The sequence below is a fragment of the Euphorbia lathyris genome, chromosome 2, assembly GCF_963576675.1.
Source record: "Euphorbia lathyris chromosome 2, ddEupLath1.1, whole genome shotgun sequence".
NCBI lineage: Eukaryota > Viridiplantae > Streptophyta > Magnoliopsida > Malpighiales > Euphorbiaceae > Euphorbia > Euphorbia lathyris.
In genome coordinates, this window is record NC_088911.1 from 131,923,003 (window position 1) to 131,995,091 (window position 72,089).

Consider the following 72,089-nt stretch of genomic DNA (forward strand, 5'->3'; position numbering starts at 1 on the left):
GTGGCAGTAGTCGATGGTTGTGTGGAGATGACAACAGGTTGTTGAGGAGCAGCCGCCACGGCGGTATTGTGATCAGCGATTGCGGTTAGCAAACTAATCATTCGATCCCCCGCCGCTTGGCTCATATTTGAAGCCAAGACTTGTCCTGCCATTTGGACGAAATCGCTATTGGACATCTCCATCTCAGTTTGCACTTGGACTTCCAATAATGGACTCAATTGTCCCGAAGGGTTCGTCGAGCTAGGCACCATAGGTTGTGTACTCGCAGGCTGCGAATTCGCAATCCGTGGACCCCTTGAGTTCATACTAGTTGATCTGGTTGTAACGTCGGTCGTTCGTGATGGTTCTGACATGTTCTTTGTGTACCTTTAACCAAATGTTGGTAAAAAAGGTCAACGTTCACCGCACCAATGATAACTTGCTGGATCCGATTAGATGATCTCCACCGTAGTTACCTGCAAAACAGAACCGGAGACAGGATCTCCGGGAAAACTCTCCGACGATCAAGTCAGTTTTTGTAGGAGGGTTGGTAAATTGATAATAGTATTGCCGGAAAAATATGAACGTACCTCCCCCTCTGGCCTTATGGCTTTTTATAAGTGTTCTGAAGTAACCGCCGAGGGCGGTTACTCCTTCTAGGCCACGTCCCTTACGTGGCAACAAACGTGTTTGAGTGGGAGTTTTAATGCTCCGTTTAGGATATCGGGGTGGTTATTCGCTTTACCCGCTTCCTTTATTCGGAGCCCGTTTGATCTTGGACCATGGGTCTAAGTGTAGATTGGGCCCGTGTTTATGATTCGGCCCGTTTTGGCTTCGCGGATCATCACACTGGTACTTCACTCTCCTTGATTCAGAAGATTAATGCAACTTTACATGACAACCACACCTTGTGAATTGAAGTGGTTATCCTATTTGTTGCCTGTTTTTCAACTTCAAATTCAGCTTCTTATTCCTTTACATTGTGACAATTGAGCTGCAATTCATATTGCAGCTAATCCTATTTTTCATGAGAAGATGAAGCATGTGGTCATCGACTTCCATATTATTAAAGAACACTTAGAGACATGTTTTATTTGAACTCCTTATATTGCATCGACATAACGGTTGGGTTATTTGCTCACAAAACCGATGTCTTGTGCTCATATGAATTATATTTTAAGCAAGATGAAATTGTATCCTTGTAAGCCATCTTCACCTTGAGGAGAGAATGTTAATTAGTATAAGAGCATGTCTAATAATAGTTGTAATTTCATTCTAGTTGTAATCTACTAAATTAATTGTGACTTTTTTTTGGTTTGTAACTAATATAGATTACAAACTTTATTTGTCAATGTCATCCTTAAAGTATATAAAGTAATAATATAGGGCATTTGAAGGCCACAAAAGGCTCTAAATATACGTGCCAAATGAGGTGCGCTTAGCGCCATCAAAAGTATTGGATCTCCCTTTTAGTTACTTTTCCAACATAAAACAACAATAAAATTGCTTTTTCAATTCATATTTTTTAATTAATAAATTTTATTGACCCACAAAATTTTGAAAAACACAAAGAATTACAGTGGTTTGTTATTTTTTAAGTGTTACTTGTACCTAGGTGACACCAAAAAAGAACAAGAGTTGTTACTTACCATTAGACATGTAACGACTTGGTCTGAAGTGACTGGTACCGAGAAGATTTGAGCAAGGAGTGATCCTAAAGGATGACGATGAGTATATGAATGAACTGAATCCACATTGAAAATGGAAAAAATGTGACTGAGACTTATCAGTAAGGTGGGAAAGAAATACACGTAGATACGTTTTAAAACTGTGAGGCGAGCATCTCCAATTAGTGAACTCTCTAAAAATAATATAAATAATTGACACTTAGTGATTTAAGAGTGACTAAGATATATCATCTCCAACAATACTTCTTATATTCACTCTTTATTTATTATTTTATTATTAAGATTATTATTTATTGTTATATTTACCAATAGTGTGAGGAGAGCAACTCATCAATAATAAATTATTAATAAAAAATGAATTTAGGAGGCACTAAGATGTGAATAGAGGCTCTCTATTAATAGAGATGATGGAGAAGCTCTTAGTGATTTGAGGAGCCATTAAGAGGTTGTTGGAGCTAATTTTTAATCCCCCTCCTCAAATTTTAACTTAAGAGCCAAACTAAGAGGCTATTGGAGATGCTCTAAGTTGTTGAATTGGGGTCAAAACGGACAATATCTACACGACATTGTACCAACATGTTACAAGACATGCTCTAATTAATAAAATAATGATGTTACCTACATCTAGAAGGCTTAAACCACTATTTAGCCGTCGGCTTATCTAAAATTTTGTTATTTTTTCCATGATCTATTATTTGGTTACATTTAGCTATTGACTTATTCTAAATGGTAAAATTTTACCCAATTTGAATGAAGACGTAACAAAACTGTTGTTCTATATTAACACGTGATAATATTTTGAAATTAAGACTTAATAAAGTTTAATTTACTGATTTGTTTTTTTTTTTAAATTTAATTAATTATTTTCATATAAAAAAATATGTGGCAAATAAATTTTAAGTGCAATGTATTAAAATATCACCATATATTAAGAGGATAATGGTTTGATCCATTCTTTATCTAAATTGGATGAAATTTTAACAATTGAAATAATTAGAGTACATATGTTTAAACAATAGATCAGAGTTAAATGATAAAATTGTGAATAGGTTTAAATCTATGTACAGCTGCTAGTAGGAAAGTAACAACAATAATAACTTAAACTTTTCAAAAAAAAAAAAAAAAGGTAGCCTCAATTAATGCGTTAGGTGTGGCTTTTAATTCTGTCTGATATGATATTTGGAGTAATGTATCACTTTTCTCCAACAGGCTTCATCCATTAATGTTTAAAAAATAATGTAGTGTTATTTTTATTTTTATTTTATGGAATAATGTAGTGTTATTTGAATGTGAATATGATGTGGCTAACAGGTCCGGAATTAATTAAAACATAAATATTTTTTTTTGAAGAAATTAAAACATAAATATTAAATCCAAGTTATCATGATCAACATTAGTGACTGTTATCATGTAGTTTATATATACAAGTATTATATGATGATGATTATGAATGAAACCTTCACCTAATTTGACAACTATTAAATTAGTCTTTTCCTCTTAAAACATGCAATTAACTACTCATTGGGGTTGTATATAAGCATTAATTATTCACATATAACAATAAAAAAGAGAATTTTAATTTTAAAATAAGTATTTATTTGTATTGGAAATATAACAATCTATTATGAATATATGCATTTAAATATCAATAAATTTTATGTATTGAAAAACTAAATGAACACTAATAATAGGAATTTTTGGGTTTTATTTACAGCCCTAAGGGCTGTAAATATCGAAACCCATTAATTAATATGATTCTTTTTAAATTTAAATTATTTAGGAGTGGCTAGGAGGTGATTCAAATCTCCACGTGGAAGCTCGTAATAACATCATTTTATAACAGTTAGTTCAAAGTTTCTCAATCTTTCAAAAAAACAGACGCTAAAAGCCTATTTAGATTTGTTACGCTTTATTATTTACTGTTTAAAAATGTTGTTTTTCTAAAAAATACATAAATTCTCTGCTTTTGTAAAAAAACAACTTTTAAGTTTATAAACGGAATATGTCTAACCAAACACTTCGTAAAAATGCAAACAGGAGCAATAAAAAAGCAACCAAACATCTCCTAAATTCACATCACTGGTCAAAGCAATCATAATCGCTAACAAATCACTTATATTCTTTCATTAAACTTTATTCCATTGAAGTGGACTTAATATATTAAATATTTATGAATCACTCAGTTTATTAGGCGTTTTAACTATTTTTATAATATATTTTTAATTTCTAAAATAATATAATAGAGTTTAATTAATTGGTGGATATCTTGTGATTGATGGATCCTTTATGATTGATTGATTATAAAGTTTAACCATTAAAATTAATAATTTAATAAAATAAAATTTATTAAAAAAAGTCCGCATCAAATATTAGAAATGATCTTAAATATTTATACTGATGTTCAATAAAGTCAGTTTTAAGATGATAAAATCATTCATTCTAAAAAAATCGTTAAAGTAACACATCTTTTTATAAACCTAGTTACTATGGCCGAATTCAATAAGAATCCAACTTTGAAGGGCATCCACAAAAAAAAAAAAAAAAAAAACCTTGGGAATGCCCCTTCAAATACAATTATAATGACTGACATAATATTGTTTAAGTAATATATTAATTGAAAATTATGATTTCAATTATATACACACGCAAAAAAAAATTATATGACAATGTTAAGTGAATTATAGTACAACAAAAAAATCAAAATAATAATAAAAAAAGATTTTTTGTTTTGATGGCCACTCAGCGGCTTTCAGACGGCCTAGACACAGCTTCAAGACGATCAAAAAACAACAAGGGTCAAAAAACGCTCATGGAGTCTAGGCAGGAAAAATTGGAAGGGATTCTCAATTTTGAGCACCTAGACAGTTCAGACGGTCTTGTTCTTAAACTCTAACTAAGACACATGGGTTATTGTAACGACTTTATTGTCTCAAAAATGACTTTAACAACTAACAATGTAAATACCCTCTACTTTAGTGACTGTAATTACTTTTAACCAAAACTCAGCTAAGAAAGAAAAAATAAATACAACATATACAGATTTATATCTTTTTATTATACCTCTTCATCAGAGTCCAGCACAACTCTATCCCTCTTCATTCTCTTGCCACCAGGCTTTTCACTGTCAGAATCCTCTGCAACTAAACTATCACTTTCAGGTGATAAAACATTATCTTCGTCATTTTCAACATTGTTTTCAGATTCTTCCTGTGATCTCTCCTCCACACTAACAACATCAGCAGCAGCAGCTTCGCTGTTGTTGTGTCCTCCAGGATTTGGAATTGGAGCATCTTGTTTAATGTTATTAGGATCTAATATTTTGAAATCCCTGGAGGTGCTACGTTTTGCATACTTAAGTAAATTGACTTTGCTTACCTTGCTTAACCGGATGAGGAACTTCTCATAATCTTCTATTTGGAAGATAAGATCCGGAATGTATTTGTTCTCTCTTTTTATCTTGTTGATCATGCCTCTGGTATTAGGATTTTCTTGTTGTTTCTGCAAGTTCAGTTCAATGGCATCCATGAACAACTTTTTTTTTTTTTTACAGAAAAAGTAGGCATATAAATGATGCCAAATGCCAATGCAAGGGATAACAGATTAAAAATAGGTAAATTACATTCATGACACTTGAACGATAGCGTTATTAACATTATGACCTTTAAATTTTCATTTCTTAACATAAAAATCCTAAAAATCATTTGAACTTTAGGTTACTGTTTTATTAAAGTCCAAGTCAATAAAATTCCGTTAAAAAATTAACCAAATGATGAGAGTAAAAAGGCATTTAACCAAAATTTATGGTGACATAAAAGAAAAGAGAGTCAATCATGCAGTCAAACCTGTCCAGATTATCATTTTGTTAATTTTTTTGGCAAAAAGTATCTTGAATTCGATTATCATTCCGATCTCGGTGGATCGAGTCCTTGATATTTTATTTCAACAGATCCCTAATCATTTATATTTTGTCACGTTAGCTTTGCTTGCCAAATTAGTTAACTGTGAACATCTAATTCAGTTAAAAAATTGTTACTCGTTTTATTTGTGTCTAAAAGCGTATCTTTAACGGTTCAAAATAAGTTTTTTTTACAGTTTCTCTACAGCCGCATAAAACCTGTTTTCGAACTGTTAAAAATACAAATTTCGAATGTAAATGAAATGAATAAGGCTCTGGTAACCGAGTTTTATGTTCAAATCCGACTTTTCTGATCGTCATAGGCTTAATGTGACCAAAAATAAGAGATAAGGGATTAATGTGTTGAAATAAAAGATACTCAATCCACTAAAATCAGAATGATTAAGGGCCTCAAAATGTTTTTTTTCCTAATTTATTTTATGGATTTTTGTTGATTTGGAGCGTTAATGTAAACTTCAAGAATTTTTATATCAAGAAATAACGTTTAGGGACTCTAATGTTAGTAATTGTATTACCTTAAGACTCCATGAATATATTTTATCCGAAAAAGAACAAGTCATAATGGAGGAGATGAGGACAATACCGTTTGCATCTCTGCAATAAATTTATAAAGAGGAGCTGTAAGCTCTTTGCAGGTTGATTCAACAAGCCCCTGAAAAGTTGGACTAGGCAAAAGTTGTTTCCATCCCTTGGGAGCAATCCTCAGCCTTGAAAGTGAGCCAAATGCTTGTACAACTTTGCATTCAATCTCAGGAAGTGCTCTGCTTGTGTATCTGCATACATTTATATCATGTATAATCAAATGAAATATACCGATCACATGACACGATAATCCATTTTAACACTCCAAATACATGAAAGTGTAAGAGATGCATCGGATTAATCTATTCAGGAATTTGTTTAATTACCGTTAAGGTTCATCAGAACGAAAGATGATAATACTTTGACCACTGCCTCAGCCCTCAAGTAAAGATTATCCTCAGCTGCAAATCCAGAAGCATGTTCTCCATTCTGAGTAAAACAAATACTTTTCTGCTCCGCCAGAAAGGATGTCTTTAGTTTTTTTACTGACCAATCCATATCCACAATGACTTCTTCGATTAGTTTCAGTATGCAAGAACTGATAGCAGTACTTGTTGACTTGTTTATTATGGGGTATAGTTCAGACACCTCTGATGGCTTCTTCCGCTTCAGATCTTTTTCAGCATATCCAATGACATCTAACAGCTCCTTAGCCATGTATTGAGCCACAACTAAATCATCTGGTGCAGAGCTTAGAGAAATAGCAAGTTCGGCAACGCTTCTTGCAGCTTTCGGATCTTTTATGCCATTGCTTTTGCAGGTATGAATGCACCAGGATCCATTAAAGCTCCTCCATCTGGACGGCAGTTTATCACCAATTATGGCCATCATATCACAAACAATCTGAGAATCCCAAATAACACTTCAAATGGTATATTTTTGAATTAATAAAAGGAAAAGCATAAAAATAAATTTTGTGGTTTCGTACATTTAAAGAGACGTTTTGTGGTTTGAAAGTTTGCAAATGCAAGTATGGGGTTTGCTTCATGTGCAAAGACAAATATTTCACTAACATTGATTGTCCAAATTTACGTACATAGCAAACATTTACAACATAATTTCAGCGGTTGTTTTGTCCCCCCTCCTAACATATAAAAAAACAGAATTTTTTGATAAAATGACAAAAAGTCTTCTTGATTACTAATGATTTTTAGTGAAAATGTTTGTCTTTACAAATGGATGAAATCTCAGATCCCTATTTGCAAACTTTTAAACTACAGGGATGTCTTTGCAAATGTGCAAAACAACGAGGTTCATTTTTGTACTTATTCCTTGATAAAATTTAGCTCAAAAGAATTACTTTCTAAAATTGCATATTGAGGCATGGGATGATGCTTTTACCTCAATTTCATGAAAAAATGACTTTGCAAGAAGATCTTTGAACAGTGGCTTCAAAAATTTGACAAGAAATGACACTTTGATTCTTATCTGTTGATCATCAACCTTGGAAACGTCTTCGCATTCTTCATCCAATTCATACTCAAAGGTGCAGACTGATAATAAATCTTCAAGCAAGCCAGATGAAAGTGAATTATTCTTTGAACTAATTGTAACTAATTCCTTCAAGCATAATAAGGCTAGACGAAGATGCTCCCTTCTGTCTTCAAAATCTTTTTTTCCCTTTGTTTCTTTCTTCTGACTTGTTGTGCATTTAACACCTGAGCTAAGCAGGCAAATCAGATTCAGCAAAGGACACCCCATTTGTTTGATATCCCCATAGACTAAAGTCTTCACAGGATCTTCCTTTCTTCCCATAGGGTAGGATCTTATGTGATGAATGCATTTATTCAAGACAAAGGAAATAGTCTTGAAGCAATTCAATGTCTCCCTTGAGGACAACTGGCTATTATTCTGGGAAGCTTTGAAACCTTTAGAGCATTGATTATTGTATTGATTTGTTTCTGATCGTATTAGCTGACAGAGGCTTGAAGTTGACAAGAAAGGAATCCGTTCTTGAGGCAATTTGTTAGTAAACGTATCGAGAGCAGTAGCCAGTGGATTCCCGCGTTTGACACCAGAGCTCTTCTTTATACTTGTGTACTTTTCAAGTGAATGATGAAAGTTAACCAGCTCAAGAATTTCCTTTTCGAGATTGATCCTCTTTAAGTCTGTCGCTTTCTCAAGCTCAGAGGCAATAATATTCAAGACCACCTCAATAACTCCTGATAAAACCAATGCAAAACATTTTCTTTTCTCCTGTTCTACAGGCGAAGAACCAGAATCCTGAGTTGAACTAAGAATGTCTGATCTGACATGAAAAGATCTTTCATTCAAACATATTTAATGTTTAAGGCTTCTGAAACTCAGACAAGTTCCAATTGTATAATGTGTGATAGTGCAGGGTAGAACACAAACCTTCCAATCTTGGCTTCTTTAGGAACTCCCGAATCTTTGATAGGGACTTGGAGAATGACTCACTGGACAAATTTCTTCCTGCCTACAGGAATTAACATTAATGATGTGAGTCGACCTTCATGTCTCATCTTCCATGTCAATGAAGTGATTTTAATTTTACAAGAACAATAATCTACCTCATTCTCTTGAGTAAGGGAGAAACCAAAGCATGCCCAAGAAGAATCTGGATGATCAGCTTTATCATGCGGTTGAAGGAGTAAAATCCAAGAAACACAAGATAGAAGACAGTCTAGAGGCTCTTCAATAACAACCTTGTCACCCTCTGATTTAATACAGCTACTAATTCCAAGTTGAACGTCAGCATCCTATTAATAAACAATTTAATGCCAAGCTGAGAATTTAATTACTTGAACTCACACATTAAAACACTGGATTGCATTTAAAGTCAAAGTACAGTTTTCCTTTGCCGGCAGATTTTGAGTTTTAGAGATAGTACAAGGTCAAATATATGCAATTCCAGTCTAATAATATATGTATAAAAGCAAATCCAATATGAACTGACCAAGAACTACCTCCTTGAAAAACCTCACAAAGTGAGGCAGGAGAAAATCAAAGGCAGCTCTCCCACTTGCTGGATCCACCAAGACAAGCTTCAAAAGACCATAATACATGGCTTCCTTGACTTTTGCCTGAATAGGAATTCAAATACTGTATTTGTTCAGTCTTCAAAATAGCCAATAGGAGAAAAAGAAGGCGTGTGCATTGGCAAATAAAGATGTAACCTGCTGATAAAAACATCTCTGCAGTAGACAGCTCAACTCTTGAAAGAGACCTCCGCCATAGATGCCCAATATTTCAGCTTGCTGGCTGCTGCTTGCTTGGCTAGATGAATCTTGCAAAGCCAAAGAGCTATTGGATTGCTTTTCTGCCAGTATAACACTAATAATAGCATTTGTTGCTGCAAGGCGAACTGTCTCTTCTTGTCGAAACATGGCCTTACGAACAACCAAGATGGTGTAATCCTGTGTTTTGAGAAAACAAGGAAAATATTATTATTGAGTTGAATAAAACTAGCCAGTAGCAACTAACTAAAGATTATTTAGAACTGATTTTCTATTTACACCAATAAATCAAAAGTTGAGTCTCTCTGCTACATGATTGTTGGATGCAAACAAATATATGTACACAAAATTGTCAACAAATTTAGTGAAACTCTTAATTTTCAAAAAAAAAAATCATATTCTATCCTAGTTCAGTTACTGACACTCTACCAGGAGAAAGAATAGAAGACACAGTGAATATTTCCGTTTTTTAATGCTAACTTCCTCAATATTATTGTTTGTTTTCTTAGCTATTTTGAATAATTTAGTACAGGAGAGCATTTACCCGAAGATCACGGTTAAATTTGATGAGAGGTACTAGAGCAGCAACAAGGTAAGAAGACACATTCCCATGCATGAAAGTGAAATAATCCAATAGTTCCTTCAGACGAGAAACATGTTCTAGCATGGGGTAAGGATAACTTTTAACCAGAAAACAAAGCAGTCTGCACAAGGAGAAAGTTTAATGCCAGAGTTTTATCAAACTTAAATAAAATTAAACAATTAACAGAAATTCAGTTACCTTATAATTGGGATACTTTGTTCTGGCTTCAAAGAAAGGATGCGAAACTTGCACTGTTCAATTATCTGGGACATGTTGGCAAATTCATTATTTCTGTACATGGCATTACATTCAAGAATGCTAGCATACATTGCAAATTTATATGGATCTTTCATATTCTTCAGAAACTCAAAGGCGGACAATTTAATGAAAAAGCAGAATTTATATTTCAATTGGAGCCTGGAATATGTAAATTGCAAGTATAAAAAAGAAACAACTGATCTCTATCTGAATTACTAAAAATGTGCCAAGTACTTGTGTTCTGATTTGGGACCTTCAATCATAGACAATACTGAAGCACTCATGATGGGCACATCTCATCTAAAATCTTCTCCTATTTGAGCAACGATTTTATCTATCACAAAGGTTGTATTTCAATAGTAAAGGGACTTAATTAAATCAAAGAGAAAAAAGGTGAAAATTGATATGAATATAGCACGCTGTAATTACAAAAAATCACGCCTTCATATGTTAGTGAATAGTGCATCCACTTCGAAAGAAAAAACAAAGTAATACTAGTGCAAGATACCTTACTGTGGTTTAAGTAAACATGAGTTGATGCTTTTAAATTTTGGTATTAGATGGAGTCTTAGGAGCCTTGGCGCAACGGTAAACGTTGTTGTCGTGTGACCAAGAGGTCACGGGTTCGAGTCTTAGGAGCGGCCTCTTGCCAAATAAATTGGCAGGGGAAGGCTTGCTCCCAGTACACCTTTGTGGTGGGACCCCTCCCCGGACCCTCGCTCAGCGGGGATGTGTAGTGCGACCGGGCCGCTTTTTTTTTTTTTTATGGAGTCTTAACCAGAAAAAATACCATAGAAAATTCTGAAACCTACATAATGAAACATGATTCTAGATTTCTCATTCGAAACTGATGGAAATGTATTGCTTGTGCAGGCCATTCAAGGTGCACCGGTTCATTTGTAACCCAGCTAACCCCAGTAAATAAGAAGCATGTGCATACAGAGTAAGGTGGTGAACTCAAGCACGCATGTCCTGTGTCCTTTTCTCTTTCGCTACCAAAATGAATCTTTTGATTCATTTGGTTCTCAAGCTCAATTATTTCAATTACTGAGATGAGCCTACCCTCTCTTCTCTTTCATAATTCCTATTCTAAAAATATTGAAAACTAACCCTAATCTGAGACCGAAATATTTGGAGGACTCTTCTGACCAAACAACATATAGCATATCAAGTAAACATACTAATGAAGTTATAACAACCTCATTTCTTGACATATCATGGACTTCAAACAGTGTTTTCAGTATCTGAACACTAAGCGCTTCAACTCCCAACAGGCCATTAAAATTGCAAAGTTCTTCGTGATTTGCCCCTTCCGATGACTCTAACAATGCAAAGCTAAACTTCACAATGGAAGGAACTATGTGCTCCCTTCCGTAGTTGCTTTCATTAATCTGAAGACAAAGTAGACTTTAATAAGCAATAAAGTCGACTTCTCTAACTGTACATCAACCTGCAAACATACATGTGCAAACAGATGGGATAAAAGACAAAAGAAACTAACAGCTCTTAGTATAGCCTTCTCTGCAATTTGGACATTTAGCAGATACTCTTCCTTTAGATCATCTGGTAACCACAAACAGTTTCTGAAAGATGAAGAGAAGTTGCAAACGAAGATATTACTAGAAGGTAGAAAGAGCAGATGTTTGCAGTAAATTATAATCGCAAAGCAACAATAAGTAACAATTAACAGACACTACGAAACTGGAATTAAGGGAACTATATTGTGCAAGGTTGCTTTCTATCATATTAAGTTCATTAAACCATCACTGCAGAATGTAGGTGCAAGCAACCACTCAACTTTCCAATGTCTACGACCTAAAATGAAACATCTAAAATGATTCTCCATTCATACAAACAATTGAAATAACTCGAAATTCACCATTCGATAATAATTTGAATTGACCACATTAACAACACATGAGAATCATTCAATTCCAATGAGAAGCGTTGACAAATTATTCTACAATATACATTATTAATGTTGTATTTGGTTCCCATACCACACCTGAGCAAACATAGGCAAAAACTCATTGCACCTTACCTTGAAAACCTGTAATCGCGATAAGCTGTAAGCAATGCTGCTCTCAAAGTGCCTATGGAGTTGTCACTGAACCTCCTAACCCTTGCAACAGACAATAATATAGCTACAGTGAAATGATTAAGAGCTCTTGGATCCAATTTCACTATACCAATAACCTCCTTTGCTAAAGAAGGGTCCTGCTTCACGGCAAAATTAATATGAAGCAAAACTGTCCCTTCAACTTGCCTAAGAGTGGAGCTTGCCTTCAATCCCAACTCAAAGCCGAAAAATCTCACAATCCCTTGTATCACCTCCATCTTACTAAATCCTCTGGAAGCTAAAACTAATAACTGATATGAAACCGAAGGCAAATCCTGTAAGTCCACTCCCTTCATTCCCTTGAAAACCTTCTCCAAAAATTCCTTCGCTCTTACCTTATCAAAAAATCCCAAAAAATCTCTTGCAAGAAAAACCATCCTCACCAATAATCCTTTTGACCACGCACTCTCAATAACCCTATCCAAAATCAAGTTCACACATTCCTTCCCTTTCTCACCACACAAACATCTAAAACAACCGGGAAGAATATCGAGTATCTGTGTATCTTCAGAATCAACTAATTTTGCCAAATCAGCGACAATTGAATCAACAATAGACTCCAAATCCTTGACATGAACATAATTTAATAAAGTAACGAATAGATTGATAGTTCTGAGAGAATTACAATCGTGAGGGATCTGCAATGAAAGGAAGAGTTGAGTGTAGGCGGATAGTAGAGAGGAAAGAAGAGAAGATAAGTTAGGATTATTGGGAGAGAGAGAAATGAGAGAGAGAAGAGAGAGTGTGTACTCGGAGACGGCGGCGGAAGCAGTCGGAGAACGAGAACGGGTGTGGAGATAGGAAAGGAGAGTAGTGTGAGATGACGGAGAAAGAAAGTAAGGATGAAGGTGGCTTTGCTGGGCTAGGCTTATGATCTCTGTATCGGTTAACGACGATGATCGGTCTGGGTGTCTGCCGCTACTGCAATCGGCGGTATCGGCGGCCGTAGTCATGGATTGTTTGAATTTGAAAACCTCTGTAATGTGTTTCAGAGTAATTTTTACAAACAGGAGAGAGTGATTGCCGGTTAGAGGGATGCATTTAATTTGAGCGGGAAAGAACTTTTAGCCCCATTTAGGGGTGAGCATAGGTTCGGTTCGGTTACTAACCGAACCGAACTTTGTGTTAGTTTTATAACTGAACCGAACCGAAAAAGATTGGTAGCCGAATTTTATTTAACCGAAATTTTTGGTTCGATTTTGGTTATCGACCGAATAACCGAAAATTCATAATATTTAATTTTTTTTAATTTTTGTATATTTTTGTTTAATTTATTTTCAAATAATGCTCTTGTATAAAAGTTACAATTGAAGAAATTAAAGCCTAATGAACCAAAATTTATATATATAATGATAAAAGTATATTTTTTTAGGGGTTGCATTTTATATTTTATAAGTTATTTATATTTATAAAAATAAAATTATATTTTTTATATTTATATAATAAGTTCGGTTCGGTTATCAGTTATACCGATATATTTTTTCAGTAGCCGAATCGATAACCAATTACCAAAACTAAGCTAAAATTAAAACTGAACCGAACCAAAATGTTAAAATAACCGAACCCAACTAAAATTTCGGTTCGATTATCGGTTTGGCAATCGGTTACCGGTTATTTTGCTCAACCCAACCTATTTATATCTTCCAATCCCGAACCAGAACCACTTCTATAGTTCTAGATACCTAAATAAAGTTCATGGTCCGTGAACGTGGGCCGGTTTTGGACATAAGAAATTGAAATTAGACTTGGTTCGGTTTATATTAGTATAAAATATAGTTTTTTTTTTAATTTTTTTTTTTGCAACTACGTAAATTTAGTGATTTATGGATAAGATTTACCATTTCCGTCCTTGTTAAATTCGAAAAAGTAGACATGAAAAAAATTATAAAGATAGATGCAGTTCAACGGATTAAGAGATATGGTAAAATATATGAATTCCAACTAAAAAACATTAACAAATAAAGAAAAAAAAAGGAGGAAGAAGGAAGATAGCAGTAATCTGAAATTTGACGTCAGCGAAAAAGGAAAATCAAAGCAGCCGAAGAAAGATGAAGGACTGAGAGACTAGATCTAAATTTGTGAGGAATATGTTGATCGAATGATCCAAAAAATGGTGAGGAAAAGAGGGAATGATAGCTGGAAAGCGACGTCGAAGCTACTTATTTTTATCTTAGAATCAATATTAGAATTTTAAAAAGTGAATGCAACATTTTATCCATAATTTTCGATAACGCTATTTAATCTAATTTAATTAGTCTTTATTTATAGGTTTTTAAGTCTTTTCCTTATATAGTGTTTTACCTTTTTTACTAATTTTTATTATCATGATCTAATTATTAAATAAGTTCTCTCTTTTGTGCACATAAACTGCACATACAATGCATTTTCCATTTTTTCATATAATGTAATCATTTTGTTTTATATCCTCGACACCTTACACTCAACGAAACGTCGTATTATATGGGGGTTATCAATGTCCTTTCATTCTTTTTTTATGTTCTGCCCAAAACGTTATTTTCATCTCCACACAGTTACTATGGTCGTTTCCTCTTCCCCTTTCTCCTTCCAGCTTCCTCAAATCCACTCTCGCCATGACCCTTCCATATTATTCTTCCCTACGATCCCCCACACACGATTTCTAATCAAAGCTTTGGCGTTCAGGAGCAAAAGAATATTCACATTGGGCAATCATACACGCTATAAATTTCGAGTTCTTCTAAACTCATTGAGAGAAAAGGCAAGCTTGAACCTTCTTCTAACTTGGCAGCCTTTTCCTTCGCCTTTTCAAGTTGTAAGCTTTCATACACTTCTCAGTCTACAATCTACTGTTTTGCTCTCTTTTTATTACTATTTTGCCATTTGGCTTTAATTTCTATCTTGCCATTATATTTCTTAAAAACCCAACTTGCCCCTATTGCTAGTTGAGGTTGTTAATACTATGGGAGGGATGTTTGGTCTTTAGTCACCTATGGTTGATAAGGTATTTAAACCAAATATTTATAAGAATACTTAACTTTTTAGGATTTCTATACATTTTTTTCTTGGAAGCAGGGTTTTTATCTTAATGAGACAAGTTCCTTCTAGTTGAACTAGAGAATGGAAAATAGACGATTAAAATCAACGTTATCGTCATATATCCGATCAAAGACATACACAAAAGCATATGAATATATAGATTAAGGCCTTGTTTGATAAACCACTTAATGACTTAAATTAAAATATTAAACACTTATTTAATTTAAATGCGTTTGATAACAATTATTTCTCCACCACTTAAATTAATAAATCAAGTTAAAAAGCACTTATTTTGGTAAGTCAAAATATTTAACTTAACATTTTAAGTTAAACATTATCAACTAATATTTTTATAATAATTATATCACTCAACATTTTCAGCATTTATAATATTCAGCACTTCAAATTCAGTACTTATTTTTTCAGCACTTAACTGGATATTGACATGTGAAGATCTACACAATAGTATGGACCTTTCACTCACATCTATTAGTCATTCCCAAAAAAAACACAAAGTACACCATTATTCTTAATTTACTCTACTTTCTAAGTCATTCTTTCTTAGGTGAATCAAACTCCGTCTATCAAGCATACATTCTAGATTGAGAGACAAAATCGTATAGTTTGTTGTACTTTTCCCAAATTCTTAACTTAGACATACAGTTGGTTGAATTTCACCTCAATAAAAGCAATTTACAGGCGACAATTTAAAAGATTTACTAGAGACTAGTAGAATACCGTAATGGAGAAAAAAAAGGAACATTTATTATTGAGTCTCTTGATAAGGGTATTTTACACCTATCTTTTAGCGTGATTTACGGGTTGATTTTGGATAAAATAAATAAGTTTAATTACAAAAACAAAGTGTTTTGATAAAATAAAGAAATAAAAATAAAACTCGTACTTTCAGTTGATTTTCCGTGCTTTTGATTAGTTTAGGAAATAAAAACGTCAAGCTAACTCGGCTCGCAAGATTTGTATTTCAGGTACGAGCTAGGAGCAAAAATCTACTCAAATACGCGGGGCGTATCATCCTTTACGCGGGGGCGTGAAACATGTTGTCAGCAATAATTGCCTTATCCGCAGGCGCCATGTGGAATTGACTCAGCATACGCGGGGCGTATGCCACCCTATGCGGGGCGTATGACACATGTCGAAAATGATTGGCCTAATCCTGAAAGTCAGACTGCACTGTCTCCCTGAGTCAACTCTTCGTACGCGGGGCGTATAACCATACACGCGAGGCGTACCAGGCAATTCCTCAATGATAATAACTCAGAGACTCTTTTACGCGAGGCGTACTTCAGCTACGCACGGCGTAAAAGTTCCAATTCAAGCAATAAAACTCCAGAGACTCAAACACGCGGGGCGTACCTTAGCTACGCAGGGCGTGCTTGAGACAATAAGACACGGAATTGATCCAGATGCAGGAGATTTCTGACGGAATTTTTTTTTTACCTCTGCAGACTAAATTTAACTTTCTCCCTCCCCTGCATATTTAAACTCTCAACCGAAGTAAAACTTTTAACTCTCATTTATATTCTTTAACTTTCATTTTTATCACTCCCCTTTCATTTTCACTATCTCTCCTAACTCTCACCTACATTAATTTCTAAACTTCCGAACAAAGGCAAAGTCATTCCCAAAAACATAAAGTACACCATCATTCTTACTTTACTCTGTTTTCTAAGTCATTCTTTCTGAGGTGAATCAAACCCAGTCTACCAAACATACATTTTAGATTGAGAGACAAATACGTATAATTTGTTGTACTTTTCCTAAATTCTCAACTTAAGCATACGGGTGGTTGAATTTCACCTCATTAAAAGCAATTTACAGTCTAGTAGAATACGGTGAGAGTCTAAAACATTTACCAGAGACTAGTAGAATACCGTAATTTTCTGGAGAAAAAAAAAAAACATTTATTATTGAGTCTCTCTTTCTCGTTCCCTTTCTTCACAGAGAGAAAGAGACTGTTCTCAATCCCTCGAAACCAGACACCCAAAACAGCTTAATCTCCAAGCTAAAACGATGAGTACTGAAGAAGCGAAGAGGAGCATCAACGGCGGTCTGGTTCCCAAGCCAATCTCCGATGATCGGAAAGTCTCTCCTGCTACTGCTCCTATCGCCAAGAAAATCATCATCAAGAATGCTGACATGAAAGAAGACATGCAGAAAGAGGCCATTGATATTGCAATCGGCGTTAGCTCATCCTCACTCTTAGCTTACTTCCTTTTTTGTTTCTAATTTCACATATCTGTGCTCAATTTTTTTTTTTTTTTTTTCGTTAAATGGTTTATTTATTCTTGTTTGTAATTTAGGCCTTCGAGAAGCACAATGTAGAGAAGGATGTTGCAGAGCACATAAAGAAGGAGTTTGATAGGAGGCATGGGCCGACTTGGCATTGCATCGTTGGTCGCAATTTTGGTAACCTATTTTAGCGCTCTTTCCGTATCTGTTTTTGTTTGATTACTATTCTTTACTCTTTGCTTGGATTTGATGTTGTTTGTTACTGTACTTTTGAGTTTGCATCGATTCATGCAATGATTGTTGTTTTGGTTTGTGACTGTGTTCGTTGATTGCTGGAATTAATACATGGAAAACGAAGATCTAGGTTTAGTTAGATGGTATCCGTTTGCAACTTGTTTCCTTTCTGCTGAAAAATTAATTTCATCTTTCACTTTGCATGATCTTGTAGTTAGTTTTTCTTTGTCTTTTTGCTCTTCTTGAGCTTTTATGAGTTCGTGGAAAGTATTCCACCTCTTAACTGGTAAAATACAAATCTGGATGTAATTGACGTGGATGGGCAATAATTGGCTAATAGTTGTTAAACAAACTGAAAATTCAGAAGTTATATTATTCTTTGGAGTCTGGAGCTTATTGAGATTGCTAATAGATGGGAAATACTCAAACCCGAGGAAACTGCCAACGTTATTGGATCCCCCAAATTGGAGAAAAAGAGAAGTGTTCTATGATGTGTTAGTTAGGAAGGAAGTATGGATGTATCCAGACAAAAATGTGTCTAGATACATCCATACTTCCTCTCCGTTTCTTCCTCTATTGCACACTATGTAATTATACATGGTCTTTAACATATGAAAGTGCTTTTGTGCTGCTCAAAGTAGTCTTCTTGATGGAGGAATACTTACATGATCAACTTGATTGCTCGGCTAGTTAACTTGTTTAAAAAAACGAAAGAAGAGATAAAATAAGGTTAACCCCTTATCAGGAATGCAATGAGCTTCTGGTCTGTAACATCCACTAGGGGCTTCTATTACAATCTTTGCTGTTGGTTGGATTCAAGTATTGTTAGCTTAGAATTAGGATATTTAAATTGCCAATTTTGAGTTTAGCTTAAGCACTACATGCAGACAATATGAATCATAGACATCAACTTTGTTATCTATTTTCTAATTATTGTTAGACATAAACAGGAGTCCAGTTTTTCCTTTTTCTAGCATTTGAGATGGAACATACAATTTTATGTAGAATGGTAAATTTCCTGTAATCCTTTTCAAGGATGGGCTTGTAATTCCAAATTTGATGAAGGAAACTCTACTTGCTTTCTATTTATTTTGATCCAATAAATAGGAAGGACTTTCTTGGTAATTTTTGTGCAGCTCTACTTGTTCCCAGTGGCAATATCTAGCCATTTTCTCCAAAGGGCCAAATATTAGGAGATAAAATATTTGAAAAACCAATTCATACAAGGAAAGCATATTCTTTGTATGAAGTGGATGAGCTGAAGAGGGGGCATATACTTGATGTGTGGGTCTTGGTAGGCACACACTTATGCTGTCAACTGTCACAGGGCCAAATATTAGGCCGTTAGCCTTGTATGGCACCAAGACTTCCTCCTAGTCTGAGCCAACTAACTAATGCTGAGGGGAATTCTCCCTTATAAGGGGTTTAGCCAAGGCTCCTAATAGAGTAGTCAAACCCAACCTTAGAGTCATTATCTGAATTCCTATACCACCCTGCTATGGCTTAGTAGTAGTCTTCCAGATATGCTTTTCCCGAAATATGTCTCAGTAGCATTCTTCCATCTAGAAAGGACAAGCATCGATGCATTTCATCCATCACGCCCCTTGGACTTTTGTGTGTTTGGGCCAATTGGTTTGATGGTCCCAACTGTCTGCTTACACTCTCCACGCTTGCACAGTCAATGACCTCATCCATGTACTGTCACCCTTACATCTACCTGCTCTGCCATTTTTTGTTATTACCGGTATGGAAGGAGTGGTAGCAAGAATAATGGCTGGATAATGGAATGTGTGAGGGGAGTTTATGATGTTATCCTCTAGCTTAGTTAGAGCCATGTTCAGAGCACTTCATCTTGTTGAGAGAGTCATCAACTCACTCATTGCGTATTTCTCGCTATCCTCAATTATGCACTCCTTTAGAATAAGCAATTGGGAAGTCAGGTGCCTTCAATTCTGCTGAGGTTGAGGAACAGCTGATACATACTGTCTGTTTTGAGTGGCACACTATCGGAATTGTGCACATCTGCTGTATTCTTTGACTCCCCATGTTTGAAGAAGTTGATTTTATCGAAATGATGTACGATACAAACAGTTTTGTGACTCATTGGTGCTGTGATATTGGTTATATGTGAATAAATATGAGTTTTGAGCCTGTTTTTATAAATTGAATGATAAATGAGGGCAAACGTCATATCTGGGTCAAAATTTTAGAAGGTCAGAGTTAACATGCTAACCCATAAATGACATAAATATTTAGAATTATTGCTACATCTTCGTATATTATTAAAATGTTATCATTAACAGAGGTAGTAATATTTCATGTGATTTGCAAATACGACACTAACCTGAAAGCAATTCTTCTGGTATGAACAGGTTCATACGTGACTCATGAGACAAACCACTTCGTTTATTTCTATTTGGACCAGAAAGCAATTCTTCTATTCAAATCTGGTTGACCATATGATGAAGTTGATAAAGATAATGGTAACTTTGTTGATCATATGATGTTATAGTTAGTGGCTGTATGTATGTAATTCAAATCCATAGGCATGAGAAAAACTCTAGCCAGAGACTCTTGTGCCCTGCCCTGCTTGTATATTTTAATTTCACTCCTAAAATGTTCTGAAACTTTGGATATGAATGAATGCATTGTTTCCTGTCATCTGGATTATTGTTACATATCTTTTTGCTATTCCCTCCCAAGGTTTTTGGTGAGATTGGTTCAGTTCGGGATTTAAAAAATGTTCAAAATTGTATCTAATAAAAATCAATGGTGTAATTTGGTTCTATTCAAAAGAAAAAATTGATGATTTAATTAAATTCTGGATCTTTTTATTTAGGTGTTTAATTGATATTGTTCACGAATCTTCAAATTTTTATACTCAGCTCTAAGCTATAAAGAGAAATTTCTACAATTGTACCTAGTGAAAGTTGATGTTACAATTTGGTCCGGTCCTTCAAGAATTTTTCAGAACTTAAAAGAATTTTTCCAGTAAAAAGCAAAGTTTGTTAAATAGAAAATGCTTTCTTTACTGCTTTTAGAAAAGGAAAAAAAGCTACATTTTGGAGAAAACAATTTTTAGAGGTTGTTATTCAAATTTTTTCTAGAAATAATAATCCTAACTTTCAATTTAATCTAAAAAAAAATAACGTTAACTTTTGATTTAATTTCAAAAATAATCATAATTTTTAACTTTTATCATGCATTTACTAGCAAAAAGTAGTAACCTTTTCATTTGCTGATTTGGAGGACTCCCTTGGCATAATTAAAGGGTAAAAGCAAAATCAGGCCTTTGATTTTTATTTATTTATTTAAGTTTCTAAGCTACAAACATTTAACTCATTTAAAAAGGTTGCCTTTTATTTATTTATTTAAAAGTAACAAGGTTTATTTTGTTTTTTCTGTCATTGGATGAACTTACTTTGTTAAAGTTCATCACTATTCAATGGTGGAAAAAACTATCCAATGGTGGAAAAAACAAAGTAAAACATATTTTGTTAAAAACAAAGTAAGCATAGCCTAATCTTATTTCATTTACATCTAAAATTATATCACAGTAATTCAAATTGAAAACCTAAGGGTTTAATCACAAAATTGAATAAAAAAAAGAGTTTTAAGATGTTTATTCTAGTTAAAATAACTAAAATTTCTATATATCATTGAAAACCAGGTTATAATTATAAATAACTATGAAACTGCTTCATTTTATCGACAAACCAATCTTTTTAAATTTTCGATATATAATATTTAAAATTGATCTTTCTTAAAAATATTAGAGTTAAATTTATAATTTCGTAAGTTAGGATTAAATTTAAACCTCCTTTAAAATGTTAAGGCTCTCTTGACCAAAAAAAAAAAAAAAACTATCTTTGGCCTTTTGTATAGTCTACTAGAAATTTCCCTGCAAAATTCTATTGTTGCAGTTCCCTCCCTTCCTCCCTGCTAAGTCTGTTCCTCTTGCGTCACCCCCATATTCCTTTCATCGTCATATCCTTGAACTACTTATTTCTATATATCATTTTATTCCAAATTATGGGTTCCATAACTTTTACAAATACATGGGAATTAAAACACATACTTTTATCATTTTATAAAAAAAAAAAAAAAAAAAAAAAATTATGGTCTAAACTATACGCAGCCCCTGAATTTGTCAATTTTGGTCATTTTATCGCTTGAACTTACAGGACGACCTATTTACCCCCTCAACTATTTAAAAGTGGTATTAGCAATTCCCTATTTTCATTCTAACGGAAACAAAATGAAATTCCAACATTAGTACAAGTGTTCATGGAAGTACTGGAACCAGCCTGCATATATGTAACATCATTTGCAACTTGTTTTAGTAGTGCATAATCATATATGCAACTTTTACAAGAGAATTTGTGTACTGTCTATACTAACCCCATTTGCAGCTTGTTTTAGCAGTGCACAACCCTTTTTTATTATGATCTTGATGCTTGCAATGAGAAATGTCGTAATTGTTTACGTTATAATGAAAACAAGGGGTTGTTAATACCACTTTTAAATAGTTGAAGGGGCAAATAGAATAGGTCGTCTCGTAAGTTCAGGGGGCAAAATGACTAAAATTGACAAGTTCAGGGGGCTGCGTATGGTTTAGGCCAAAATTTATTTATAAAGTTGGCAGCTAAAAACAATTTTACTTCTAACGCTGACAAGTTGGATCAATTTCAGACATCATTATAAATATAGACATTTTGTTTTTTATTCTATATATCTGTTGTCTATCAAATTTCGATTTTGTATGATTTAATAATAGAATTGGAGATTGCTATTTTTAAATCGACGAAATATTTGAATTTCTTTTGTCAAACTCATACAAAACACAATATATTTTTTTTAAAAATTCGACGAACTATTTGAATTTCTTTTGTCAAACTCATACAAAACACAATATATTTTTTAACAAAATTCATGTATATTCATTTGGTTTTGTTACTAACAAGTGATAAAATGATGCACATATAAAGTCTAAATGATATGATTCATAACTGAGAACGTTAGAGGTAAATTTGCTTTTTACTACAATTTTACCTTCTTCCTTCCCTTTCGTTATAACCCTAATTAACATACCTTCCTGAATGTAAAAGATTATGAGAAAGACTACTCATAATTCCTTAATCTAAGGCTATATCTAAGGCTATATTTAATTAAGGTAAAAGATAATGTAATATAAGATAACAGGATAATATAATATATATACTCTAACACTGAAAGCATATGGTAAATATAAACTGCGAGAAGGAATTTGTATATATATATATATATATATAGAATGTAAATTTCTTAATCGTGTGAGTTTTGCAATTTAAAGGATATGTTTGTGTTAGGGTTAGGGGGAATTAATTAAAGAGAGATTATTTAGCTAATCTTATTTGGAAAGAAGTTTAATAGAATGCGATTTTCTTCTAAGTTTAAATGGATGTTAAATAAAGATTAGAAAACTTTTAAATAATCCGATTGTTAGTTCCACCAAATTGGTGGAATTTGAAGATTAACTAAATAACTTTAATTTAAGCAAACAAGGTTAACTCTACCTCGCCTCCCCTCCCCTCCCGGACCCTAACTAAAATGCATTTATCTCAGATAAACTTCAATATTTTCATTATTTTAGTTTGTTATAACACAATACAAGTAATTAGCCCTAACAAAGGACGTATATCAGAACATTTTTTAAATTTTTTTTAGAGGACAGGCTCCGGTTAGAAATTAATATTAAACAATATTTAGACCTTAACTATTCGTTTATGAGATGGTTGGAGCAACTTTTAGCTTTTTTGATGGAAACAGATGCACTTCGGAGTTTTTCACGAAAATTATCATTTTTATTTCTAAAAAATATGTTTTTTCTTTAACATTATTTATATCTTTATAATATCATTGTTGAAAGAATAAAGTTTTGATTCGTTCAATAAAATTTTATTTTCAATTTTAAATTTATTATTTAGATTATTTGTATTAATTTGCGTAATATGTTTTTCATTTTAATTATTTTATTGACTAATTTAAAACATACCTATATTTTCAAACAAGTTCTTTGACAAGTTCGAACTCTCAACCATTTATTCTAAACATTCCGTAATTTACAAATATACTAATTGAATTACGCGGCATCGTTTTTAAAACTTGTGTTGTTATATGCATTCTGATAATTCAAAAAAGAATATTAGAGTTCCATTTTTTATTATTTATTCTTTTAAGATTTTTTTTTTGTTAGAAAAATATATAATTGGGAGGAAAAATACCAAATACAAAGCATTTTCTGTATAAGCATTAGGGCAGCTGAATGCGGCAGTATTTGGAGGACAGGATAAGATAGTATGATAGTATGATAGTACTCTACTGTCGGTGATTTTAATAAGATTAATTAATTATGATAATTTGGTGTTAATTTGATAAATTAATTAATACTCTAATCAACATTCTTATTGGGCAAATAAAGTGTCCCTTTCTATATAAAAGACAAAAGCTAGTTAGTGCCAAACCCAATTTATTCCAATTTAGTACGTTTGCATTGTATTGCCCATATCCTTTTCTTTCTCTCTACACTTTCTCTCTCTAGGGTTCCCCCAAAACTAACCTTCATGGGCACATTGGAAAGTATAGATTCTACGTTCCAAATTCTCTATCTTTTCCATTTGTTTAAAAAATAATAATAAATAAAGCAAAAAATATATATTAGTGGTTTGTCGGATTTACAAACACAAATTCGTGATTTGCTCGATGTGCTTGCGGTTTGCTTGATTTGTAAATACAAACACGTGATTTAAAAATTTGTAAAACTCGGGTATGTGGTTTGTGTAGTTCACAAATTCAGACATTTTGTCAAAAAATTTATCGTGACTTTTTAACCTAAAAGGGAGCAATTTGAAACAAATATAAAGACTGGTTTTGTAAATTATCACATGTATGAGGCATGAATCAGATACAGAGACGACCTCAGTATTTTAAAGGGTCCAACTCTTATATTCCATTTTTTTTTATAAATATAAAGTTGATGAATACAAAATTTAATTAGTTCTTGATTGATGTCGGTTGATTAAGAGCTTTGATATAGGAAGTATTCTTGTTGTCTTGGGGAGTTAACAATATAGGAAATAAGGTTTAAGATTTTGTATGTATACTTATTGTATGATTTTTTCTCTTGATACAAGTAAAGTGATTTGCCTCCGAATTTATGGCATCAAAGGTTAGCTAGGATTTAAACACCAAAAATAATTTCATCCACGGCCACTGAAACTTCTTCTCCTTCCTCCAATTCGTCTGCGTGCGTGAACTCGTCTACTTTTTCCTCCATGTCGTCTGCTTCCAACCACTCCAAATGTTGGAGAAAACAAAAAATAAGAGACTTAAAGTTGAAAATAAAGAAGAAAATATAACAAGAAAGGGCTGGTGATTTTCTGCTTCTTATTCATAAAGAGAATGTATCTTTTATAAGCTTACAAAGTAACTAAATACCATAAAAATCTGAACTAATTTTAGATTTATTAGCCAATACTGCAATAACAAAATAACAACTAAATATATGTAGCTAAATCAGAAAAATCAGCTACAAATCAACTTTGAATTAGTATTCAACATTCTCCTTAATTCAAAATTAGTAACTCCAAGTAAAGCTCTGAAATAGAAAAACTTTCTTAAGATAAAGACTTTGTGAGAATACCAACCAAATTCTCATGAGTGGAAAGATAGCTCTTTCTTCGCAACCAATTCACGAATGAAATGCAAACGAGTATCAATATGTTTAGTTCTGCTGATGGATCTTTGTCATGACAATTGTAGCTTTGCTGTCACAAAATATTGTTGTTGCTCCCTTTTGTTCATGTTGAAGTCCAGTTAGCATTCTCCTAAACCAAATGGCTTGACAGGCTATTGAAGCTGGTACTACACATTCGGCTTCTAAGGATGATAATGATGTTGTAGCTTACTTATTTGAGCTCCAAGTAATTACTCCTGATCCCAATGTGAAAACATTTGCTGAAATACTTCTCCTATCTTCTAAAGAACTTGCAAAGTCACTGTTTGTGAACCCATTAACTTTTTTTTAAAGATTTTGAGTACCAAATTCTACAAATGGTACCAGCAATATAAAGAAGGACCCTCTTTGCAGCTCCAAAATGAATTGAAGAAGGATGTTGCATAAACCTGGAAATTATGCCAATAGAAAATCAATACTGCGTTTAGTGTGGGTTACATAAATTAATCCTCCTACCAAACTTCTGAACTTTTGAGCATCGATCTTCTCTTCTCCATCATCTTGCTGTAAATTTTCATTGAGATTCATAGGTGTAGCTGCTGGATTACACTTAAGCATGCCAAATTTCTTGAGCAAATCCATAGCATATTTTCTTTGAGTGACAAAGATTCCATCTTCTGCTTGTTGGACTTCAAGGCCTAGAAAATAATGTAGTAATCCCATGTCTAATATCTTAAATTTTTTCTTCATATGTTCTTTAAATTCAGTCAACAAAGAACCTATCAATTTTACTGTACCATGCTTGGGGAGCTTGCTTCAAGTAGTTCAATGCCTTTTTTAACCTGTACATTTTTGCTTCTTGACCTTCCACCACAAAACCTTCAGGTTGGGCAACATAGACTTCCTCTTGTACTCTCCATTCAGAAATGCAGATTTGACGTCAAATTGTTAAACTGGGCATTATAATTGCACTGCCAAAGCTAAAAATGTTGTCACATTCTTTAAATCGAGCTACTGGAGAAATCGTCTATTCGAAATCGATTCCATATCATTATGCATATCCCTTTGCCACAAGTCGAGCTTTGTGTTTTTGTATGTTTCCATCTGCACCAAACTTTGTCTCGAAGATCCACTTCAAACCAATTGCATTTTTGCCTCCAGGTAAGTCCACCATCTCCCATGTTTCATTTCTTTCAATAGCTTTCATCTCTTCCATCATGGCATTCCTCCATTCTTCTTTTTCAGATGCTTTTATATATTGTCCAGGATCTGAAATAGTAAGAGAAAATTAACAAGAGCAATAAATGTCATTAGTGTATTTGGGATTTGGTTTTCTGGCGCTTGTCGATCTCCTAAGAGTAGTTGGCTCATTTGAAACTCCATCATCCATATCTGAAGAATTTCTGCTTTGTGGTGAAGAAGTTGGCAGGCTTGCTGGATCCATGGATGAAATTGGTGTTGGATTTTGTCTTTCATCTTCAGAGATTTCAAGTGGTATAGAAATCTTTTGCTGCACTTGTTCTTCAATGAAATTCCAGCCAACGTTTTCATCAAATACTACATCTCTTCTAATAAAAAACTTTCCATTAAGTGGGTTGTACAATCTATATGCTTTGGATTGACTATAATAGCCAATAAAAATACATCTTTCAGATTTTTCATCAAGCTTTTGACGAGAGTGGGAATTTACCAAAGCATACACAACACACCCAAAAATACGTAGATGACTTACATATGGTCTTCTAGCGCACCATGCTTCTGTGGAGTTTTATTCTTGACAAACCTTATTGGTGAGAGATTTAATAAATAGACCGTTGTTGCAACAACTTCAGCCTAGAATTGATTTGAAAGCCCTCTCGCTTGTAGCATACTTCTGGCCATCTCTACAACAATTCGATTCTTCCATTCAACAACACCATTTTGCTATGGGGTGTGAGTAGTCAATTGCCTGTGAATGCCACTTTGTTTACAAAACTTAGTAAACACATTAGATACAATTCTCTATCTCTGTCAGTGAGAAGAATTTTAATATGAGCTCCACTTTATTTTTCCACCATGGCCTTGAAGTGCTGAAATTTCTCAAAAGTTTCCGATTTATATTCCAGAAAATAAACCTAACTCATACGAGTGTAATCATTAGTAAACAACATGAAGTAGCGACTTCCACCAAAGGACGTAGTTTTCATAGGACCACATAGATCATCATGAATTAATTCAAGACATGTTGAAGCTCTCCACACCTTTCCAACAGAGAATGATTTTCTGGTTTGTTTTCCATAAATACAACTTTCACACAAATCAATGGAATCAATTTTTGGAAGTCCAAACGCCTTACCTTTAACACTCGGTAACTTCAAGCCTTTGATATTGAGATGCCCGTACCTCAAATGCCATAACTTTGAATCATCTTTTCCATTCACAGCTAGCACAAAATTTTCCACATCTAATGGAAACATTTTATTTTGATTCATCTGGATATTGATCAATTCTTGACTTGTTTGTTTTTCTTTGATCACACATGCCTCTTCATCAAATAACATTGAGTATCCACTAGTAAATAACTGCCCAACACTTAATAAATTGTAACCCAAATCAGGTATGAATTGAACATTATACAATAACTTGGTCTTACCGTGGCTACTTTTGAATCTCACCACACCTTTTCCTTCAACTTGAAGTTCCTTTCCCATACCAAGTTGTAATGACATCTTTTGTGTCTCATCAAGCTAATGAAATATGGATTTTGCTCCCGTCATATGGTTCAAACAACTGTTGTCCACAAACCACATATTGCTAGAATTATGGTTAATGATTGATTGAGCCATGATAAGTTTATCCTCTTCTTCATTCTCTGTTGTAAAGTTGGCTTTCTGATCTTTATACCAACAATTAGCCTTTATGTGTCCATATCCTTTGCAATGATAGCATTGAACACCATTTTTGAAGGTTCTGGGCTCATCGGACTGCCTTGGTCCTTTATATCTGCCTCTACCCCTTCCATGGCCATGACCACGGAATCCTCTTGGACCTCTCCAAAATGGCTGTTCATTCTCACTAATTTTTTTACCTGCTTCCTTCACTTGAAATGCCTTCTCTTCCATCTTTTTAAATGATCTGTTAATTGTCAGCTTATGTGTTTGAAGACACCCCAATTAGTTCATCAAATGAAAAAATTGACAGATCTTTATATTCCTCTATAGCAGCTACTACATGGTCAAATTTAGGAGTTAAGCATCTAAGTACCTTTTAAAAAATGGTCTGGTCGGTATCTCACCATATGATCGTATTTGACTAGCTATTGTCATTGCCTTTGATGAAAAATCAGCAATTGTTTCTCCACTTTTCATAATTAAGGTTTCAAAGTCACGTCGAAGTGATTGCAACTTTACTAAGATGAAATTTGAAGCACATTGAAACTCCTTCTGCAAAATACTCCATGCTTATTTTGATATGGTTACCGTTGCGATCCTTGAGAAAACATTATCATGGACAACCTGCTGAATGATCACCAATGCCTTGGAGTCTTTCTTCTTATTCTCATTCAACTTGTTTTCATCATCTCCAAGATCTAGATACCATTTTTCTACAAAATCCCAAAGGTCTTGAGATTTGAGTAAAGTCTTCATTCGAATACTCCAAAACTCATAGCCTTTTCCCTTAAATATAGGGATGAGAGGTTGTGAAGTACTCATTACATTCCCATTGTTGACCATTGAATTTTCTCTCAAGTTTTTCACTCACCTCACGTGTATACACTCTCTATTCACTCTTTCAAACATGTTATAATACCAAAAATGTTGGAGAAAATAGAAAACGAGACTTAAAGTTGAAAATAAAGAAGAAAATATAACAAACAATAGTTGATGATTTTCTCCTCCTTATTCATAAAGAGAAGGTGTCTTTTATAGGCTTACAAAGTAACTAAATACCATAAAAATCTGAACTAATTTCAGATTTAATAGCTAATACCGCAGTAACAAAATAACAACTAAATATCTTTAACTACATCAGAAAAATCAACGACAAATCAACTACCAAGTCAAGTTTGAATTAGTCTTCAACACTCCTATGGAAATTTCAACTTGAATAATAATCCCTTCCAGCATGTTTCAAATCTTCCATGTAGCCTCTCCACTAAGCTTCACGCCACTAACTTCTTAATTTGGCGTACACAAGTTTAATTGGTCTGTAATGGCTACGACCTCTTTCACCATGTTGATGACATTATCCCACCATTCATTAATAATGTTAAGTATGCTTCTTGGAAGAAAGAAGATAAAAATAATGTCTTGGCTATTCTCGACAATCTCAGATAATATGTTTGCCTCGGCTGATCAAAAACATGACAGCCAAAGAAGTTTGGGCAGAAACTTCATGCAACATTTGCACAAGGACTTTTTTCCCAAGTATGAAACACATGTCACCAATTTCTTACCCTTAAGTGTGATTATGAGTTTATTACAGTTTATGTGCAATGAGTCAAATGTCTCTTTGACCAATTAGCAGCTCTTCAACTTTTAAGAGATAGGATGATGTGTTGATTATGTTTTGGCTGGTCTATGACCATCCTATAGACCTTTTATGCGGATATTAGAGCCCCAATTAATCCTTATAACTTTTGATAACCTATTTGGTTTACTGCTAAGTGAAGAATTGCAGTTAGTAAGAGATGTTAACTCATATGTGATTGTACCTATACCGTCATTGACCAATTACATAACAAGAGGGGCTGGTGAGCTATATGGTCTTAGAAGGGGTAGGTCGTCCAAGGGTGGATGTCTGGATTCCATTAGTCTCCACTACAAGAAAACATGCATTTTGTGGGGAATTTTCCCCCACAAAGCATCATATTTTCACCATTGAAATTTTTTATAGGGAAATGAAAATTTACCACAAGTTCGACACAAAAAGCTCTTTGTGGTGAATTTTAAAATAAAATAGTACCTTAACAAATATAACACTTTTAAATATAAATGTTCAAAAATAATAATTAAAGTAATTATATTATAATGTGAAATTGTATTAATTACATAAATAATAACTTTACAATTTAAAAGCTAGAATTGTGTCAAAACATTATACTAAATTCTACCAAATTAGCTTCATACTGTACCGGCTAGAATTGTATCAAAAAATTACATCAACCATGTTAACCAAGCTTGTACAACTATTAAAACATCATCTCCATATAGTTGTGAACTTGAAACCTTTGAGAAAAATAACAATCAACAACTTCAGTAATATTAGGCTAACTATCAATAATGAACAATGAATATAAAACATCAACTATACATCTATTAAAAAAAACTCATTCAGTTACTATTGTTAACTTTGATTCATTTCTCTTTCTTGATTTTCCTATTAAAAAAAACAACTAAATGATTATACTCAAAGTGTTGCCTTGCAAAATGAGTTACTTAAATTTGAACAAACAATATCTTCATAATTATATTTCATGTAGAATGTCCAACGAAAACTCATTTTGTTTTGCAATTAGAATTGAGATCTAACAAAATTGATTTTTTTTGGCTCAATAATAACAAGGAGGACTTATAATTGCAAAAAGTTACATAAAAAAAATGAAGCACTTAAAATGTGAATTAGTTATCAATACACGATAGATGATGGAGTTCTCTTCATATTTCACAACGAGAAACTATATTCATACTTCACAACTTCACTAATATCAATCTATGTATTTATTTATTTATCCGTGACAGTCAGAAAGCGATTCTGAAAACATAAATTTAGCAAAAACTTGAATATACTAGACAACATTAGAGTAATACTAAAAATATCAATTTATACTTATCGATGCTAGAAAATGTATAGTTTTTTTTAGTTAAGGCATTAGATGCGATCACTTATTCCTCTACTTATGCTTTGAATGAATATTGTTATGGTATGATAGATAGAGGAGGGAAAGAGTTTAAATCACCCACCCAATGAAGAGTCAAAATCGATTTAAAAGTGTTCGTGACACAAAGGCTAGGAAAAAAGCCATAGAATTTTTTTTTGTTTTCCAATGCAGCTTAATCGATCTAGCGCAGAACAAAGCTTTTCTTGTTTGAGCTTTCTAGTTCCTCAGGGACTAAGATAGTTATAATATGGAGTTACTGCTAATGTACAACGTAATAAATTCTAAGGTCAGCCTGAGTGGTTAAGCAAAAAACCTCTTAGCGGACATGTTCTCAGTTTAATGATTGGCAGATGGTTCAGGCCTTAACCTCACAGTAGTAACATAAGAAAGAAGGTTCCAAGGTATATCCATGTACATGATAGCTTATTCCACCAGCACCCGACTAATCAAAATGTCACGGGAAGCACCATAAATATTTTATTTGAGCCTGCACTAAAGGGATGAGAAGGAAATTCCCAGGCAATCAACTTGCTTACCTTGATACTTAGCTCAATTTTCTTCGAATAGAAAGCAGTGACATCAATTTTAATATCAAATCGACTAAAGAAGGCTAATCCTAAAAAATGCCTATTCTCGGCTAAAAGGAGAGAGGCGAAACATGGTAGGCTTAACTTAGAGGGGGAAAGATTCGAAGAATAGTCAAAGAATAAATTATTTCTGTCCGAACTACCATAAGGTTAGTAATACTTCGTATAAAAGAAAAAAGAGGTAACAGATAACACTAACAAATAGAAAAAGGGCTTAAGAAACCAGTCTATGACTTAACATCAATAGAATGCTACATCAAATTCTCTCCATCCTCAACCTTTTACACCAAAAGAAGAACCCGTGGGATACTATAGGGTTTACACAAACCTTAACGTCTAGCTCTCTAACCAAAACTATACCTCAGTCCAAACCAATACTATCTAGCATACTCTAGCTCTGTAACCTGCCTAAACCACACCATCACTAACCTTAATTTTGTTTAAAAAACTAACATATAAGCATTATAACTAGAAAACTAATACAAAATTAACCTCAATGCTCATAGACAACACACTAAAAGCAAGGAAAAGGAAATAGCTAAACAAAATCTAGCTGATTACTTGACCACTACATCAATAGTTAAAGACAAACACATAATGAACACAAAAAAACCTATAATCGTTAGTCTCATACTACACATGGACAAGTACACCCCAAGCCATTGAGATTTTATTTGCATCCCTTACGCGTGCCTTCTAGTTATTAACTTACAAACCCTTTGTTCTTCTCACCTTTTTAGCAATGTGGGATAGAGGTTCCATTTTCTCAAACACAACCACTTCATGTGACTTCTTTGAGCATCAATTTCTCATTTATTATTTATCAATTTTGAGTTTATAATATACCGTTGAAAAGATCTCATGGAGTAGAATACAATGACATATTACATGTTACTCGAAACTCCAACTATCTATATATATTTTTAAGCTTCAAATTAAAAAATAATCACAAAAATTAAAAGTCATTTTTCCAACAATACATAGTACGAAAGAGTCATGCAACAACTTATCCATATTATAAATATAAAACACAAATAAAAAATTTGGTTGTTTCGTACAATACAGTTTGGGTAGACACTATGGTTACTTTGTTTTTGACAAAATAACTATTATTTTGTTTTTTTCCACCATTGGATGATAACTTTGCTTTTTTCCACCATTGAATTAATTTTCTATCTCATCATCCAATGGTGAAAAAAACAAAGTAATGGTTATTTTGTCAAAAACAAAGTAACCATAACTTATGCCGACAGTTTGGTTCATTTCTCCATTTGAAAATTAATAAAAATCTCCAAAATTATATCTAATAAATAAACTCTTTTTTGTGAGATAAAAATTCTCGAACTTTAAATTATACTAATATTAAAATCCAAATCAGAATTTTTTTTAAAACTTAATGAAATAATAATATGAAAGTAAATTATAGTGATATTGTTAAAAAAAATCAAAGATATACCCAAACTTGCGTACGTCATTATTTGATTAATTTTTTGAATATATTTTCTTTGATGATTTAAACTTTAATATTAGTAAAATCTAAATTTCAAAGAGTTTTATGTTATGAAATGAGATTTGAAGCTATAATATTATAGTTTAGGAATAATGAGTATATTACTGCTAACAAAAAAAATTTATTCTTTCATTATAATATTGGATCTAAAAGATTATAATAAATTTTTACTATTATTTAATGTGTAAACATTATACAGAAAGAGAATTCAAATATTTTTCTTTCCCATTGGATATTTACAGTTACCCTCAGTTAATTAATTTGACAATTATTCTTATCACTTCTTACCAGATTTTTATATATTTATAGGTATTGTACCATTTATTTACCGAATTTTTAAGTATATCTTTATATGAAGGTAAATTCTATGGCTACTTTGTTTTTCCAACAAAGTAGTCATACTTTGTTTTAGTATCCAATGATATTTGAACATGTGTTAATTAAAATTATGTTAATTAAAATTATTAAAAAAGTAACCTGCTATAGCAGGTAATATTTAATTATAGAAATTTTAAAAATTATTAATTACAAGGTAAATAATATATCAGTCCCTATATTTTAATTTAATTACTATTTAGTTATTATATGTTAATAATATACTATTCAGTCCTTAATTTTAATTCAATTCAACAGTTTAGTCCCTTATAAAGGGACTAATCTGTTCAATAATTTAAAAATTTAAGTGATAAAACTGTTGATCAAAATAAAAAAATCAGAACTAAACAATAAATAATTAAAATACGAGAACTAAAGAATATGTTAGATATTTAATATGGGGACTGATATGAATATAGTATACCATTATTGCACCAATATATGGGCCAATTTAAATTGTTTTTTTTAAGTACCAAATCAATTCTTGAATCATTGCACTTTAAAAACAAATTAATGAAAAAGGGTTAAAGGATATAAATTAGCAAGAAACCCATCTTTTTTGGATTATAATATACAGATGAAAATTTTGTCGCTAATTCCTTCGTTGATGTCCATTTTCGCTAATTCCTTCGTTGATGTCCATTTTGACACGAGTATTGGAAATCATAAACTTGTGACGGAATATTTATGTTTAGCGATGAAATTACGTCCTAATTTTAATTTTAGTATGTTCTCCTTGAATTTAGAGAGTCGATAAACGCTTTGCAACTCTCTGTAATTCTACCCTGCTTACGCTAAGCATGACATGAAGTTTTTGGAGGAAAGATCAATAGCAAAGTAGGTCAGTTTGATAATACTGAGATGAATTTTTGGAATTAATAACTTTGAAGTGATTTGACGTTCTTTGCTCAACATATGCCGACTTGCCCTTAGTAAAATGATGATTACCAAACTTTAAAATAAGATATAAAGGTCACTTACTTTACTGATATAAATATCTCTTATAAAAGTAAATGACCTTAAAATTACTATTGCCGATCTCAAAAGGTAAGAGTCTAAGAAATAAAATTGTTTAGAACCACATTTTACTTGAATCACATTTTTCGATGTTCATAATCACTAATTTTTAAGGGTGTGGGTGTATCTCTCTAAACAACTTTCTTCATTCTAATTAAACACTTAAATGTTTTTAAAATAAAAAATTACAAAAATTAAAGTTATTTAAAATATAGTGGACGGATCCAAGGAGACACCAAAGAGACTTGAGCGTCTATTAATCGCTGGAAAACGGTAAACATGAAAGCTATGCATGAGACTTGACTTTTACGTCGAGGACCAAAATCATGCTAGTAACGATAAAGTTAGGCCAGGAGATCATGTCAGTAACGGTAAAAGTAAAGTCAGATCAAGAGATCATGTTAGTAATATTAACGGTAAAGTTAGATCAGGAGATCATGTTAAAATATCATGTTAGTAACAGTAACGACAAAGTTAGATCAGGAGATCATGTTAGTTAGTAATGGTAACTGTATGTTAGTAACAATAATGGTCAAGTTAGATCAGAAAATCATGTTAATAACGTAAAGTTAGATCAAGAAATCATGTTAGTAACAGTAAAGTTAGCTTAGGAGATCATGTTAGTAACGGTAGATCAGAAGATCATATTAAGAGATCATGTTAGTAACAGTAAAATATCATGTTTGTAACAGTAACAGCAAAGTTAGACCAGGAGATCATGTTAGTAATGGTAACTTTATGATAATAACAGTAACGGTAAAGCTAGATAAGGAAATCATGTTAATAACGGTAAAGTTAGATCAAGAAATCATATTAGTAACGATAAAATTAACTCAGGAGATCATGTTAGTAAAGGTAAAGTTTGATATGGTAGGTGCAATTTACCCAAAACATTAGGACTTTTTAAGGAATTATATAAAACTCAAAATGACCTACTAGAAGAATCCAACATTTTTTGTCATCTTCCTAAATAAATAAACGAATAAAACTCCATTCTTTATTCCAAGAAAATGACAACTCTCATGTACCTTAAATTCAATAATATTTTATCCATCACATTTAAGGAAACACCACCCAATAATTAATTACTAATTAACACCATTAATTAAATCTCTTTAATTTTCAAACCATGGGCTATTGGATTATGTAACAAAAAGCTTTAATTTCTCCTGTAAAGCCAAAAAAACCGATAGACAAGACACTATCGTCATTACAAAAAAAGACCAAGGGCAAAACCGTCAACTCACAAAATTATTACAAAAAAAAAAACACTCAGTTTACACTCCCTTCCTTCTCTCTCAACTCAATACGCAAAACCACCCGCTCGGTTTCTTGTATTGTTTTTCCGGTGACCAGAACCATGAGACGACGCCGTTGAACCCCGCGACGACGTCGTAGAAGCTGAAGAACCAGAAGTCGGTTTAATCGCCGCCAGTGAACAGTTATCTTTCATCAGAATTTCTTCCTCGTCCATAAAAATCTGCCTACACCGGCACTCCACGCTGCAAAAAGCTCTGTCTCCTCTGAAAAAAACCCCAAATTAAAACATACACATTAAAATTAAACCCTAAAGATCATCAAAGATTCCTCCTTTACCAAGAAATAAGATCTGGTTCTTAAGCACACAAGGTGTTTGTGAAAATGCTTCAATAAGATCTGACAAAAAAAAAAAAAAAGCTTGTGTTAATGCTTACTTGTACATGTAGATATCTTTCCCCGGGGAGAGTTTGTGTCGACAAAGAAAGCAATGTTCGAGGAAAGTAGGTAGTCGGAAAGTGGTCGGAGAAGAAGGGAAGGAGGTCGGAGAAGACGGTGGTTTAGTTATCATCATCAAAGTAGCTTTGTTTATAACTTGTGGAGTTTTTTCTTTTTCGAAACTACTGCAATTTCGTGCTTCTAAAACTATGCTTAAACCCACCATATCTCATTATAAGAAGCTCTCTGGTTTGGCGGCGGCGGAGGCGGTGGTGGAAGAGGAGGAGGAGTTTTGGGTTTGGTGAAATGGTAAGGGAAATAAATAGAAGGAAGAAATGGTACAAAGAAGAAAGAGTAGCAGGAGTAGCAGTAAGGACGATTTGACTCGTTGTGCTTATTAACTGCCACGTAACCCATTTACTATTGTTTTATTTTTTTATTATTTTTATATTTCGTTTTTTGTCTTTTTCTCTACTTAACTCATACGTTTCGGTTCAGTAATTAGTTCGTGTTATTGTAATCGCACTCTCAGGCGCGTTATTTCACGTTTATTGAACTAGTTAAAATAAAAAATATTTCTTCAATGATTATCAAGTATCAAATTTATAAATTGGTTTAATGTATATTTACTCCTTTAAACTTGGTACGTTTTGTCTATTCGTATGAATTTTTAAAATAATCTATTACATATAATTAGTTTAAAAAATCTATCATATATTTATAATTGGTTTTAAAAACATATTACATACCTATAATTGGCTCATTCAGATCTCCTGCACATAAAATCATTGATCTGATATCTTTGACAGATTAGGCGATATACAGAACGAACTCACACGTTTTCATTTTTTCTATATCACGCACGTGTCACTTCATCTGTCAAAGATGACAGATCAATGATTTTATGTACAGAAGGTCTGAATGAGTCAATTATAGATGTGCGATAGGTTTTTAAAGTCAACTATAGGTGTGTGATTGGTTTTTAAAAGTTCAAGGTGATAATAGGCAAAACTTACCAAATTTAAGAGTGTAAATATACATTAAGCTTTATAAATTTAATACGATAAATGAAAGGATAACTGTCAAGATAATCTCTTCTTCTTTATCCGAGTTTTGAGATTTTTTTATGGCTTTTAAGTGGAAGATAAACTCATTCTTTGATTTGCTTTGCTTTTTCATTATTGCATGTTTTTTTATTAATCTACTGTAATGGGTTTGGTAGTTTCTTCTTTATTTGTAGTTTTTTTTTTCTTTCTCCTTTTATGTGTGGTTATGTACGTCTCCCTATATGAGTGTTATCATGTTTTTCTTCATTGAAAAACATAAGAGTTTTGTTTATCATAATATAGATCTAGCTCATTAAAAAACCACGAAGACATTCCTAGAAAAAAAAAACTATAAAGTCGATTATGGATGCAGTGTACTTCTCGTTATTGTGACAAAAACAGTTTCAAACACTATCTATTATTGCTTTATCATGATTTATGATATTAAATATGCAGATTCAAGCTTATTTGATGTACTTTTGAAATATAATTTTGCAATTATTTATGTCAAAATATATTATTTTTCTTATTAACGAGTCCATTATTGTTCTTCTTTTTTTAAATATGGTAAATGAAAATTTTAATAAATTCGAATATAAATATAAATAACTAAGTAGTAGTTATTATTATTATTATTATTAATATTGATATTGTTAATCTCTTTCAAAAAAAAAATATATATTCATGTTTTTCTTTCAAAAGTTGTGCAATGCACTTATCTTAAACAAAAGAAAATTACATTAAAGACAAAGGAAAACCCTTAACCCACCTCACTCATGTGATTCGAACCCATGACCTCTAGGATCATAGGTATATATTTTATATTTTAACTTAAATTATGTAATTTAAAAGAGTTTTAAATTTTAGTTTATTTGTAAATACATTTTTGAAGTTAAAAATAATTAAATTATATTAAATATAACAAAGATAAAAAAATTTATATGATATTTAATGAAACATAAAATTAATTAATTCAGCTTTAGCAGAATCTATAAACTCTATACCATGGAAGCAACAAATTAATTACTTAGAAGATGGCGAAAGAAAGGGAGAAGACGAAACCTAGGTCGGCTACGATTTTGGGCGGCGCGGGCGGCCGTTCGGCGCGAGAGGCGGAGGTGCGTGCGGCGGGGAGGGGGCTGGACGGTGATCTGGCGCTGGATGGTAGGTCGGCGGATGGGGGAAGGCATTCAGAGATGTCTCCGTGCGGTAGGAGGTTGAGTGGCGAGAGGCTTCGGGACAGATCCAGGGAGCGGGATCTGCCTGCGGGATCGGTGGGAGAGGGGCTTGATCCGGAGTTAGCGGGTATGGGGGTGGCAACTTGCGGTTCAGATCGCGGCCGGGAGCAGATCGGGTCTTCCACGGCGCTTGGGCCGACTGCGGCGCAGGGATTGGAGGAAGGTGGCAGATCTTCTGCGGGTGTGCTCGGGTTTCCGGCAGAGTTTGAAGGAGGGCAGGAGCGGGTTGCGGGGGTCCCTTGCCCTAGGGTGGGCAAGTTGCCGCCTGCGGACTGTGCGGCGCCTGTCCTCCCTGCCGATGGCGCCGGGCACCGCACGGGGCCTGCCGTTGCTGGGGCTGGGCGTTGGCCTGGTTTTTCCAGCATTGTGCCTGGCATTGATGGTCCTTTTCCGGTCAGTGCTGGGTACGCTGAGGCTGCATTTGGGGGGCAGGTTGCCTCGAGTCAGAGCCCTTTTGAGGCTGGGCATGATGTTCAGGGACAGGGGAACATGGCCTCCCCCAGGACTGCAATTGGCAATAACGGGATAGGTAAAGGGTCTTGGAAAGACACTGTTATGGGAGTGGTTGAGGAGGAGCTCTGCGTTGAGGAAGTGGAGATGGTAGGGGATTCTGCGGATCTTTTCTCTGATTCGGACGAGGAGGATGGTGTCCAGGATGATCCTCTTTGTCCGGTTATTAGACTGTCTTCGGAAGAGAAGAGGGAACTCAGGGAGAAGTGGAAGGTGTCTTTGATAGTTAAGGTGTTGGGGAAGAGGATCAGCTTTAATTATTTTGCCCAAAGGATTCAAGTCTAGTGGGCTAGGAAAGGGAAAGTCAGTATTATTGACCTTGAAAATGACTTCTATGTCATCAAGTTTACTAGAGTTGAGGATTACAATACTGTGATTAAGGGGGGCCCATATATTATTTCCAACCACGTTCTGGCTTTACGGCCTTGGGTTCCTAATTTTAATCCCCATGATTCTACTGTTAATAGAATTTTGACTTGGGTTAGGTTTCCGGGCCTTCCCATTGAGTATTACAGTGAGAATTTCCTAAGCAAAATTGGAGGCATGGTTGGGAAGGTCCACCATGTGGATAAGACTACTATTGGTGCCATTAGGGGCAAGTTTGCTAGGGTTTGTGTGGATGTGGATCTTGCGAAACCCTTATTATCTAAGTTATGTGTTCAGAACAAAGTGTTCTTTATCGAATATGAAGGCTTACATAACATTTGTTATGATTGTGGCATTTATGGTCATTCTCAGGAAGGTTGCCCCAAAAGGGAGTGTGTTTTGAAGGAGACTGTTATGGAGAGTGGGAGTATTTCTGTAGGTAACCAAGGGAATGAAGGAAACTTCGGTCCTTGGATGGTAGCTAAACGGACTACTCGTCGTAGAACTCAGCCTCCTATTATGCAGAATCTTCCTCCTGATATTATCAAGAAGGGGATTTCCGTTCCTTCTAAGCCTATGGCTGCCCCTAGTGTGAAGGAGAAGCCTACCCCCAAGGCTAGGGAGGAGGCTGGTACCAGCTTAGCTCTTAGGTCTGGCTCTAGGTTTGGTGCCCTATCTTTGGAAGACGTTCATGAGCCTGTCCAGGGAGAAGAGCTTATGGAACACAGTTTGCCGGGTCTGGATTCTGTTGTGTCTTCTGAGCTAGTGGTTGATTCTGTTAATCCCCTCTTTGCTTCCAAGAATGAAGCTCAGGGGGCCCCCTGGTTCAGGCGGCCCGAAAGATGAAGGAAACTAATGAGGGTAGGTCTTCTATTCTTACTGGTGAACCTGGAATTGGGAATCCAATGGGGGTTATTAAACCTGGCTTGAAAAAGCCAAAGGGCAAACAAAAAAGCATCCAGAATTCCTTGGCTTTTTCAGAGAAGAGGGGACCTGCGGGTACCTCGGTGAGGCTCTCAGGAGCCCCTAGTAAATACCTAGCTTAGGTAGGTTGGTGCGGTCAGTCTCCTCCTTTCTATGGACTTGTTGTGCTGGAATGTTAGGGGTGCTGCTAGCAAGGCTACCCGTATCCATATTAATGACCTAATTAAACAGTTTAACCCCTCGTGTTTTGCTTTACTGGAAACTAAGATTAGTGGTGAGAAAGCAGATGGGGTGGTTAATAAGTTTAAGAACTGGAGGTGTGTTAGATCGGAGGCTACTGGCCGAGCTGGTGGGATCTGGCTTTTCTAGAGGCCAGATCAGATTCATTTTGATGTTATTAGTATCGATAAGCAGTTCATTCACTGTAAAGTGAGCATTTCTGGTATTACTCCCTTCTTGACCACCCTTGTGTATGCTGATCCTATCTTAGTTAATCGCAAACGGCTGTGGGAGATCCTCTTTTCGATGAGTGGCAACATCTCTGAGCCCTGGTTTATTGCGGGAGACTTTAATGATATCGGCCTTATGAGTGACCAGAGAGGAGGTTCCAATCATTATGTTAATCGCTGTCTTCACCACAAAAATAATATGGATTTATGTGGGCTTTCCGACTTGGGGGCTTCGGGTCATAGATTCACTTGGAAACGCAATAGTACCTTTGTTCGTTTGGACAAGGTCTATGCTAATGTGGCTGCCCTGACTTCTTTCCTTGAGTGTTCTGTTTTAAATCTTCCGTTCCGTCATTCGGACCATTGCCCTATTTTGTTTAGACTTTTGAGAGGCAATCGGCCTAGGGTGAAGAGACCGTTCCGGTACCAGCTGGCGTGGGAGTCCCATCCTAAGTTTAAGGAGTTCGTCCAAGATAATTGGAAACCTCATTCGAATGTCCTGCAAGCTTCTGAAGGGTTCAGGAAGAAGGTGCTTGGTTGGAATAAGAATGTCTTTGGGCACATTATTAGAAGAAAGAATAAGTTGTTAAAAAGGATGGAGGGTGTTCAGCGTAGGTTGGATGTGAGGTTTGATCACAGTTTAGATGGCCTCCTTAGAACCCTTCAGAAGGAGCTGGAAGCTGTGCTTAGGCAGGAGGAGCTTCTCTAGTTCCAGAAGTCTAAGAAATCCTGGATTAGAGATGGGGATCGTAATACCAGGTACTTCCATCTGTCTACTATGATCAGGCGGCAGAGGAATAGAATTGAGGCTATCAAAGATTCTGATGGGGAGTGGGTGTATGAAGATGAGGTGATTCAGAATTTGGCTCTGGAGTTCTTTAAGGAGCTTTTCAAAGAGGATCCTGTTCAGCTGGAGAGGGCTCATTCTACTGCTACCTTTCCTTTGATCAGTGAGGATATCAGTCAGAGTGCCTTTCTTCCTATTTCCCGAAAAGAGATTGACCATGCCATCTTCAGCATTGGGGCGTCTAAAGCGCCTGATATTGATGGTCTTCCAGCTGGCTTCTACCACAAGCACTGGGGTGTTGTGAAGGAGGGTATCTATGAGTTTATCATAGGTGTGTTCAATGGGTCTAAGGATATTGAGCTGGTTAATAGAACTCTCCTGGTCCTTATTCCTAAAATTGATAAGCCTTCTTCCTTTTTGCATATGAGACCCATCAGTCTTTGTAATGTTCTTTACAAGACGATTACAAAAATTTTGGCTAATTGAATCCGTGGCATTCTTCCAGAGATCATTTGTCAGAATCAGGGTAGTTTTGTACCCGGTAGACAAATGATGGATAATGTGGTGATTGCCCAAGAAATGGTGCACACTTTGAAGATTAGGAAAGGGAAGAAAGGCATTGTGGCTCTAAAGCTGGATTTGGAGAAGGCATATGATCGCATCAACTGGAATTTCCTGATGGAGAGTCTGGAGAGAGCTAGGATCCCAGACAGTTGGAGAAATCTTATTAACGTTTGTATCACTTCTCCTGTGTTTCAGGTTATAGTGAATGGGGATATATCGGAGGAGTTCTCTCCGGGTCGGGGCATCCGTCAGGGTGATCCTATGAGTCCCTTCCTTTTCGTTATTGCTATGGAGAGGCTGTCCCATCTTATTCAGGATGCAATTGATATTGGGAGTTTCCACCCGGTGGCCATCAACAGTTTCTGTCCCCAGCTGACCCACTTATTCTTTGCGGATGATGTCCTTATATTTCTTGAAGGTAATGAGGAGCAGTTGTGTGTCATTATGGATATTCTGGATTGTTTTTGTTCGGCCTCTGGTCAGAGACTTAATATCCAGAAATCTAGGATGATGTGCTCGAAGAATATGAATCCGAGAATTTGTAAAAGTTAAGTGATTTGTCGGGTATTCTTCTTACTAATTCTCTTGGGAAGTATCTGGGGATTCCTCTCCATAGTGAGAGAGTGTCTAAAGTTTCTTTTAAAGATACTTTGGACAAAGCCAATACGAGGTGTGCCACGTGGAAAGCCAAGACTCTCTCCCTCACTGGCCGTCTGACTTTAATTCAATCTGTGAATTCCGCTGCTCCCAACCACATCATGCAGGCTTGTCAGCTTCCGAATCCTGTGCTTAATGATCTTGATAAGATTAACCGAAGATTCCTATGGGGGGAAGCTACGGAGGGAAGAAAGATCCACCTGGTGCCTTGGAATGAGGTTTGTCAGCCCAAAGATTCAGGGGGTTTGGGCATTAGGAGAGCTAAGGATAATAATAAAGTTTTATTAATGAAAATCCTTTGGCGTATGTGGCAATGCCCCTCAGCTCTCTGGGTTCGCCTTCTGTGTGGTAAGTATCGAAAAGATAAGATCTTTGGGGGCCCGAAAGAGAGAGTTATCAATTGTTCCTTCCTCTGGAAATGGCTTAGCGCCGTTTTTGCTGAGTTTTGTTTGGGGGTTGGTCTGGATGTGGGTAATGGTAAGTCCATAAGCTTCTGGTTTGATACCTAGATTGGGGATAAACCTTTAGTGGATGTGTGCACTTCCCCCCCACCGAGTGATATCCAAAACTGGAGGTTAACCGATGTGGTGGACTCTGAAGGGGACTGGGTTTGGCCTAAATTTGATTCCTTCTTTAGTCTTGAGACTCTTCTTAGAATTAGAGGAGTGAAGGTGAGTAATCAAGAGGAAGACATGGATAAGCATTGCTGGGCGCTGACCAACAATGGAGTCTATTCTTGCAAATCTGCCTTTGAAGCTTTTTCCCTTAACAGGACTGATAATCCCTCGGATATTTGGAAGACCATTTGGTCCCTTAATATCCCCTACCGTATGAGGAGCTTCATGTGGCTAGGCGTTAAAGACAGGTTACTTACTAACTCAGATAGATACAGAAGGCATTTGGCGACCTCTGGAGCTTGCGGTAGATGTAGAGGCCATGTTGAATCGATGTGCCACGCTCTTAGGGATTGCCCTAAGAGTGAAGAGGTTTGGAAGAAAATTCTCCCTCATCATACTTTCTCTTCCTTCATGTCCCATTCTGTGAACGACTGGTTCTCAGATGGTATTAGGGGGAAGTTATTGTCTTATATGGAGCATGGGGACATTTTCTTTGCCATTATCTGTCATCAAGTGTGGAAATGGAGGAACAAGGAGATTTTTGATAATAAAGCTGTGCTTTTGCCTAACTTAGCTGATTTCTTCTTGAAGAAACTCTCATCTATTATTGATAGTTTCAAAGGTGAGTCCCTTGCCAGATCTTTCTCGAGTAGTGATGTCCACCTCGTGAGCTGGAGCAGGCCGAGAGAGGGGGTTGTGAAGCTGAATACTGATGGTTTCTGCCTCAGTAATGGTAAGATTGCTGCCGGAGGTGTTCTTAGGGATGCGGGAGGCGCCTGGCTTTCTAGGTTTACCTAGAATTTGGGTTTGGGTTCTTCCTTCTCTGCGGAGCTCTGGGGCATTCTCTCTGGGATCCAGCTGGCGATTAGGCTGGGTGTTAAGAGGCTTTCTGTGGAGTCAGATAACTTGGAGGCCATCAATATGATTTTGGGTAGTCATGCCATGGGTCTTCATAGCCGCAACCTTATTAAAGCTATTATGAGGCTTAGGCCCTCATTTGATATCCTTGAGTTCAGCCACATTTTCCGGGAGCAGAACTGTGTTGCAGATCACTTGGCGGCGGCAGGTCATGAGGGGGTGTTAGGTGTTTCTACCCTTACCGTTCCCCCTATCGCTCTTTCTCCTCTTCTTTTAGAGGATAGGATTGGGGTTAGCTTTCTTAGGCTAATCCCGGTGTAGTTGCTTGTTTTGTTTTGATTTCCTTTCCTTTTCTACCAAAAAAAATAAAACATAAAATTAATTATTTGTAATAGTAAATGATATTTTTTTTAAAGAATACTAAATGGTACTTTAATATCTAATTTTTACAGTAAATTATATATATGTTAAATATTGATAGTAATTATAAATAAAATATTAGCTTATTAGCTTTTTTTATAGTTTGTGATTTTTTGGTTCAAGACTAGTTAAGCATCCTTTAAGTATTTGAGGACTTTTACCACTCAACTCAACTTAATTAGTAGTTAAGTACGTAAACTTAACTATTAGTAACCAAATAAGAACAAAGGTGTGTGATTGGTAAAAGCATATCTAATGGACTCTTAGTACACTATGTATAAATTATATAAATAATTGATTTTAGTGATTTAAAATGATTATGGCATATCATCTCCAACAATGCTCATTATATTTACTCTCTATTTATTATTTTATCATTAAATTATTAATTATTGTTATATTTACCAATAGTGAGAGGATAGAGACTCTTCAATAATAAATTATTAATAAAAAATGAATTAAAGAGGTACTGGGAGTTGGAGAGATGCTCTTTATTAATAGAAATGATGAAAAGACTCTTAGCCCTTGTTTGGGAGGGGGTTAATGGAAGTAAATGAGAGTAATGGAAGGTTAAATATCAAGTTAATATTGTTTGGGAGTTGTTTTTTTTTTAGAGTAAATGAAGGTTAATGAAAGTTAAATGTTTACTTTCTTTAACCTCCAAACTCTAACCTCCCAATTAGAGGTTAATGAGAGTAACGTAATTTTTTTTTTAAAAAAATTTCTCTGCAGTGTAAATTTAACTTTCATTCCCCTCCATATTTAAACTCTCAAACGAAGTTAAACATTTAACCTCATTTACATGTTATAAACTCCTCATTTCCATCACTTCTTTTTTCTTTCCATTACTTCATTTAACTCCCACATCCATTAACCTCTAAATACCCAATCAAAGACTAGTGATTGAGGAGCCAACTGATTTTTAACTTTTTCTTCTCCAATTTTAACTTAACAGTCAAACTAAAAGACTATTGAAGATGTCTAACTAGTAGACCCGGCAAAGCGACACACAACCCGATGACACGACACGAACACGACATGCTTTTTTAGTGTTAGTGTTTAGGGTTTTATGACACGACACGAAATGACACGTTAATTTTCGTGTCAACCCGAAAACACGAAACTGACCCGAAATTTAATTAAAGACATTAAAAAAATTAAAATTATAATAAACTAGGTTAACAATAGACATGGCTTTTCTTATTTATTAGAGTATAAAAAAAGTAGGTCAGATCGTGTCGTGTTAGCATGTTAGGTCGTGTTAGCAGGCCAGGTCGTGTCAATTTAATTGGTTGTGTAAAAAATTCGTGTTGTGTTTACCGTGTCAAGAGCAGGTCGTGTTCGTGTTCTAATTTTGTGACACGAAAAGTTTTCGTGTCGTGTTCGTGTTACAGGTTTTGACACGAACCCGAAACCTGACACGATACGAACACGGAAATTGCCAAGTCTACTAACTAGTGAGATCTCTTATATATATATATATATATATATATATATATATATATATATATATGAGGAATCAAGTGAGAACTAGGGCTTAGGTGAGGACACTTAGGTGTCGTTTGATAAAACTGAAAATTAAGTGCTGAAAAAATAAGTACTGAATTTTAAGTGTTGAATATTATAAGTGCTGAAATTATTAAATGCTATAAGTGTTTGATAAATATTAAAAATAAGTGTTGAATATTAAAATATTAGTTGATAATATTTAACTTAAAATTTTAAATTAAATATTTTGACTTAACAAAATAAGTGATGTGTAGTTTAATTGAATAATTTAAGTGGTTAAGTGATTTTTATTGGGGATAATTACTAATCTAACCCAATCAAAGACCCCAATTTACATATCTAACCGACCTTGCTTCCATTTTACCAAATTAGACATTTAAACCCATTTTGGACAAAACTACCCTTATTCTTATATAACAACCATCTCCTCCTTCCCTTTCATTTACTTTCACATTCTCACAGCAAAATTCATCAACTCAACCCAAGATCTAAGCACATCCATACCCCATTCAAGTTCATGTAAGTATCATTTCTTCATTTTTCATACACATTACTAGAAATACACAGTTGATATTCGAATGCATCTGTTTGAATCTTGACATTTTTTGATTCCGCCATTGTCGCCCGATGTGTCGCATTCTGGTGCTCAAATGCGACACAGAGAATCAAATGCGACAAGGACTAACATATAGCTTGTCGCATTCATAGCCATGTCACATTTATGGTCGCATTTGGCGGTCGCATTTGATGTAGCATGTCGCATTTGGCGGTCGCATTTTGGTATAGCTTGTCGCATTTGAGTCGCATTTTGGTGTATCATGTCGCATTTAAGCATCATTTACATATGAATTGGCTTTATTATGTTTTGATCACGTGTCCATTTTACTAAATGTAGAAGTATGTCAACCAAAGAGAGGTGTACGTGTTTTTTTATCTTGGAACGGACTGTGGACCACAGAAGGAACTGTGATGACATACGTGGGTGGTAAAGCGAAGTTGTTGGTTTTGCCAACAGAGATTGACTTGCAAAAGTTGAAAGAGAAAGTTTATGGTGCACTTCGCGTTGATTCAACTTCGTATGATCTCCAAATGTCCATGCAGGCGACATATGGTCCAAATAAACTGCGTGGTGGGATAGCACATATTGATGATGATGAAGATGTCATGGGATTCATAGAGTATTGCCGAATGAATCCGACCGATTTGATTCCATTGTATGTTACTCTAAACATGCGAACAACAGAAGCTTCAGCATTGCGACCTAACAAGGATGGACATGTTGGTCAAAGCAAACCAACGGAAGTAGTAAGTAATGATCCCACCATCGAACTGGATGCTCCTATACATGGTAAGGATGACAACGATGGTGGAAATGGTATCGATTATCAGAACTACAATAATGATGATTATCTGAATAATGATAATCATGATCATTATGATGAGCATTATGATAATGATTATTGTTACGATAATGGTGACAATGTGGAGAATGAAGATATCACTCTGAATGAAATTCCTGTTAAAAGTGTTCATGAAACAGCTAAGCAATCTGCATGCGTCCAACGTATCCCATATGAGGATGGTGATGAAGATAGAATGAAAAGGATGACTGATCCATTTCGATGGTGTCCAAAGCCATGTGATGCGCCCGTGAATATGATTGCACCTAAGCAATCAAACGGAGGGACTAATTTGAGGGTCAATGATATATTTTCAAACAAAGTTGAATTGCAAGATTCACTTGGAAAATATGCAATTGAAAATTCGTTTGAATGGAAGGTTTACAAATCAAACAAGTCTTTGTTTGAGGTGAAATGTAAGGATGTGGACAAATGTAAATGGAGGGCTAGAGGGATCGTCATTCCAGGTTCCAATTTGTTCAGGCTTTCAAGAATGGATGGTATGGACATGCACACTTGTGGGAGAGATCATATATGTCCGCACCATAGGCAAGCGGGGAAACGTGTTGCAGGGATACTACTCCGAAATAGGTTTGATTTGGAAAATCGGGTGCATCGACCAAAGGATATTGTTTTTGATTTTGAACGAGATTTTTCTGTTAATCTCTCTTATATGCAAGCTTGGAGAGCAAGACACTGGGCATTGGAAGCGCATAGTGGTTCGCTGGAAGAATCGTTCATGTTGTTACCGGACTACTGTGAGATGTTGAAGAGTACAAATCCGGGAACCATGACACATATAGAGACAGATGATGATGATGATCAATTTAAATTTTTCTTTATGGCTATGGGTGCTTCATTGAGAGGTTTTAAACAACATATTCGACATGTCTTAGCCGTTGATGGAACTTTTCTAAAAGATAAATATCCCGGCATATTATACATTGCAGTTGCCATTGATGGGAACAAAATGATCTTTCCTATTGCATTTGGTGTTGGCCCGAAAGAAAGTAATGAATCATGGCTTTGGTTTATGAATAAATTGAAAGAGTGTCTGCACGATGTTGAAGATCTAGCCATTATATCAGATCGAAATCAGAGCATTATACATGCAGTTAATTTGGTTTTTCCTAATGCTGTACATGGGGCATGCGCTCATCACCTGCAGCAAAATGTGAAGGCCAAATTTCATGGAATTCGTAAGATAGATGAGGCGTTTTGGAAATGTGCAAAATCCTATCGGGTATCTGATTTTGAGGAAAACTTTGCGACACTTCGTTCACTACATTCTGGTGCTGCCGACTATTTACTGCAAGCTGGAAAAGAGAAATGGTCACGTGCATTCTTCTGTGGTCGTCGGTATAACATTATCACCACGAATGTTGCAGAATCATTCAATGCGTTAATGGTGGAGGCTAGACGTCTACCAATAACAATGTTGGTTGAGTTCATACGCATGACACTGCAGAAATGGTTTTACGAGAGGCGTACAGAAGCAGGTTATAAACGTGTCTTTTATTTTATTTTATTTTTATCATACATATCAATTTATGAGATTAATATATTTCTGCAGAAGAACGTGTGGGGTATTTGGCCAAGTTGCCGAAAAAAAAAAGATGATAAAGTGTGTAGGGGCAGCAGTACGTTGTTCGTATTTCCCTGTGGATAATCACACCTTTCAAATCGGTGATCGGGTAAAGGGGGACTTGTTGATTTAAATGCAGGAACATGTACATGCAGGAAATGGCAACTAGCACAATTTCCATGTGAACACGTATGCAAAGTTGCTTCCAAACATAGGATGGACAACGCCTATAGGTGGGTGCATCGTTACTACGCCAACGAGTCACTTAAGTTGGCATGGGGTGACTCGATATATCCACTTGGTCACCAATCGGAATGGAAAGTGAACCAGAATCCTATGAAGGTGCTTCCTCCTAAGAAGGAGGGGCGGTCTGCTGGTCGACCAAAATGTCAGAAAAGAAGGCCATCCGTGGGTGAAGATGTAATTCGCACAAGGTGTAGCAGATGCGGGAGCATCGGTCATAATCGTTTGAATTGTCCATCCATGCTTCCAAACACTACACGGCTTCCTAGTGTAATCTCAAGTTCAGCAAGTTGTTCTAACACTACTACCTCAAAGCATTTATGACCGAGTTGATTAATATCATTTGTCCTTAACATTGTGCTTGTTTTAAGACTTTATGATTCTATGGGGCAGCCAACTTTACCTTGTTTTTTCAGAAAATTCCTTTATGAATATTACTTGTCGCATTTGAGCGCATTCCAATCAAATGCGACAAGGTTGTTTACAAAAATCGTCGCATTTGAGTGTTGAATGCGCTCAAATGCAGTTCAGAAAATTCCCTTTTTGAATATTACTGTCGCATTTGAGCGCATTCCAGTCAAATGCGACAAGGTTAGCAACAAACCTCGTCGCATTTGAGTGTTGAATGCGCTCAAATGCGGTTCAAAAAATTCCTTTATGAATATTACTTGTCGCATTTGAGCGCATTCCAGTCAAATGCGACAAGGTTAGCAACAAACCTCATCGCATTTAAGTGTTGAATGCGCTCAAATGCGGTTCAGAAAATTCCCTTTTTGAATATTACTGTCGCATTTGAGCGCATTCCAGTCAAATGCGACAAGGTTAGCAACAAACCTCGTCGCATTTGAGTGTTGAATGCGCTCAAATGCGGTTCAGAAAATTCCTTTATGAATATTACTTGTCGCATTTGAGCGCATTCCAGTAAAATGCGACAAGGTTTTTAAATGAGACCATAGAACACAATAGATTTACATAAATAAAACATAATATACAACAAAAAACATGCTATTACAATATCATTTGAAATCTAACAACCGTCTATGAAACAACTCAACTGCAAGGCGCAAACGGAAGAAAGTGCCATCCGTAGAGTTGTATGGATATACATATGAGTCATCATGCGGGAGATCATGTAATCCACTTAAGACTTGTGCGTTTATGCAAGTCCAAACACCACAGTCATTTGAGCCGGACATTTGTTGTGGCACCCTTTGAACTCTACTCCAAATGATCATCCGTCTCACATTTTCACGTCCATCTACAAAATAGCCGCTCAATTCCATGACTCTAACAATGACTTATAAGGGTGTTTGGAGGAACGCATCCAAAGGTTGCTCCGATATGTTTGAGATAAGGCTGTCATATATGTGCAGGTGCATAGACCGCAACTCTAACACTCATAGGATCCAGTGCTCTTGCTTGTAGTTGATCGGAATGAACACTCTTTTCACTGTGTGCCAAGGGCGAACAAAATTATTTGTATCACCTTTTACTCTTTGTACGAAATAGTCTTCACTATCCCAGTTTGGCTCATTAAACCCCTTCACATACATGGCTTGGCCCATTAATCCAACAAAATCTGTATCAACTGTAGTCCATTCTGCATCCACCTCAGTTTGTATTGACTGTCGTCTCAGTAAATAGAACCAACCAGTGATATGCTGCAACAGTGATTATGTAAACCTTTAATACTATAGTAAAAGACACCTAATTACAAATGAAAAGGGAATATTGGATAGATGAATGTTACCTCATTGCATATATACGTCCCAACGGCCCGAAGGGTATTGAAAAACTTTGCATCAAGCAGGTACATATCTAAACCACCCAAACGTATTCTCTCAGTTGATTCAGGCCCGTTGAGCCACACATCTAGCTCCTCTATCAAACATGCATCTATTCGGTGGCGCTGATCATCAACATTACAAATAACTGGTCTTTCCTCAAACCCGCCAATGTATTGGCCACCATATAAGGCTAATGGATCGGTGAACGGTGAATTCAAATACTTGCTCATCTTAGGAACCCGTTTACCTTTTCCACCTGCTCTCCCTCTACCTCTAACTCTGCCTCCACCACGGGTTGGAACTTTACCTCCTCGGGTTGGACCCTTATCTTCACCTTTCCCAGTCCCTCTACCCCTCATTGGACCTTTATCTTCTTTTATGGCAACCACCTACAAAAGGAAAAATATGATAATGAGCTTATCTCCTTGAAGTTTCAGGTAATAGCCTGTCGCATTGGAGGTGAATGCGCTCCAATGCAACAAGGATTCAGGTAATAGCCTGTCGCATTGGAGGTGAATGCACTCCAATGCGACAAGCATTCATGTAATATCTTGTCGCATTCCATTTGAATGCGCTCCAATGCGACAAGCTTTCATGTAATAGCTTGTCGCATTTGAGCGCATTCCATAACAAAATGCGACCCAGAGATACGATTTCATGTATAAATTCAACCAACTTCTACCTTTTGGACTTCTTGGACTTGCTGCAACTTTGGTGCAACCTCTTTTGGCACTTCATGGACAACCTCCCCTACTTGGGCAACTTCCTCAGGAACAGAATCATCAAGATGGACAACTTCATCGGGCACAGAATCATCTAATACGACAATAACCTCATCGCCCTCCTTTTGAACGTTTGCCTCCTTCTGAATGTTTCCATCTTTACTTGACTCCTCCTGAACCATAACAGCTGCCTCTTGCTCCTTTCCATCTTTACTTGACTCCTCCTGAACCATAACAACTGCCTCTTGCTCCTTTCCATCTTTACTTGGCTCCTCTTGGACCATGCCTACCTCCTCCCGAACAATACTGGTCTCAGCCTCCTCATTCTCCCGATTAGTATTGGGTCAACCCATCATCTTTAAGTCTTTTATATCCCCCTCAATCAATGAGACTCGTTCCTCTAGGCTGCCCAACCTACTACCGACCTTGCTAAATTCTCCCTTGCACCACCTATGATGCCTATCAAGCACATCCGTCAGAACTTTCTGAAGTTGATTTATCTCGGTCGTTTATGATCGTGATGCAATGATATATCTATCAACTTCATCATCCCCTTCCTCATCATCTTCAGCTCCCTCATCACCCTCTTCATCATCACCTCCCTCTTCAACATGTCCCTTCTCACCATCACCCTCCTCCTCATCCCCCTCCTCCTCATCACCTTCCTCCTCCTCATCTTCAACCTTCTCCTTACCTTTCTTTATTTGGGCAAATATTGCATCTATATCAGCTTCCCGTCCTTCAACATGGTCCACCAAATACGTGTACCAATCGAACTCTTTCTCTTCCTTCTCGACCACAAGACGCGCGTCTGGAGGATCAGCAACCTTACATTGCAAAAAATAGCAATGTATTGGTAAACAAATACAAAATAAATTTAAACATACAAATCTCATTCCACTTACAGAAAACGTTTCTCTGACTACTTTGTTTGAGGGGACTATTCTCTGGGTCCATCTCAGCAAACGTGGAAGTGGGTTGCCACTTCTCCTTGTGTAATATGCACGATTCACATTCCACAACTCAAGAATCCAACTCTGCAAATAAGAGGTATCCCTTGATAAGAATTATAACCTTGTCGCATTCCATTTGAATGCGCTCGAATGCGACAAGGTTAGCAACCCAATCTTGTCGTATTCTATTTGAATGCGCTCAAATGCAACAAGGTTAGCAACCCAACCTTGTCGCATTTGAGCGCATTCAACACTAAATGCGACACAAATGTAAGTTTGGTGATCGCATTCGAGCGCATTCATACACCAAACATATATACACAAATCATACCTGGAATACGTGTGCAAATCCGATAAGTTGATATGGAACACGTTTCCTATTTCCCGCTGTATTTGCCTCTAATTGCTTCAGTCTTTTGCTAATGGCCCAGTCCAAGAACCTATATGTCTCCTCCCAAGCCAACGTCCCCCATGGAAACTCATTAAACAATCTTGGATAATCTGCAAGATCCAAAACCCAATCCTTTGCATGCCTATCGTTAGCATTGTCCAGTACATTGCCATGCACAAAGTACAACATGGCAATCATCACAGCATCTTGGTTAAATCTGTCAGTCGCATCCTTCTTCTTCCATTGTATACTTTGCAAAACTTCCAAGAAATTAATGGTCGTTATTGTCTCGTATTGCTTGAAGTACTTATTTTGCAACCTATGCGGCATCTCTAATTCATACATTCTTTCCATGAATTCTCCCATGTTTACCCCAAACCTTAAACCACTTATCAGGCCAAACTCCCAATCTCCAAACCTCATATCAACTCCCCTCACCCTGAACCACATCTCCCTGTGTTTACTTTCTTTATGTTTAATCTCCCGCGATAGGACATGATGAACTATTCCAGAAGAGAAACCAGCAACCTTCATATCCAAATATTGACCAAAACATGTTTTCCTATACATTTCTAACTGCTTTCACTCAAATACTTCTTTATAATGACCCCAGAATCCACATTAAACCTCACTGTTACTTGAGCATCCGAATCAATTGCATTGGGATATTTGAAAATGGAACTATGTCTGCCCTTTTTGGATTCCCTGGGATCATGCTGTAACAATTTTAAACATACACATATTAAATTCACTAACAAATCTGACATATTCTATGTATAATTCCTTGTCTCACTTACAATCTTGTCGCATTCGTCCCTAAATGCGCTCAAATGCGACAGTGTTTAAGGGTGTATCTTGTCGCATTTGAGCGCATTTAGGTAATAAATGCGACAGTTTAAGGTAATGGCTCGTCGCATTTGAGCGCATTTAGGTAACAAATGCGACACCAAGTTCACGTATAATTTCTTGTCGCATTTGAACGCATTTAGGTAACAAATGCGACCATATTTACATACAGTTAACATATGAGCGCATTCGAGCGCATTTAATCTTCATTAATGGCGGTAACAACAGGGAAGAAGATGATGCATGCTTACCTTATGCTTCGTCCGTCCTTCCTCTTCGCTTGCCGCCGCCGTCGCCTTCCGTTTTCTTGCCATCCTCGCCGTGCGCAGCAGATGAAAACGGGCTGCGAGGTAGGAGATGAAAATCAAAATGAAAATGCAGAGAAGAACGGCCCGGATTATATATAGTGATGAATTCAAAACGTAAAATGCAGTTGAAACACACTAAAACTGAAGAAGATGAACCACAATGAAGTTGAATGGGAAAGGTCAGGTGAGGAAGTCGAAGTGGAAGCAGCGGGAGGTAGGAGATGAACCTTCAAACTAAAATAAGGGTAGTTTTGTCCAAAATGGGTTTAAATGTCTAATTTGGTAAAATGGAAGCAAGGTGGGTTAGATATGTAAATTGGGGTCTTTGATTGGGTTAGATTAGTAATTATCCCTTTTTATTGTTATCAAACATGGCCTTAGTTATGTGAGAACAAGATGAAACGATGTAGTTTTGGTACCTTTAATTAAAGATTGAATAAGAAAATGAGGGTGGAGGGATTCAAACCTGGGATTGGGGCATAGGAGGAGTGAAGCACGCACCATCTACCGCTGAGCCACTTACTTTAGTTTGTTTATTATATAATTCCTTTATTTATATATTATTAAGTGCTTCTGATGCTAAAAAAAAAATCAAATACTATATTTTTTAAATAAAAATACACTTGTTTTAGTTTGTTCATTATACAATTCTTTTATTTATATATTATTAAGTGCCTCTGATGTTAAAAAATCCAATACTATATTTTTTAAATAAAAATACGTTTGCTTTAGTTTGTTCATTATACAATTATTATTTATATATCATTAAATGCATCTGATGCTAAAAAAAATCTAATACTATATTTTTTAAATAAAAATATATTATATATTTTAATGAAATTTCATATTAATATTTTATTTATATAAGAAAATATAGTTTTTAGAACATACGTTAGAACATATATTTTAACTTTTAAAACACGAACTATGAAGTTTAGAACGTACGACATATTTTTTAGAACATACATTATGTTTTTTAGAACATGCGTTATGTTTTTTCGAACATGAGTTATAAATTATATTATAGAACAAATGCAAAAATGATCAAGATATCTACTGATTTTTTAGAACATTATACTTAATTTTTAGAACACAAACTATAAACTTTAGAACATACATTATGTTATTTAGAATATGAGTTATAAATTATATTATAGAACAAATGCAAAAATGGTCCATATATTTACTGATTTTTTTAAAACATTATACTTAATTTTTAAAACACAAATTATAAAGTTTAGAACGTATGTAACAATATTTAGAACATCGTCCTTAACATTTTAAAACATAAATTACAAAAATATAGAGGAATTAAATAAATAAGAAATTGGAGCATGTTCTTGGATTTATTTTTTTTATTAATAATTAATTATTATGCACATTTCTTTTTTTCTATTAATAATTCATTATTATGCACATTTAATCGATATTAATAAGTGTATGCGTCAAATATTAAACAATAGAACATACAAGGACAATAGTATATTAAGCAGCGCGCGTCATAATGTACAAGAAAAGCAATTGACTTAGTGGTAAGCAGCATGAAGTGTTGGTGGAAATGTCTGGGTTCTCACATAACAAAGTGTCCTCATCTAAGAGGAGGGTTCTCACAAAAACCATCATCTATATATATGTATTACATGTGTCAAAATATGTATTAAAGGTCTTCCATTTAATACGAAGAACGAGATGCTTTTAATAATCTGCTCATTTTCTAATTCTAATTCTAACATGAGGGAAACAACATTTTATATATATATATATATATATATATATATATATATATGCATACGAAATTTTTGGTGGGTCAGCAATCAAGCCAAAGAAGATAATTATGAAAAGAAAAAACCTAATAAAATGACGGGAAATTAGCTAGCTTTGAGAAATGTTGGATGCATTTTCACTAGTTTCAATTTCATACACAATAGTTAAGACAATAGAGATATGAATGCTATATTTGTTTTAGGAATAGCGTTTCATTAAACCGCAATAAATATAATGTTTAGTTAGATTTATAAAATAACAGATTTAAGTTTTTTTTAGAAATAGTAGCTTTTGAAACTTTTTACGAAAATCTCATTTTTAAAAATTTTCATTAATAACTATTTGTATTTATTTAATTTTGATAAAATTATCAGTTTTATTTTCATGAAACATGTTTTTTTTAATATTATTCTTATCTTTATAATATTATTGTCTGAAAGAACAAAGTTTTATTCCGTTTGATTTTTTTTTATTCTTATGTAATTATTTAGGGTTTTTTTTTGCAAGCAAAAAATCATAGATTAATCAAACCTCAACAATATTACAAAGAACATGAATTAAGAACTCAGGAACATCTAAAGTACTAAAATGACTATCGTTAGGAATGAGAATGGCGGGCCATTACATGAGCCGTCTCATTCGTTAGTCATGGAATAAACATCACAGAACAATCTGGACGTGACTGAAAACCATCATAGATATCTTTCATCACACATCCAAACTCCGTCAGATCTCTACGTTTGGAATGAAACGTATCGACAACCACCTTAGCATCACATTCAAAATGAACACTAACAAAGAGGAGTGAGAAAACCTAGTTCATACTATCCCTCAAAGCTAGCGCCTCTGCCATTTTTGCCTAAATAACACCACTTGACACTGAATTGAAACCAGCCAAAAACTCACCCGGTTGGCCACGTACTACTCCTCTGACTTCGAAGTGCTTTACACCCTCACACATACACATTTAGGTTATTTATATTAATTTGTGTATTACCATTTTTTATATTTAACATTTATTTGTTGATTAATTTAAAACATATCCATATTTGATATTTCATAAACCAAGAGTAACAATTCATCTCAATTTTACAAAATACTAGTAATTAATCAGTTAATATCAAACAACTAACTGTAGCAGCAAACAACTAGCATCAATAATAACAACAACAAACAATTATCAGTTAACAATTGAACCAAACAGACCCGAAATATTTACAAACAAACAATTACTTATAATCATTTAAAAAAAAAACAACAACTAACTATATTACATATCAACAACTACCACAAACAATAAATAACAACAATCAACTAAACCATCTCATTAAATTTTAATTAATAAATTGAAATTTATTACAATTAAAACTTAATATATTATTATTTAAAAAAGTTGTGAGCTATTAAATTTATAATTTGAAGCTAATAATTATTTGAATGGTAAATTTAATCTTAAAAAAGTTGTGATATGATTGGCAAACCAATAGTCTAACCAATGAAAGATGAACACAGAAATTGCATCTAACATTTCTAATCTAAATTTGACTATGCAAACACTTGAAAGGAACTCTGAACAGATACGACATATTACGTTGTGTTTTGAAATATCTTCATACTATGTAACAACCTTTTCAATGCTTATCAATAACAACTCATGATATGACTTTGGTCCATCCCTTATATATTTCTCAAATAAATAAATACTGATTTATCCATAGTTGAGTAAGATAAAATTTGGATAAGTTAAAGTCCTACGTGACTTTGAGTATAATAAATCACTTTAAATAAATTTACGAGATAATAAAGAATTTCTAGAATTCGGAAATGATCGGTTTTCACGATGAACTTATGTAATGTAATAGGCCATAATATAGAGAGGTGGAACCAAGGAGGAGGGTAGCCAGGGTTGGAGCCTCGACTAGTCTCAGAATTTAGTTTAAAATAATTTTAGAGCCTCCTATAGGAGATTGAATGAGAGGAAGATATCATATTAACTACCGGGTTAGTGTCAGATGAGTTAATCTAACTCAAACCTAACCAGATTAGTATTTTTGGGTCACATGTAATTTTACTATGTATCTCTATGTTAATAGTGACATTTAAAAATATAGTAGGTTGTAGTCATATTTCTGAATATTTTATGTCGTTGTTTGATTAGCAGGTTAAGCATAGTCATTCAAAAGTCTGCTAATATATCATATTTGATTCTGTAATGAGTTTACAGGTCACATGCAAAACTATGGAAGTTCGAATCATGTTTGCAACTAATAATTGTAATTCTATTACTTTTATTAATTAAACTGACATATAAACACATGGAAGAATATAATAATAATTTCCAATATTCGTATCATTTTATGTCATTTTCGAGTTAGCAGGTCAACCCTAATCCAACCCTAAAGTGATCAATTGCCTACTAAACTATACTCAAACACTATAATTATGTGTCATGTAATCGATAATGCGTAAATTTGTCACCTATAAGCTACTACTAGTAAAATGTAGAGGAATAATAGATAAAATTAGGGTTGAAAGATGATTTTCGTGTCATCCTAGATCCTGATTCCGATATTGATAACATAATAAAGACAGTAATATATCTAATGTAAATTACAACATCCCTATCTACAGTGGCGAGGCAAAAATATTATCACAAATGGTGGTTTTTTTTTTTTATTTATTTATTTATCTAAGACGGAGGTTTGATAGCAACAACAAACGACATAACAATAGCCGTAGAAGTGGATTGGTGAGAAACAATAATCTCATAACATGTATTAGAGCCAAATATTGGGAGTTCAATAGACAAATTTTTTTTTTAATAAGAAGATAGATTTTCAGGGATTAAATAATTTTCGTCGCTAATTTTGTTAGGATTGTCAAATTTGTCACGGATTCTAAATTGCTGAGGGAATGTTTATATTTAATGACAATAATTTCATCAATATATTTAGTTTTCATTATTTTCTCTTAGTAACCCCCTGTAAGTCCGCTCCTGATCTTATTGGTCTTGAAGAGCTGCTGAAAGCTTAACTCCAATCATGGGCTTTTATAGGAAAAAAACTCAACTCATACGGGTTAGGCACTTTTTAATAGTACAATTATCAAAATAATGAAATTAACTAACATCATTTGATACATCATTAATCAACATGCCACGTCATCAAGACAATATGTCATGTCAGTAAAAATCAGCATTTCATATCATCAAAATCAATTGTCACGTCATTAATGTTATAAACAACTATTACAGTTAGTGAACATGACATTAATTGTTTGAAGTGTTTCAACAAAAGGTAAGAGAAAAAGAAGACATAATTTATTTTGTTGTTTAATCAATCAATTTAATGATTCCATCTATCCTCTTTCGTTTTAAGTAAACCTCAAACTCCTATAGCTCGATTAAACACCCCCCAATAATTTTCTATTCTCATTCCCCCATATACTAGTTTGCTCTCTTTCTTTTTAAATTTTACTTTACCTTATATTTTAATTTTTTTTACCGTTTATTTCTAAACTAATTTCATTTTTAATTGTTATATTTATTTATTTTTAATTTTTTTCTAATTCTTGTACTTATTTATTTTTAAATTTTTTCAGACTAATTTTATTTTCGATACTTGTACTTTATTTTATTTACATTTTTTGCACCAAAACTTTTTGCTACATTTTTATTTTTTCATTTTTATTTTGACTAAAATCCTTAAAATGAAAATAAACTAAAAATCTCATAAAATAGAGCTACAATTCCTTGTAACAAGTGTGTAACTTGAGAAAGGCCGACCGAAACCATGGGTGATAGGTTAAGTAGGGGTCCACAAATGTTTGCCACGATAGCACAAACGTGGGCCCAGTCTAACTCATTGGCCGGCCCCACATATTCATCCTTTTCATGGGTCCCCCCCTGGCCCATATTGATGGAGGAATTGAATAAGAGTATAGTTGTTTGGACACGTGTACATCATGAAATGAAAGGAAGTGGGGACCAGTTTCACCAAGCAATATGGAACTGCACCCAAACTGAAGTTGACATGACTCAGCTTTTCTTTGTATTACATTAACATAATTAATAATAATTATTACACTGTTTTATCATGTTTAAATCTTGATCTGTTAAGCAATCCACCCGATCCATCTAAATCCGTCTTTTATAAATTGAGTTTAAATATATGTATTTAATATTTAGAGCTTGTTTGGCTTACCTGCTATTTGTTGCGGTAGTTTGATGTAACAGTTTGCTGTTAAAAAAAACTGCTTTTCTAAAAAACGGATTCACTGCTTTGGTAAAAAACTACTTTTTAGCTATAAGAAGCAAACAAGAGCTGTCTAACCAAATGCTTAAAACCTTCCATTTTTTTTTATCTTTTAGCAGTATTTTTAATTTAAAATATCAAAAAAATCATTTTTTAATTATTATTTTGTGAAATAGTTAATTTATCCAATTCATATAAAACCTTTTTTATTTGGCCTCTGCCGGGAGGCTGATACGTAATAATAATGGAGATTGGCTAGGAAGGTTTGGAGTGAAAATTGGATGGTGCACTTTTACTTTGGCGGAGCTATGAGGAGTGTATCTTGGGATGAGGCAAGCTTGGAAAAATGCTTCCGAAAAGTTATGGTGGAAGTGGACTCGTGTGTTGTAATCAAGCTTTTAATGGGTTTGGTGGGGATCCATCATCCGAACTTATGGATTATTACTCAATGCAGAGAATTACAAGATAGAGATTGGTCCATCACTTTACAAGATACTTACAGGGAAAGCAACCGTACTACTGACTGGTTGGCAAACTTTACAGTTTTTTGTAAATTGGGTTTTCATGAATTTGATATACCCCTGCAGGCTTTCAGGGAACTCTCACTGAAGATTGTCAGAGTTCGGCTCGCAGTAAAGTTATTCGTGTTTGAGGCTTAATCGTTTCTTTTTTCTCTTCTCCCCTTTTTTCTTTTTGCGCCTAATGCGTTCCATGTTAATTCAAAAAATATAAAAACTTTTTATTTGATATTGTTGAAATTAAGCATAAAACATTTGTGTAACTTAAGCAAGTGATGTGTTTATCGCTTATTTTGGTAAATTAAGCATAAAGACTTCTGTGCTTCAGCTTATTTTGGTAACCTAGGCAAGCGATGTGTTTATCGCTTCGCTTGATTGTTTTCCTTCTTTTTCACTTTGAACGCTTGTAACCTCTTATTTTTCATTTAATAATATTAGTTTGGATCTACGGATTGGGGTGGCAACATAGTTGGGATGTCTATCCCTCTCCCTCGTACCACACTTTCAAGTAAAAAAAAAAAAACATAAAACATTTGTAAAATTTAAATATTTTTTTTTTTACTTTCCTATAACTGTCCCAAGAATTTATCAGCCAATCCAATTCGGCCTTTATATATATATTTTGTTAAATATGAATTTAGATGGACGGATTTAGATTCAAAATTAAACTTCAAATTTAATTAGGTCGAGGGCTATTCATGAATAGATTTATTCAAATCTTGATTTAATTATTTTCCAATATTTAAGAATACTATAATGCAATGAAAATGATAGTATATCTCTATCTTTTTGTTTTTTTGATAAAACAATTCTCATATCTTTTCAATTGATGCTTATAAGAAAAAAAATGGTATATTAATTATTAAACTTAAATATTCTTAGGGAATTATTTGAAACTCTTTCTCTTTTTCTTTTTCCTATAAAAAAGATCTTTCTTTTTCCAAATAGGACCAAGTAGGAAGTTATTCTGTTAAAAAAAAATGCAATATTAGACTATATATTGGATTAAGCATAATTCTTGGAGAACCAAATAAAGAATTGGATTGAATTTTTTTAAATTTTTTTTTAGGACTAAACTAAATTAAATTGGTAGAATTTTGGAAATATTCAAACTCCGAATAAGACCGAGCATAGATTTTAGAGATGATTTAATCAGACTGACTATTCGATTAATAAGATCTGAAATTAGATTGAACTTTTAACTTTTTCTTTAGAATCAAATCAAATTATATTGTTGATTTTAGATCAGATACAATTCTGAAAAAAATTCAAATTGAAGTTGTAGGAAATATATTCAGGCATGTCCATAACTTAGATGAGTCGAATAAAGATTATATGGGTAATTAGAGTTCCTTAATTACATGCTATAAATATATAACTACACCACTTAACGCTAACCTAATATATACAAGAGAGAAAGAAGTTGTCTCCCTTCTTATCCCTCATCTGCAGAACCCTTCTCTCTCTCTTAGTAATTGCACTTAGTTCGTGGAATCGTCGTTTTTCCTTTCCAAACAATTTTGGCGTAAGAGTTGCATGATCAACAATACGTTGTCATAGTTTGATTCTTTCGTTGTAACAACCAAACAATAATTTGCACTATAAAAGATAACTTGATTACCCATGATTTATATTGGAATTTACATGTGAATAATTCCTTCAGAACCGAACTATTCTCGCCCCTAATTAGATATAAAATAAGTATCCATTTACATATACAAATGAACAAGACATTATAACGTTTTATATTTCACACTAGACATGATTTAGATATTGAGTCTGACTCGTAAAATAATCAATCTCTATTGAAAGCAAAATTTTAGTATGCTCATGGAGTATTATGTTAAGTCACGCGAGTTTTGAAGTAGTCTTGGTAGTTGTTAATAATTCCTAGATATTAGGAGCAATAAGGAGTTTCTTTTATCTAAACCTAGTCTTTTGTATGTATCGGGCTACATGTGCTTATGAGAAACATTAACTTTTCTTTAGGCTTTTTGTTTCATGTAAGGCTATTTGAAGCCTCGACTGCTTTTCTTTCTAAATAATAAAGGGTAAATAATTATAAGGTCTTTATGTTTTTGCTTAATACGCTAGTAAGTTTATCATATTATTATAAGATCCTTAAGTTTTATCTTAATCAATTCTTTAGTCCTTCCATTTGTTTTTGTAAATGAAAGTCCAAAATTAACCCTAGTTATACAATTAAAAAAAATATTTTTTAGTGTCAAATTTAATCTAATTTAATTTTAATGAAGTTTTTGAACTACATATCCACCTAAATTAATATATTTGAAAAAATGTATTTTAATTTTCTTAAATTGTAATTATTTTTTTCTTTATTTCTTAATATAGTATCTTTAAACTAACATTAAATATTATTATAATTTTTTTTTTTATAATTTTTTAAAAATCATATATTTTCTTTTCTTCATTCATAAAATTTATTAGAACTGTAATTTTTTTTTACAATAATAGTCTTACTCCTATTTTAATAATTTTTGAAATATTTTTCATTCATTTTTTTAGTTAATAAATTTTACGTTATTAAAAGTTCTATAATTGTATAAAAATTAATAAATCAATTACTTTATATTGGAGTTTATATTCGAGAAATTGTGATTATGTAGGAAAAAAAAGAAAAAAAAAAGAAAATAGAAAAAATAGATATTTTATTATTAAAACATAAAGTAAAGGGTAATTTTAGTATTTCAAAATTTATTTAGTATAGTTTGACGATTGACCATAACATGACTAAGGAGTTGACAAAAAACAAAAACTGAAGGACTATATAATTATTTCTAAAAGCACAGGGACTAAGTAGTGTATTAGGCAAAAACACAGGGACCTTATAATTATTTACCCAATAATAAATACACTTGTTTTTTTTTTTGACAATTGTTTATTGTGTTCAATTTTTAACATTTGGTATCAAAGCCTTCTCAAACAGGTCTGATTGAGAGAGAAGAGAAAGTTTCTTGAGAGAAACACAAGAGAAGAGTGAGTAGAAATGGAAGAAAGCAGCAACAACAATAGTATCTTTGTACAACCTGTTATCCCCAAATTCGATGGCTTTTATGAACATTGGGCAAAATTGATGTAGAATTTTCTCCGATAAAAAAGCTTATTGAAGAGCAACAATGGAAGGAGAAAAAGGTGAAAAATTATCTTTATCAAGCAATCGATAGAGAATTCATGGAAGGTACTCTCAATGATGATACATCCAAGCAGATTTGGGATTCAATGAAGTAGAAATTCAAAGGGTCGACAAGAGTTAAGAGAGCACAACTCTAAACCCTAGAAAATGAATTAAAAAATTCTAAAGACGAAAGAGGGAGAAACAATTAAAACCTATTTTGGAAGAACACTTTCCATTACCAAAAGCATGAAAGCATGTGGTGAAAGTCTCAAGGAAGTCGATATCACGGGAAAGATATTTCAATCTTAGTTCCAAAATTCAATTATGTGGTATGCTCAATTGAAGGATCCAACAATGTGGATATTTTAATTGTCGATGAACTCCAAAGTAGCATTTTAATCTATGAACAAGAGATGAAAGGGTCGGTTGAGAAAGAATAAACCCTGAAAGTCATACATGAAGATCAGGGTGGAAGAGGTAAAGGCGCGAATAGAGGTAGAGAAAGAGGCAGGGGTAGGGGCATATTATCCATTGACAAAACTGTTGTAGAATGCTATAAGTGAGACAAGTTGGGTCACTATCAAGACAAATGTCCCAATTGGTACAAAAGAGCCCATCATTCTGAAATTAATGATGAAGATGAGATGTTTGTAATGGCATAAGTAGATCCCATACAAAGCAAAAGGGAAGAAATATGGTTTCCCGATTCCGATTGCTCAATTAACACGATTGAGAATAAAGAATGGTTCACAGAGCTTGATGAAGAGCTGAAGCATTCTGTAAAGCTTGGAAATGATTCCAAATTGGCGGTGATAGGGAAAAGGAATATCAAGTTCAAAGTTAGAGGTCAAGCTCAAATTGTAAGTGATGTGTTTTTGTGCCTAAATTACGTAACAACTACGTTACTATAGGTTAATTACAATACCATGGAATCATCCTTTTGATCAAACATGGAGTTCACAAGTTGTATCATCTGATTCATGGTCTTATAATGGAAAGCAAAATGATTGCAAGTAGAATGTTTGTATCATCACAAATATTCTTATAGCATTATCCTGTTGCTTTAACACACAAGTTGAAGAAACAAGTGAGATTTCGGAAAAGATATGACACTAGAGCTACAAAAATCTTGCACTTCTCCACAAATACCTTAAGTCTAGTGCCCTTTTGTTTTAGTTGCTCAATATTCTTTCATTCTTTTCCTTTGTAATTCTTTTCATTTTATTTTAATAACTTCTTCTACAAGCTGGGTTTCCTTGCTGGTGCCAACGTAGTTCAGATGAGTTTGGTCTCTCCGTCTCTAGTTTTTCTGTCTTTACTTAAAAAAATAATTGAGAAAAATAAAACCTAGAGATACCCTAGATATAGATTTTCGGCCCACGCACTTTTTAGGGGACAAAATTCTCTCTCAAACTTTACTCACAGAATTACCTACTTCATTCATTCGTATCTTAGTTCGTGTGGATAACATTAGAGGCAATCTACACTTAGTTGTTATTCAAGGTTGATAAGGAGCGTGTTGTCTTCGGGTTGATATAGTTCGTGAAAGAAGATTGACAGATCTACATGAATACTTCGTTTGCAACGGTAGATAGTTCTTCAAACAAGGTAAATATGTTTAACCCTTTTGATATGAAATAACGATTAACAGGTCCTAGGGTTAAAGGAAATAGACATTTTTTTTATTTTTCCGCTATGGCTACGTTCTTCTATTTTCTAACACCTAGTTCTAATTTACTGCGACTATATATATTCCATTTTTTTATATAGGTTGGATCTAGTGGTACACGGAGAAGGTTATGTATGGGTTCCATTGCATCTCGACCACCATAATAACGAGTGGAGGTAAAAGGATACAGAGTGTTGGAGCACCTTCAGTCGTCAGGAATTACACCTAAGATAAGTAGTTCAAATCCATTGCTAATAGAGAATGGGTAAAAAAAACAAGTTGCCAGCCTTTACGGGCTTTTGCACTACAAGTCTAAAAACTGGCTCTTCCGGTCTAAAAGAGGGTATGAGGATGCTGTAATCACACTCTCAAACTCTCTTTCGATCTCCGCCATTAGTCTGACTAGAAGTTCCATCTTTGAAGAATCTAACGTATTTTGAAAGTGATTTCTATAACCGAAATCAACAAAACTTAGTGAAAATTTCAGGAAATAATAATAATGCAAAAAGAATGAGGAAGAAATTATTTATGGGGCTAATTACAAATCTAGCCCAATTAAAAGGGTTCATTTACATATCTAACTCACTTTGCTTCCATCTCACCAAATTAGACATTTTCATCCACTTTGGAGAAAATTATCCTTAGTTCTATTCGATCGATCCATCTGCTCCTGCTTCTTCTTCTTCTTCCGCTTCATCCGCTTCTTCTTCTTCTTCGTTTCAACTTCTTCTTTGGTTCATCTTCTTCAATTTCTGATACCAATCGTTAGCGATTTTTGAGATTATTAAAGTACTATGTTCAATTTCCCGTAGAAATGATATGTTTTTGGCTTATACGCCTACTTTTCTCACTGATCTTGCCTCTTTCTTCATTTGTAATGGTATCGTTTCAATTTTCTCAATTTTCCACCATTTTCCTCCATTGTTGTCGCATTTATGACAAAATTTGTCGCATTCGTCACAAATGCGACAACAGTTGTCGCATTTCTTCGCAGACGCGACAACTCTTGTCGCATTTGGGACGAATTCGTCACAAATGCGACATCGCAGCAGTTCAATTGTTATATTTTTTTTCTTTCCCATTTTTTGAGCTTTCCATCCTAATCCTCTTCCATAGATACTAATTCTTGAAAGGTTGAACGAAACATAATCTCTTCTCTCTATAAACCACCATCTTTTCGTCGGTTTGGGATGGTGAAGAAGATGTTGAGAGTCTGAGGAAGAAGATGAATTGAAATAAGAGTATTCTTGTCCAAAGTGGATGAAAGTGTCTAATTTAGTGAGATGGAAGCAAAGTGAGTTAAATATGTAAATAAACCTTTTTAGTTGGACTAGATTTGTAATTAGCCCTTATTTATGAGATATTAGTATTGTTTCGTAAGATACTTGTGTTGGAACTAAAAAGTAAATATTTGGGGTGAGAGATTTGGCAACAAATGAATAGTTGTAATAAATATGTTTTGTTAATAACGATACATAATTAATTAAATATGTTTTGTTAATAACGATACATAAATATGTTTTGTTATTAGTTCAGTTTAACCATTCAATCAGTATTCGAATTACAGACTAAAATACATTAAATACTTAATAAGAGAGCTTCGTTTTCCAATAAAAAAACTCACTGATGATTCGAATCTCGACTAATTTTGACTATTAAACTAGAATATCGAATGGGAGACAAAAATAAAAATAAAATAACAACAAAGACACATTTAAAATGGAATACTGGTTTCTTTTAGGATTGAATTTGTGTAACAGGTATAAATTCCATCATGTATTATTGATGCTTTTTGAATTTTAATGACATTTCCCCACAAATTCTTTGCCAATATTCTTAGCATAAATCATCAAATTATCCATGAATTCAAATGGTTCTCCATATGGTTTGAGTGTGATTCCATTTTGATTAATATGTTCTTGGCCGAGTTAATGTTCACTAGGAGTTCGTCCAAGATCGGGTCTGTTGTCTACGCATAGCTAGTAATGACATGATTTGGATTCCGCACTTTTCGTGAAAGACATGTTGCGGCTGACTCTGTAGCAAAATCCGAGGTTAGTTATGTTGATACTAGATAGGGTTGTAAATGAGTCGAGCCACTCATGAGCGGTTTAATATTCGACTCGATAAAAGTTCAGCCATATTTGGCTCGATTTATAAACGAACCAAGCTTGAGCACGCTGAAACTTGACTCGAAAGCTCGATTATAAGTTTATGAACAAACTCGATTATAATGTTTATGAACACGCTCATGAACAAGGTTGGTTCGATTTTTTTATTATAATAGTAGTACTTCTATAAATGCAAAAATGTAAAATAATATAGTTTTGTGTTAAAAGTTTTTTTTAAATAAACATAATTAATCAATATAGTTTATGAGTTATTCGCAAACGAATTTTATGAATAAAATTAATGAGTTGCTCACGAGCAGTTCACGAACAAGATGTTGAACTCGAGCTCGTTACTTTTCGAACAACCCAAGCATAAGCATACCAAAGTTCGGGTCAACTCAGGTCGATTGCAACCCCAGTACTAAATGGTGGTATGCATATCCAAATGTTTGTTCAGTTTTTGTTTTCTAAGATATTAATAGAAGGTAGAAGCTACACTTGCTTTGTTTTAAAAATAAAACTTATTATTTTATAAAATGTATTAAATGAATAAACTAAAGGTTTCAAAGTAAATAGGTTTTTAAACAACTCATTAATATATTCTATTTGCATGTAAATATTATTTGATATATGATTTTCAAATTTATTGAATCCTCAGTGAATTATAATCCCATATACAATACATTAATGTTTTGGATATTAAAAAATTAGATAAAAATATAAAACTCGATTATTATATACATTGTTCATACAACATTTTTTAGGGATGATCATAAAACATTTTTAAGAGTTAAAATAACTAATTTTTATAGTTACTAAAAGTTTAATATAAATAAACCTTCTGTAAATTACAAAACATAAAGTATTATATATTACCCTAATAGTCGCTCCTTCCTGCGAGTGTGCGTGTCTCTCCTATAGTGAGATTTGATTGTTCTAATCGTGGTGTTTGATCATGTTGAAGCGACTGGTTTCGGGATAAAGTGACGATGACAAGTATTTAGATAACAATAAAGAGAGTGAAGGATTGGATTTTATATCCGCAAAGACACATGACAACAGGAGGGGAAACAGATTGACTATGGTAGGAAAGTTTTTGACCGATAGACAGATTAATGTCATTGCCATGAAGGATATGTTAGCGAACCTCTGGCGATCGATATATGGAGTTACAATTATAGAGATTGGTACGAACCTATTCAATTTCGAGTTTTCCATGTCACTGATCGGGATAGAGTATTGTAGGGAGGCCCTTGGTCCTTCGATAATAATATTCTTGTATGGAATGAATGGAAGAGTGGTATGGCAGCGGCTGTAGTGTGTCGATTTCACTGCATTTTGGATTCAAATTTATAATTTACCTCTAGGGCTTATGTTTGACAACATTGGCAAGGATGTGCAACAAAAGGGGAATCAAACTCAATCAAGCTATTTTTCGAAACTAAAAAGGAGTTGAATAGAGTGCTGGAGTGTGTGGCGATTTATTGGAAGCAACATGCTAAGATGCTCTGGCTAGGCACAAGAGATAAATATTCCAAAAAAATTCACGCTAGCGTTGCAGAAAGAAAGAAGCAAAATCAACTTATTCATGATTAGGGAGGGTTGTGTTCATATTTTCTTTATTTATTTATACTTTCTCTAGTTTATGCTCACCCGATCTCGTAGTGGCACTGTTGTTCCTATTGATCTTGAAATTGAACGTACTCTTTGTAGGATCAGGAGAGAGATGGCAAATGTCAACAATGAAACCAACCGTGAACAATATCCGCCAAAATAGAGGAGGCAACGACACGAGAAAAATGATGGAGATTTTGGCTACATATAGGCCACAAAACCGTAATGGAATCATCGCCCCAACCATTCTGACCATCAACACATACGAAATCAAAACAAGCATGATCCAACAACTTGAACAGTTTGGAGGGAAACTTCATGAAAATCCTAATAAGCATCTTGATAAATTTCTTATGTGTCGACACTTCTCGACAAAATGGTGTTCCGGCCAAGGTCGCCCGTCTAAAGTTATTTCCTTTTTCTTTGACATGTCAAGCATTGGAATGGTTGCGATCCTTGTAAGCAGGATCTATTACATCTTGGGAGGAGCTCGAAAAGAAGTTTTTTTCCTACTACTTCCCGTCATCCAAAACGGTTAAGTTTCGGAACGACATCACCTCTTTTCGACAACTTGAATACGAGACACTTCATTCAGCTTGGGCTAAGTTCAGGAAATTACTCCGAAGTTGTCCACATCACGACATCCCCAAGCACGATCTAGTAAGTACTTTCTATCACGGTTTGACTCTCACTAATCGTGCAACTGTGGATTCCGCAGCAGGTGGGGACCTTTTTAGAAAGTCGGCAAATGAGGCATACGAGCTTATCAATGAGTTCGCAAGAAAGAGTGTCCAATGGCAAGAAGATCGGCTTGCCGGACCATCGCGACACTAAACGTTCACCGTGGAGGATGAGGCTCCGAAGAACTCCATGGCAGAAATGAACAAAAAACTAGATGTCTTGATGGCACAATTGAGCCTCAACAATTCGCCACATGTCCTGATATGCAACCACTGTGGTGGCGTCCATCATGGTCGAGATTGCCAAGCCAGAAATCCCTTCGTCGGTGATGCCAAAAGCGTAAGTTATGTAAGAGGAAATCAAAGGTATAATTCTAACTATAACTCTTATCCTAACTCAAATGCTTATCACTATCACAATAATAATAACAATAACAAGGGATGGATGCCTCGACACCAACACTCAAACTTGTCGTATGGCAATAATCAAAACGTGTTGAAGCTCTCATCCGATTTTAATCATGAGTACAAGGAGCAAGGATTGGGTTAATCCCTAAATGCGCAAGGAGGTGAAACCTAATAACCTCCAAGCAACACGCAAAGATCAAACGGTAATAAATCTTCTTAAAGAAATTTCCGCACATCTTGCTGATAACGAAGCATTTTGTAAGGATTTGGGGCACCAAGTGACCCAACCAAATCACCAACAACAAGAGAGACAACAAGGGTCTATTCCGACCAACACCGAGCAAAACTCACGACAAAAAAACCAATAGTCTGCACAAGCGATCACACTCTGAAGTGGTAAGGGTTTGGAACCACCGGTTCAAATATTCAATCCGCTCCAGATGTAAGCAACTCCGATTCGGACCCTAAAATGCCAACTTCTTCGGGTAAAAATAAAAATATTAGTGATCGAATTGAAGCTTACGTACCAAAGCTCCCATTCCCTCAAAGATTAAAAAAAGATAAATTGGATCACCAATATGCTAAATTTCTGAAAATCTTTAAGAAACTTTATATCAATATTCCATGTGCGGAGACATTAAAACAAATGCCCACATATGCGAAATTTCTTAAAAAATTTCTTACGAAGAAAACAAAGTTGGAACAAAATGAGACCATAGCGCTCACGGAGGAATGCTCCGCAATAATAATGAACAAACTTCCACCCAAACTTAAGGACTTAGGGAGCCTTTCCATCCCATGTACAATCGAAAAAATGTTGAATTTAGTCGAGCTTTATACGATTTAGGTGCTAGTATTAATCTAATACCTTTATCTGTTTTCAGGAAGCTCGGGTTGGGAGAACCGAAGCCTGCCAACATGACACTCCAATTGGCCGATAAATCCATTGCCCGACCCAAGAGAGTAGTGGAGGACGTCTTGGTGAAGGTAGACAAATTTATCTTCCCTGCCGACTTTGTAATGCTCGATATGGCGAAAGACGACTCGGTACCAATCCTCATAGGGAGACCATTTCTTGCAACCGTGAGAACTCATATTGATGTCCACAAAGGTAAACTCCGGTTGCAAGACGAAGAGATAGTATTTAACGTTTACAATTCCATGAAATTTTCATCTA

General features: G+C 34.6%; 3 protein-coding genes and 1 long non-coding RNA gene across 4 annotated transcripts in view; 1 reads left to right on the forward strand and 3 right to left on the reverse strand.

Annotated features, from left to right (window-relative positions):
* Positions 1 to 4,404: 4,404 nt before the first annotated feature.
* LOC136216871 (uncharacterized) lies at positions 4,405 to 13,318 on the reverse strand. The gene is given in 14 exon segments (XM_066003418.1): positions 4,405 to 5,165; positions 6,167 to 6,300; positions 6,303 to 6,356; positions 6,492 to 7,008; positions 7,507 to 8,408; positions 8,521 to 8,602; positions 8,697 to 8,885; positions 9,093 to 9,209; positions 9,303 to 9,542; positions 9,907 to 10,066; positions 10,144 to 10,208; positions 11,403 to 11,594; positions 11,705 to 11,786; positions 12,245 to 13,318. Coding segments are annotated over 14 exon segments (4,209 nt in total). The 5' UTR covers positions 13,276 to 13,318; the 3' UTR covers positions 4,405 to 4,721.
* A 3,942-nt stretch (positions 13,319 to 17,260) lies between these two features.
* Positions 17,261 to 20,482, forward strand: LOC136219980 (uncharacterized). Its single transcript, XM_066007609.1, has 3 exons — positions 17,261 to 17,539; positions 17,659 to 17,764; positions 20,194 to 20,482. The coding sequence occupies exons 1-3, from the start codon at positions 17,369 to 17,371 to the stop codon at positions 20,274 to 20,276; spliced, it is 360 nt and encodes a 119-aa protein (XP_065863681.1). The 5' UTR covers positions 17,261 to 17,368; the 3' UTR covers positions 20,277 to 20,482.
* A 15,480-nt stretch (positions 20,483 to 35,962) lies between these two features.
* On the reverse strand, positions 35,963 to 36,905 carry LOC136216872 (FCS-Like Zinc finger 15). Its single transcript, XM_066003419.1, has 2 exons — positions 36,579 to 36,905; positions 35,963 to 36,407 (listed from the first exon to the last, which is right to left on the reverse strand). The coding sequence occupies exons 1-2, from the start codon at positions 36,803 to 36,805 to the stop codon at positions 36,188 to 36,190; spliced, it is 447 nt and encodes a 148-aa protein (XP_065859491.1). The 5' UTR covers positions 36,806 to 36,905; the 3' UTR covers positions 35,963 to 36,187.
* A 30,629-nt stretch (positions 36,906 to 67,534) lies between these two features.
* The window catches only part of LOC136216873 (uncharacterized), a 12,384-nt gene continuing 7,829 nt past the window's right edge, over positions 67,535 to 72,089 (reverse strand). Inside the window, exon 3 of the long non-coding RNA XR_010683389.1 lies at positions 67,535 to 68,136. This is a non-coding gene — a long non-coding RNA (uncharacterized lncRNA). The remainder of the gene's footprint in view (positions 68,137 to 72,089) is intronic.

Bases quoted from the DNA above. Each gene is read 5' to 3' on its own strand.
- LOC136216872 (XM_066003419.1), bottom strand. From the start codon at position 36,805: ATGGTGGGTTTAAGCATAGTTTTAGAAGCACGAAATTGCAGTAGTTTC. The intron at 36,408-36,578 runs GTAAGCATTAAC...GGTTTTTTTCAG, and splicing joins AAAGATATCTACATGTACAA to AGGAGACAGAGCTTTTTGCA.
- LOC136219980 (XM_066007609.1), top strand. From the start codon at position 17,369: ATGAGTACTGAAGAAGCGAAGAGGAGCATCAACGGCGGTCTGGTTCCC. The intron at 17,540-17,658 runs GTTAGCTCATCC...TTTGTAATTTAG, and splicing joins CCATTGATATTGCAATCGGC to GCCTTCGAGAAGCACAATGT. The intron at 17,765-20,193 runs GTAACCTATTTT...TGGTATGAACAG, and splicing joins CATCGTTGGTCGCAATTTTG to GTTCATACGTGACTCATGAG.